Raw genomic sequence first — 72,089 nt, forward strand, 5'->3', positions numbered from 1 at the left:
TGGGGGGCACTGAGAGCAACATCCATGGAGTTGGTGAGCAACATGTTGCCCCCGAGCCACTGGTAAGAAAGGTTAGGGACCCCTGCTATAGGGGCAGAAGGCACCATCCTTATTGGGGTCACACAGAGAGACAGGGTCTTGTAAGAACCTGTGTCCCACAGTCTGTGTATGTCTTGAGATATCCATTATTACTTGTTTATGATGCTTGTGTTGCTCTCCAAGTCTTTTTACATTTAACTGTGGCTCATGGGTATGAAAGGTTGGGGATCCCTGGTATAAACCATAGGTCCCTATGCTGTTAAGTCTCGGTTTCAATGTTTCCCCTAAATAAATGTAATTATTTTTCCCTCCAGTTTAACATAATGATTACAACATAAGGAGGTGAGTAGGAACCTCAATGCTGGAATGGCAGTTGATGTCATCTACTTGGACTTTGCTAAAGCGTTTGATACAGTACCTCACAGAAGGTTAATAATCAAATTAAGGAATATTGGCCTAGAACACAATATTTGTAATTGGATAGAGAACTGGCTGAAGGATAGAGTACAAAGAGTGGTGGTAAATGGAACATTTTCTAATTGGACCAGTGTGGTTAGTGGAGTACCGCAGGGGTCAGTCCTTGGTCCTTTGCTTTTTAACTTGTTTATTAATGACCTGGAGGTGGGCATAGAGAGTACTGTTTCTATTTTTGCTGATGACACAAAATTGTGCAAAACTATAAGTTCCATGCAGGATGCTGCCGCTTTGCAAAGAGATTTGACAAAATTGGAAAACTGGGCAGCAAACTGGAAAATGAGGTTCAATGTTTTGCATTTTAGTAGAAATAATATAAACGCGAACTATCTACTGAATGGTAGTGTGTTGGGGGTTTCCTTAATGGAGAAGGATCTAGGGGTTTTTGTAGATAACAAGTTGTCTAATTCCAGGCAGTGTCATTCTGTGGCTACTAAAGCAAATAAAATGCTGTCTTGTATAAAAAAGGGCATTGACTCAAGGGATGAGAACATAATTTTGCCCCTTTATAGGTCCCTGGTAAGGCCTCACCTTGAGTATGCAGTGCAGTTTTGGGCTCCAGTCCTTAAGAAGGATATTAATGAGCTGGAGAGTGCAGAGACGTGCAACTAAACTGGTAAAGGGGATGGAAGATTTAAACTATGAGGTGAGACTGTCGAGGTTGAGGTTGTTTTCTTGGAAAAGAGGCGCTTGCGAGGGGACATGATTACTCTGTACAAGTACATTAGAGGGGATTATAGGCAGATGGGGATGTTCTTTTTTCCCATAAAAACAATCAATGCACCAGAGGTCACCCCTTTAGATTAGAGGAACGGAGCTTCCATTTGAAGCAGCGTAGGTGGTTTTTCACGGTGAGGGCAGTGAGGTTGTGGAATGCCCTTCCTAGAGATGTGATAATGGCAGATTCTGTTAATGCCTTTAAGAGGGGCCTGGATGAGTTCTTGAACAATCAGAATATCCAAGGCTATTGCGATACTAATATCTACAGTTAGTATTAGTGGTTGTATTTATAGTTTATGTATGTGAGTGTATAGATTGGTAGGTGTGGGTTAGGTGTGCTGGGTTTACTTGGATGGGTTGAACTTGATGGACACTGGTCTTTTTTAAACCCTATGTAACTATGTAACATGGTGAATAGGTATTTCTAAACCAATTTTTGGCTAACTAGGCTAATTTTGCCACATAGTTTAGTTCCCCTGAGAAAAAAGTCAAGAACCACTGGCATAGTTGATCATCTCCTTTCTACATGCAGCACCTGACAGCATGGTTAGTTTTATATTTTTCTACACTTGCTGAATACCCAGGCTCCATAACGACATGTTTTCCTTATTCTGGAGGGTGATGTGTTTTTAGCACAGAAAGAAAGTAAAAAAAGCAAGAAAAGCATTTTCGAAACATATATATTATTATATAGGCATCTGAGGGCCTCCTCCTAAAGTTGCTTGCCCTAGGCACAGACCCTTAGATGCCTATATAATACATATAATAATAGAGTGCTGGGAGTACCACCCTGCTGTCTGTGCCTTGCAGCTCTGCAGGATGATGCACATGTACAGTATGAAAAAAAATAAGAATTTTTAAACATTTTTCTAAATCTGAAATGGGACTACATACTGATTCTTCCATGGATTTAATATAGTGCAAATACCATCCCTTATCCAATGAACAGGTGCATAGTTCAGCAAACATACCAAGTTTAACCATACCTTTATGGGCCAGTTGTTTACGTGACATGAATGACATCAAGATGAGAGGTGAGCAGCCTTTTCAGTGCTGGTGTTCCCTGGCAACTGTACCAGCAGAGCAAGCAACTGAATACAGCTCTCTTATAGGAGGAGAGAGAAAGGAATCAGTATTTTAGCACCGTACACACAGAACTCTACTCAAATGAATAAAGAATAACAGCTTATCCAAAAGTGATTCAAAACCCATTATTCATTAGTCACCCAAAAAGAAGGTCAGGACTTACAGGCTGATCAGTACTAATCCTGACTAGAAAAACAAGCAAGCAAGAGCACCTCTTCTGGATCTCAGAGGAACTGCATACAACTGAACGGCATCAAGGAAAGAACCTGTCACTAATGACCTACCAGTTTGTCTTTATCACAACAGTTTAAGCTGCCATGCCCCCATACAAACTCCACGCCTCTGAATGAATTAAATTTCTTTAAAGATTGCCATCTTGCTCTTATCTTACAAAAATTATTGGGCCATTTTTGGGTCATTTTATTACACTGGAACTAAACATGGGACGACGGACAGACTTGTTCAGTTACATTTCAAACATATAAGCTTTCTCTTTATAGGATAACATACTTATGTAACATACTTATGTAATAATATATTAAACATATGCCCCTAGCTATTAACCTAAGCATCCAGACAATACACAACTTAAATACTAAAGCTAAAATAAAGAAAATGTCTGACTGGCTATAACAAGATTCCTGAAACAGAATGCTCGGGACCTGGGGTTTTCCAGATAAGGGGTCTTTCTGTAATTTGGATCTCCATAAAATAAGTCTGCTAAAAATCATTTAAATATTGAATAAACCCAATAGGCTTGTTTTGCCTCCAATAAGGATTAATTATATATTAGTTGGGATCAAGTACAAGGTTCTGTTTTATTATTAGAGAGAAAAAGGAAATAATTTTTAAAAATGTGAATTTTTCATCTAAGGGATATGGCCTTTCTGGAATTCGGAACTTTCTTGATAATTGGTTTCCGGATAAGGGGTCCAATACCTGTAATAAAAACCAATTGCAAAGTTGCTAGGAATAAGACATTCTAGCTCCTTTAAGGGCACCTGTACGCCCAAGGTTATGATTATGATCTTATTATGACATAACATAACATAACATCTTAGCCAACCGGTTTCTAAAGCATTCACATATATATAATTTCTTTATATGTTCTCCCGAGTTTCAGAATGTAATTATGGTGCTAACTGTACATTTCCTGTTGGTTCTTTAAAGGAGAATGCAAGTCAAAATTTAAAAAGCTTACTGCCCAATAGTCCTCCTATTGTTTAGTTAAAACGCCATACTTTTGGCTCACCTAATCAAATATTTACTCAGTCACACTTACTTCACATTTTCTATCTGTTTTCTTGAACAGGCAGCCATCTTTAAAAAGGTATTCTCCCTTCCTTTCCCTCCTTGCTTCATACTGAACATGTGTTTCATCCCCCCCCCCCCATGTGCTGGCAGCCTACAGGAAGGGGAGAGAGATTTCAGTGATGTCACTGTAGTCTTCACACTGCTGTAGGCTGCCAGCACCATACCTCAGAGAAGCAAGCAGGGATCTGGGAATTAAGATATGCAGTAAGTACTTAAAAAGAATGACTTTAGACTTATTTTTAATTTATATTAACCTTTCCTTGTCATTTAAGGCCAATGCTATCTGCATAAAAACACCTTAATTTATTTGTAAATTATTGATAGAAGAAAATGAATGTTCTGTGCCCTACAGTATAATCAGATCAAGTTTCTCAAACTCTTATAATGTGTGCATCATGTTTATGTATTAAATGAAAAGACAAATATAGAACAGAATGGAAAAAAATTCCCAGGTGTATAAAGCCTGACTCATTTGCCTTTCTACTAGAATACATTGAATAAATGCAAAATAATCGTCCAATGAGAATCCCAGCTGTTCTGTATAAATCTGACCCTATGTTATTTTCTGACTGTATGTTGCATTTGGATCTGGAAGCTTGAAAGAGAGTTGTTCTATCATGAAGCAATTAATTAACAATTAATTTTCCCTCCATATATTTGATCATAGTATAATGATATGAAACCATAAGGCTCATGGGCCAATAAAAGCCGCCAACTTCGGACCAATTCTACAGCTTACTGACTTCCTAAAGGGCTGCCAGAAATCTATTGGGCGAGTATGAAAAACCTGTCCAATTGGGACTGCATCACTTCTCAACTGAGTCCCTGCAGGGTGGAAGATCAAATCAGACAAAGATCTGATCGCTCAGTGTGTGTGGCCAGCTTATCTCTGTGTTAGAATAACTGATAAAATAACAGTAAACTGCACACTCACTGCCAATTATTCTTAAATCTAAGGGCGAAGACACACGGGGCAATTATTCACACGATTTTTAATTAACTCAGTCGTGGTGACTAATCGCTGCGACTTTCCGGCCAGAGTACAACGGCGTTGCTGCAACAAATTGGGCACACTATTTCAAAAAGTGTATCTTCACTCTAAAAGTTTGGACCAGGTGTAGGCAGCAGGTGCACCTGCCCCTCTTCCTCACTCTTCCCCTGTTGTGTCCCCATTACAATTCAGCTCCCACCATGGGCCCAGGATGACTACAAATATAGTCTTAATTTTAATCCGACACTGCTGTCAGACTACCAAAAGCTAAGGGACAGCACATTGGATTAGTGGTTACCAATGCTGCCATTTGAGGTCGCTGTAAACTGTTATGGAATTTCATACACTGCCTGCCCATGCCTGCAGTTTGCGCAACCCTATCCCTAGTTTTCCCAAACTTGGAATTCAGACCCCCTGCGCAAAGCTGTCACTTTCCCATCATTTGTTGTAAATTACCCATTTTTGACACCCTCCCCTGGTTTCCCGTCAACATGCTGAATTCCCCTAGGTGTTTTAAGGATCTTTGTTGATTCAGTACACACATGCCCAGTAAGCATAAAGTGTCAGAAGGAGCATTTGCACATGTCAAGGTAGCACTCAGTGGCTTCAGGAGACTATTTGCATATGAACGGTGACATCACTTCCAGCAGCAAGTGATAATGTGATGTCACTTTTTTATTGTAGCAAAAAAATGTTCAGGGTGGGGGCCATAGATCCCAACAGTGCTTTTTCCCCCAGGTCTCTGACTTTATCAACAGGCTCCATGACAACATTCCTGCCTCTCCGCCAGCTCTAAAGCCCTGGGCTAAAAGACTGCATAGCAAGCCCAGACTGGCAACCTCTGGGTTCTGTCAAATGCCAGAGGGTCTGCTGTAAGATGCCATAGGTATAGGGGCCTATTTTGAAACTCATTCCGGACATCTCTCTTTATATTCTCCTCAGGGGCGTACCAAAGTGCTGCCAGGCCCACATGCAAAAAATCTTGGGAAGGGCCCAGCAAACACTGAAAACTTGATGCTTCCCCCTTCGTCCCCACTTGAATGTGTGCCTCGCGGGGTCTGCTTCCTCTATTGTTTCTCCACTGATTCCCTTGCATTTCTATGCAGCTAGAAGACCCCCAGTGGCGTAACCCTTAAGGACCCCCTTAAAGGGGACCTGTCATTCAGGCATAAAAAGCTGTATAATAAAAGCCCTATTCAAATTAAACATGAAACCCAAATTCACTTTTTATTAACACATCCATACCTATTATAATAGCATTTAATAATCCCAGCTGTCAATCATCTATGCCTTAGGCATATGGGTGGGGCAGACAGTTACTTTCACTTTGAATTCAGAACTTCTTAGATGTCACTGCACTCCTCACATTCCCCCTTCCTCCTCACCATCTAATTTTGTAACTAGTGCATGGACATTTGTATCAGGTACCCCCATACTGGTAAATAAATAGGATTTTGTCAGGATGCAAAGCTTGCCTTAATAACAGTGTTCACAAAATGGCGCCTGTCTGCTGGCTGTGATTGTGAATTCCAAGGGTGAAAAAAATTAGATTAACATAATTTATATAGTGTAAGCGAAGTTTATTTTGCTTGACAAACACAATAGAAAACAATTTGGAATTATTTCTTAGGGTGACAGGTCCCCTTTAAATTTTGGGAACAAGACATTTTTCACAACTATATAGTCCAGCGGTTGTCAACCTGTGGGTCGGGACCCCTTTGGGGGTCGAATAACCCTTTTTACAGGGGTCGCCTAAGAAATAACACATATTTCCGATGGTCTTAGGAATAATTTTATGGTTGGGGGTCACCACAACATGAGGAACTGTATTAAAGGAGAAGGTAAGCCTAAGTCACTTGGGGGTGCCAAAATGTTAGGCACCCCCAAGTGACTAATCGCTTACCTTCTACCCCGGGCTGGTGCCCGTTAAGAGAACAGCACCAGCCCAGGGTAGCTGCAAGCGCTTCCTTCTTCCACGCTTGCGCATTAGAGTGAAAAGCCGAACTTTAACAACAAAGTCAGCTTATCGCTCTACTGCGCATGCGCCGGCCCAGGGATTTTGCCGCAGAAGAAGGAAGCGCTCGCTACAGGTACCCCGGGCTGGTGCAGTTTTCTCCTAACAGGGGCACCAGCCCGGGGTACAAGGTAAGCGATTAATGTCCCCAAGTGACTTAGCCTTTCCTTCTTTAAAGGGTCGTGGCATTAGGAAGGTTGAGAACCATTGATATAGTAAAACCAACAGGGCACTCAGCAGTCTGTGTCCATTTCTCTATTGCATATGTGTGTATATATACATGTACTTGTATAGAGAAATAGCCTGTTTAGAAGGTATTGGGCCTAGAAAATATCACTGTAAAATAATTTTCTTATAATTGTAAAATAATAATACAAATTGCAAACTACCAATAGGCTCAATATCGTGGCACAGGGACAGGTTATTTATCCACACAAGTACTTTGTAGCCCATTGTTCCGCATAAAGCACCACAAAGCCTTATTAGCGGCTAATTCCAGCCTGTCCCCCTGTGACATGTTTATTTCGCATCCGCAGTTGCCATATATAGGGCACGTGTGGCCTGAATGACCGAAGTAGACGCGTTATATAACTGTGCAGCCGCTGAGCTACTTATAGCCGCCAGCAGGCGGCCGCGACCCTCGCAAGAAGATTAGTCAGTGTCTGGGACACGGGGGGATTAGCCGCCAATGGCGGATTAGCTGTAACTGCGGCGGACACTGACCGAACTCTCGGTCTCAAACACCCAGAAGGGCACTTTTTTTGACAACTTGCGGGAAAATAAACCAACCCCAGTCAGCCCTGTTGCCCACAATCCCCTGCGGTTGCGCGCTCACTTTTCCTCGTAACACCAAGCCGCTAGTCAACGTGACTATCCGGGTACTTGCGAGGGGCGGCCAATCTAAGGCAGAGCTCCTCCCCTATAGCTAAGGGGGCGGGGATTCGGTCACCGGCAAGTCTGCACAAATCCAGCGGAGGGTACGCGCAATAATCGGTTTTGTGTACCCGCTTACACGGGGAGCAGCAGTGCCGGTGGAAACGCCGTACGAATCCGGGTGAAGAAGGTTATATAACTACTGCGACGCGCCCAGAACGCATTCCCTCAGCGAGCACACTGCAGAAACGTGAGCTGTGATGAGACACTTGACGTTGTGGAACCAATGAGCTAGCGGAGTGTAGGAGTGGGGCGTGGCCTGAGGGATGTGTGGTGTGGTGTGGTCTGAGGCTCTATACGCACTTGGCTGAGGGAGCCGGATACGGTGGCAGGGTTTTGGGAAGGCTAACTTCTCGGTCGGTCTTTACTCCCTTTCGGAACTGCGTGGAACTGATCTACTCCTTCCCTGTACTCGCACCATGTTACAAACGTCCCTGCGGTCTTCCCATTTATTCTCACTATCTCTCCGGTGCATCCCTTCCCCACAGGGGCGCAGAGGCTGAAACAACAATTAGTGATTGCCCCCCCGTGTCTACTTTCCCCACCCCTACCCAAATTCCTGTAACATTATGACCCTGGTCTGGACTTGATCTTCATTTGAATTATTTGGTGTGGGTTTATCATTTTTTTCCCCTGATTGGAATTTTTACATTTTTTATTTTGCTGGGGTATCTGGAAAGATGGGGGTGAATGCTGTGCACTGGTTTCGGAAGGGCTTGAGACTCCATGACAACCCAGCTCTGCGGGAATGTATCCAAGGGGCTGATACTATCAGATGTGTCTATATCCTCGATCCCTGGTTTGCTGGATCTTCCAATGTGGGAATCAACAGGTGGAGGTAAGAGTGCCCGGATGGAAGTTGGTGGTTCTGTTTGTCCGTATTGGGTCAACTATCTGGGGTCAGACCCGGAATAGCAGGGCTACAATAAAATCATCCCATTCATTGTTGCTGAATTTAGCTAATAGTGATTCCTCTGGCCAAACTGAATCAAGTCATGCAACTTTAAAAACTAGAACTAAAGAGACACATTTTCCTATGTAATTTTATAGTATGGTCTGCCAAGTTTTTGTGGGAAATTCTGTAGTCATCTGAGTCCAAAAATGATGGCTTAGATGCACCCCTCCTCATTAATATGGCAATGGGAGCACCAAATATTAAGGGGAAATAAAGTGTATGTAGTCTACCACTTGTTCAGGGCTAGCTGTTTTTTTCAGGGCTAGCCGATTTTTTAGGCTAATGGGCAAGTGCTTTTTTAAGTGCCTTCTCTGTAGCTTATAGTAAACAGGGTCAATGACACTTGTCTAGGTCAGTCATTGATGTTACAAAACAACTATATGGCGGCTGTAATGGGGTTCTTCTATGTCCAGTTGGCCCCCAAGAGTTCCCTGTGATGACTTGTGGACGTTATTACAGTAGTCTAAAGGGCAAGTCTGGTGATGTTAAGTTGACCCTGGCTTGTTAGACTTTGGAAGGTATTTATGTGGTACCCAGAGTCTATAGAAAGATATGCAGTGTTCAAGAGGCTCTGCTGAAGGACTATAACCTTCATAATTATTACAATATGGCAAAATAGCACATTTACGTAATGTCTAACACCAATGTCATGTTGGGAACTGTTGCCTCAACTAGAGATACTGCTGTATCAATTCTGCTGCCTTCTAAACACGTGTATGGAAAGTATGTATTTTAGTTGGCTTGGTGCCTTAAGTTGGCTTCGTTCTTCCTTGTTTCATGTAAGCTGGCATAACATTTTCTGGTAATGGTTGTTGGTTGGCTGAAAGGAACTGGGCTCAAATAATTACATCTTTAGAAATATGCAATGTATTGTGGGGCTCATCAGGTCCCCAGACTGGGAGTCAAAATTGGCCCTGTCATTTAAAGTACACAGGCCCATACAGCACCCGTCATCAGCCCACTGAATAGTGACTGTCTATGGCATCTTATAGCAGCCCCTCTGGAATCTGCCAGAATCCACAGATTGACAGTCTGGGCCTGGCACTCATTCACAAGTGTTGAGGAATGTTGGTGGATACAGGGGGTATCATTAAGAACATGGTTCTTATTGGGTAAATATGAAATGGGACCTTAAGCTGGGCACAAGGTCAGTATAGCTGCCAACACAACTCCACACTAAGTTGGCAGCTTACTGGCTTGTGTATGGGTCCTCCTGATGACCTGCTCATTTTAAAAATCCCATTGAGCAAGTTCCTCTCCAGTGTTGGTGCTGCAGTCCTCTCCTAACAGGTCTCCTGTGGCTCCCATTATGAGCCAGTCATTTAAATCTTGTAATATGATATGGCCCAGCACTTTGGTGTCCAAATCAGGTAATGGCGACCTTGCCAGAAGAGTGGATCTTACTGTGTATGTCTAGCTTAACACTACCTCTAGGGTAGCGGTGTTCATTACATTGTGGTTTTGTGGAAACCAAGAATGCTGTCTTATTGTCTTACTTGATAAAAAAGGCTGTATTATGCCTTTTTTATTGAGCATTTACTGTAGAGCATATAGACAAATGTAAACGATTATTGTTTTGCCTGATGCACATAGATGGTATCGCAGGAGAAAATTTGCAGGCAGATGGTGTGTTTGGCCTTAAAAACACACAAATGTTGTTTCTGTGCTAAATAACTGCATATTCTTATCAGATTGCATATCCCTATGTTACCCATCATAATTCTCTATTTCTAATAAATGTGTGCATGCTTGCTTCCCCTATACAGAATCAGGCAGCTCTTTTACTATATCCATTGACGCATTGCATGACGTGCTATGTACTAAAGGCCATTCATTGTGGGAGGCTTTTGTAGGAATCCAGCAGATGCCAAGGGGGCCTTCATACATTGATCTATTTCATACATTAGTGCCATTATTGCCCTTGCTTGGAGCTTATGTAAAGGTTGAATGTACAGCAGTCTTTGTAATATATTTATTATGTTTATTTAAATAAATTATTATTATAGATGTATTTTTATGGTGGCACACATTCAGTATCTGAGACAATGAGGTGCAACAAGACCTTGGTGACTATGGAAGTTCAGGGTACAGCCGGAAGCCTGTACAATAAGGGAGAACAGACAGCTTAGGAACTGATCATTCTCGTCATGCCTGGAGAATGTGACATGTGGCTGCAGCCAGTCAGGGTTATGTAAAAGGGTGTAACAGGCTTTCTGTGTTCTTAACCTCTTCCCTGCTCCTCTGGAGTTTAGCCTGGGAAATAACTGCTGGACAATGATACTAACTGCAACACATTGTTACGTTGTACATCATTTGTTTGTGTAACTGTGTAAACATTGTGACACGAGGGGTAAATACCGTGCCAACAAGTCAGTCTTTCCTCCCCGGCCGCCAAAATGCTCTTTGATTGTAACAGCAGGTGCATGTGACTAAATGTATGGGATTCTTTATCTGGAAACCCATTATCCAGAAAGCTCTGAAACACATCTCCCACAGTGTCCTCTTTAAACAATTCTTTATTTTTTCAGTTTTCTATTTGTCAGGCCGTAACTTGCACTTAGTAAATATGCTACATACATTCATAGTGAAGGCTAAAACTCCCCCCTCTTGTTTTGTGTTTCTTTTTTAATGTCTTAATCCCATATAAGATATAATTACCCCTTATTGGGGGCAGAACAGCCGTATTGGGTTTATTTAATGGTTAAATGATTCCCTTTTCTCTGTAATAATAAAACAGTACCTGTACTTGATCCCAACTAAGATAGAATTCACCCTTATTGGGGGCAGAACAGCCCTATTGGGTTTATTTAATGGTTAAATTATTCCCTTTTCTCTGTAATAATAAAACAGTACCTGTACTTGATCCCAACTAAGATAGAATTCACCCTTATTGGAGCCAAAATAATCCTAGTTGGTTTAATTACCATTTAAATAATTTTTTTTAGCAGACTTAAGGTAGGAGATCTAAATTACGGAAAGACCCCTTATCCAGAAAACACCAGGTCCTGAGCATTCTGGATAACGGGTCCTATACCTGTAATAAGTAGATCAGCTCTTAAAAGGAAAGGTTTCAATTCTTAATTGAATTATTTTATGCAGTTGTTATTGACACATTTTTATTGCTTTATGCTGTGGTGTTTTGCAAATAATTTTTGTTAGTCTCTTAACTGAAAAATTTGTTTCCCGAGTCATGAAAGACCTTACAACTGTCTGTGAATCCCTTACGTGTAGGTGTGTAAACAACAACGTAGCACGCAGTGTAGGATGCATCCCACTTATGGACTAACTGACCTGTGCTATATAGATAAGAGCCATATGTGCGTGTTTTTATTAACTGTTCCCGTGCACTGGAACAAAACTCAGGGCTGCATGGACTTGTTTTTTTTGGCTGGTGGCTACTAAGTGCTGTGTGTGTCTTTGCCCAAAGGCAAAAAGACATTAGTCCCCTGGAGCGAGTAAAGCTGGCCATACACGAACCTCGTTTCGTACAATATTCTGTGCATGTATGGCAAGTCAGCGAGGCGACCGATATCGCAGAAGGCTACTGATATCGGTTGACTCACTGATCTGGCGGGTTAGAAGATTTTGATTGGGCGCTGTTAAAAGCTGCCTGTACCAACCCATTGCCTGTTATTGACCATGCCTCTGTATTCCGATTCTGAATTGTGCTTAGTTTGGTTAGGGACCTCGGCCTGTTTACTCAACTGCACTCTGCTCTTCACTGTTTTTCCTGCTACACACTCCAGTTCCTTGCTCGCCCAGAATTCTTGCCTTGGTTCTCTCGCTTTAAGTCCTGGTACCATCCGAGTAGCAGAGTGCTCATCCCGAAGTGGCTGTTATGGGCAGAAGCGCAGGCTCTGACCGGGAACTTGGCATTAGTTCTGGGAATTGGGATACCAACAGGGTGGTCTGAAATACATTTAAATACATTTAAAGGAGAAGGAAAGGCAAAACTAAGTAAACTTTATCAGAAAGCTGTAAATACAGCCATAAGCACTTACAGAAAAGCTTTACTGAATCTTCTATCAAAAGAAACACAGGACATCTTGTCTTTTTTAATGTACACGTACTTCGGTATCAGACTTCCTCTCTCAGAAAAATCCTTCATTCCTGGGGTGAGTCTGTGCAGCTCTCTCCTCTCCCCCTCCCATAAGAATGCATTAGAATTTACTCCCCCTCCCAATCAGAATGTGTGATCTATACTACCAGCAGCAGGAAGCTACTGAGACCAAGCTGCTGCTATCTTAAATGGAGGTAGCTTTTAGGGCTCAGGTATGGTAAAGCTTTCTGCAGAAAAAATATAGCGTTCTAGGTGGCACTAATGTGGCTAATCTTTGGGCAATAAAATGCCATTCTTTTCCTTTAAATAGCAATTATACCCTCATCTTTTATTACCTATGGCGGCATTTTGTTGTGATGTTAAAGCAGAACCTTGAGAGCTATTTGCTAGCAAGACATCCACACTTGGCCTTGTTTATTCAACCTCACATGGGAAAAATAACCTATATTGTGTAAGACTTGCCTGAAAAATAAACTTCAGATTTATAAATGTATTTTATTTATTAATGCACAGTCAGGAAGCTTTGTTTACAAAAGGTGAATTGCCAGCAAGAAAATTCATATTCACTATTTTTATTTTGGGTCTATACATCCAACATACTTTAGTAAATCTATGCTTATTGGGCATCAAACTGTCCAGTAGACCCCTGGCATTCATATTGTTTTATCATTGTATGTAAGAAATTGGATGAGAAAATTGTGGCAAATAGCAATATTTTAAGGCGATTTTCAAAAATGAAATAAAAGCTGCTAACTTTAGCAAAACTTTGCATTCAACAGAATCTGTTTGTTCAAAAAACATGGATATGGTTTGCTAGAGTAAACCTTCTGTTAGTGTAATATTTAGCATTGAAATCTAAAGTATGTAGATGTCTGGAGCAGAGCGTTGGAATTTTGGCAGTGCTTTTGACCTATGCAATTCAGAAATCTCCATAAACTATACATATTTGGTATCTGTGTATTTGGAAGAAAGGGAAAGGGTTAAAAAAAAAAGTTAAGACTAGAGCAATATTAGAACATCCCACTGTATATAATGGACTTTGTGCATAAGTATCTCACAGTATGATGTGTTAGTAGTGCCAACATCCACTCTCTCTCTCTCTCTCTCTCTCTCTCTCTCTCTCCATTGCTTGATGTGCCATCATGGCACATGCGCAAATGTTCACCTGAAGCCGCTGAATGCTACCCACGCCTGCACATGTGCTCCTTCTGAAATCACTGGATGCAGTATGAATATGGGACACCAGGGAGGCCAAAAAGACGTAAATCCCAAATAAATAAACCGACTTAACATTTTTGGTTGAACTAAACTAAAGCCTTTACCTATGATTAAGTGTCTGTGAACATGAAATGAGTAAGTCGGTACTCCAATAAAGATACTTTTTAATCAGGAATTCTGTCTGAAGATTTGCTGTTCTTTAAAACGGCAATATCTGCTCCCATGAGCCTTTTTCGTCTGTGGTGAGTTGTTGGACATATCTTGAAATCTTGAACTAAAGCCTGCCTAGCAGTAAGAAAGCTGTCTAAAACTGCTAATATCTCAGAAATTACTAGGTATAGAAAATATATGGAAATTGCAAATGTGCTCAGAAATGTACTCTGTAAATGTACATAAATTTATTTTTTGAATTTAGATACCCTTTAAAGATGACAAACAGCACTAAACATTACATATTGCAGTACAAGCCATAGTTCTAAAGGCACTCCAACTGGTTCTCTGAGAGAGGCTTCCAACAGTCTGTAATGTTATTTCTTTTATTTAAAAAAAGTAAGCATTTTTGTAAACAAATATAATTGACAATACAGGTATGGGACCTGTTATCCAGAATGCTCGGGACCTGGGGTTTTCCAGATAAGGGATCTTTCTGTAATTTCGATCTCCATAACTTAAGTCTTCTAATAAATCATTTAAATATTGAATAAACCCAATAGGGATAAATTATATCTCAGTTGGGATCAAATACAAGGTACTGTTTTATTATTACAGGGAAAAAGGAAATCATTTTTAAAAATTAGAATTATTTGCTTATAATGGAGTGTATGGGAGATGACCTTTCCATAATTCAGAACTTTCTGGATAATGGGTTTCCAGATAAGGGATCCCATACCTGAATTATTATTTTCATTATATCTGTCCATCAGATTTTTGCGATAGTTCCCCTTTAAATGTATGTGCCGCAAACATGCTCCGTGGACTCTTGTTGCAAATTATCAAGCAGAAAATTATATTCATCTGTCATAGAGGGTGATGCTACAGAGTTGATTATTAGTTGCTGATGCAGATTGCACTAGTTTCAGAATAATCAATATTTACTGTTCATCCTTATGTTATGACATTTTGATTCTCTATATTCAGTATAATGTGCATCAGCCCCTAAGCTCAGTAAGTGACAGCAGCACAGAGTATGTGCAGGGAATCCGTAGCATATTAGATGGGGGGCTACGTTGGGCATCTTTACTGGTACAGATCTTCTCTACTAAAGGGCAATGGTTGCTTTGGGCTGGTACAGAAGCCTAAATATAATTTTACAACATTTCTAACCCACTTCTTAAGTGAAGCTTTAGTTCTTCTTTTTATATGCATGTGTATGGCCTGCTTTAGGCTAGAAGCCCCACTGGCTCTTGGAAACCTTGGTAGCCTGATGATGCAAAAAGTGTTGCCTTTATTCATAGAGGATTGTGATTTCATTGGAAAGTGGTCCCAAATGGCTGGGGACTTTTACTTTTCACTCTAAGGCCTTGCTTTTCTGCACTGTTTTATAAAAGATGATTCCATGCAAGCAGAAAAAAAGAATAGGTTTATTAGCAATAAATTATGTCCCATAACACCTGGCTACTTCACTTACCATTATATTATTAACGCACAAATCAAGGAAATTGTCAATAGACTGCAGAGTGGAAAAGGTCCATGACTTAGCACATTTTGCCACAGTTGCTGTATTGCCATGACTTACTTTCCTGTTAGCATTTATCATTAAGTTTGTGTTTGCTTAGATCATATTGTTTCAAGGATACCCTTAATGCTCTTTTACCATGTAAACAGAATTGTCTGTCAGCACAAAACCTTGGTAAATTAATTCAAATATACTGAACCTTGGTGGAAATGATACTGTACTCTCACAATAAAAGTTTGATGTATAATTTTAATCTGGTTAGCTCCATTGGCTGTACTAAAAAAAAATTTTTAAACTTTTTGTGACTTTATCTGACCTGTACAAGGCAGTATAGAAATGGCACAAGGCATGTATACATGTATACTGATCATGTAGAAAGGTCCTCCCCTAAAATATTGCCACAAAGTATGAAGCACCAAATTGTCAAAAATGTCCTTGTGTGGTGAACTGGCACCTGTGTCATCAATGATGGCAATTCCAGAAATGAAAAGGAATGTCCACATATTTTTGGCCATAAGATGTATATTTAACTCAGGCTGTTACTGACTATAGATCTGAAGGCAACAAAAAAGTGCTCAATTCCTGTAGCCCCTCAGTTGTTGTATAAAGCATAGCCTGTTATTGGATATCTCAAAGTTTTAGGAGGTCATCAATGGATTGAAAGTGAAGCTGCACCTCCCTCCTTTTCTCATGAAATGTATTTGTCCTGCCTGCTGGTTTGCTGAATAAGCAACTGTAAGTTTAGCTTATGAAACAGCTCAAGGGACTCTATTTACATTATGGGATCCTGAGAGGCAATGTAAGGCCAGACCCTAGGTCATTAAAGAAGGTCATGTATGTCATATATGGGAAAATTGGGAATGCCAGTGTCATTGAAACAAATCTCTGCTGTGGATTGTCCTCAGGTACTCCGTGCAGTGCTAACTAAGTCTCAGTTTCCCAAGATACAACATTAACTGTGCAATAAAAGTAAGCACACTGAACTGTTTATGAAATGGGGTATGATAGATAATGTGGCCACATTAGTACATTTAGCACTCTCAGGACACTCATTATTAGTATGGCAGCTTCCTTACCCTTCCCAAACTTGCTTTTGTCTGCTGCTGTAGCATTTTTCTTTCCCTGAAGTTATCAGCAGTGCTCTTCAAGGCAAGGGGGGGCAAAGGGTCCTCCATCCACCTTTCCCTAATCTGCAGCTGCCAACATGATATATTTATGAAGAGTTCACAGGGGGTCACGCTGAGTGTCCTTTTATTATTTATTTGATTATTGAAACTTAGCAGTAGCTGCTGCTTTTCTCACCCTAGACTTATACTCGAGTCAATAAGTTTTTCCAGTTTTCTTAGGTAAAATTAGGTACCTCGGCTTATATTCGGATCGGCTTATACTCGAGTATATACGGTATGTGGTTTCTAGAGTCTTGTTTACCTTAGCAACTAGGCATTGGTTTAAATAAGAGACTTGAATTTGAATATGAGAGGGACTGAATAGAAAGGTAAGGTTTAAAAATTGTAAGCTCAGACAGCAGCTGTTGTTCGGTTGCCAGGGCCAGTGAATGCTGGAAAAAATAATAAAGACCAGTTGCAAAGTTTTGCGGAAAAGGGCATTCTATAACATACTAACAGTTAATGTAAAGGTAAACCACCTTTAAATATTTTGGGATATATGAGAAACATGGCTCTGTCAATCACCAAGCCCCACAGTAACAACAATTTACCCCTAAATCTTATCCATATTAAATTCTCACAGAGGCATAAAATTTTGCACTGCAAATAATTTTCCGTCACAGACATTTATTACATTGCTCTATTAATCTTAATTTTCTCAAAGAATTAGCTGCTTTGAAGGTATTGAGGTATTGGATCCCTCATCCTTAAGATATATAATAATTCTGTTTTTAGAAAATGATTTCCTTTTTTGTACTAATAACCAGAACAGGAGCATATTGACATATTGACACCTTTTATTCTTTCTGTCTTTGTCCCATGTTCCAGTATTCAGTAATGTTTCTCACTTCCCCATCCTCTATTCATGCACAAGCAAGCTTTGGAGTTCTTTGGCAATTTGAGAGCAGCAGGTTTAAAGGGAAAGTAACACGCAAGAGGCTTTATTTCTATTTACATGTTGTGAATTGATAACCTGTGCTTTAAAAAATGAAATGTGTGTTTTCAATCTCATATCAAATCACATGGGTAGTGGCTGTGCAGAGCAGTCGGCCACAGACTTGTTAGTGGCTGATTAGGTTTCTGTCCAGCCCAAGTTGGAAAAATTACCCTTTTGGCCCTGTACATGTCAGCTGATTTCTGCTCTTTCATTGGCTCCTGAAATCTCATCTAGACTGCCACTGTCCCATTGTTTTCCTGTTCTGTTATCCCTTTACACCAAACTTGCTGTGCCTTAGGAAGGAGGGGGAGGAGTGTTGCTAGACGAAGTTGGTTGAAGTTGGTGGAGTGGCCATCCAAGCAGAGCCATATAAAGAGAAGTAAAGTGAGATATAGGCCAAAGATGCTCTGTGGAGTCCCCCTCTAACTGCAGCAGTTGTGCTCTCAAAAATGGTCCTGCTCCTCTGTACAGGAAATAAGGCAAAGCTGTCCCTAACTCTGGTGCTGGTTGCTAACGAGAAACATACAAGCTTGAAAACAGAACTTGATTGGCTTTCATTGTATGGGCTTTTCAGTGATCAGCATGAGGAAGTCAGAGAATGGAAGTCAAGTAGCCAAATATTGCAGCCGCCAGCCCTGCCGCACAACTTTCATTTGATGTCCGGCATGGGGAATAAGGGCATTTTTGGTAGCATGGTTGCTGCAGTTGGGGAGTACAGCTTGTGTAGGGGTCTATGTTTCACTTTATTTCTCTTTTGATGGCTCTGCTTGGATTGCCACTCCCCCAAGCCCATCTGGCCACAGCCACTACTAGGTGTAAGGAAGACCTATGTTCTGTAGCTCAAATGTAATTCTCCTTCGTAGGAACAATTATAACCTGCATTGTTACAAATAAATCTGTTCCAGAATAGGTTATCCAGAATGCTTGGGACCTGGGCTTTTCCAGATATGGGATCTTTCCGTAATTTGGATCTCCACAATTAAAGTCTGCTAAAATCATGTAAATAATGAATAAACCCGATAGGTATGTTTTGCCTCCAGTAAGGGGTAATTATATCTTAGTTGGGATCAAGTACAAGGTACTGTTTTATTATTACAGAGAAAAAGGAAATCATTTTTAAAAATTAGTATCATTTGCTTATAATGTAGTCTATGGGAGATGGTCTTTCCGTAATTCGGAACTTTCTGGATAACGGGTTTCCGGATAAGGGATTCAATACCTGTAGTAAGCAGAGTTCAGCAAACAAACATAAAAGTTTAGTTGTGATAAATGGAGCAGTTGATATTAATTTCTGTTTACACTCCAGTATAAAGGTATAACAGGAGGCCTTGGGACATGTGTACCCTACATGGAGGCATTAGTGTATATATTTTTAGAACTAATTCAGAGATGAGAAGTTCTGCAAGATATCAGCTTGACCCCTCTCTCTCTCTTTTAGGTTTCCAATTCCTTACCTGATGTACTTATCCCTAGGTTGCATGGGAATACAAGTTATCCTACAATACAAGTCTTGTTATTTGTATTCTCTTATAAAACCAGTAGTACAGTGCCAACTTAATATAGTCTGAATTTTATAGAGGAGATGAGGAAAATAAACGGCCACCAGGGGGATGCAGAGACCCTGTAATATGGCAAAGTGTTTAGATACCAAGCAACTACAACTTTTTCATATTAAAATAATGCAGGTCTTTTAGAAAAACTGTAAATCAATCCTTTTGTAACATAATGACATTTAATAAATCATTTATTCATTCAGAGAGTCGAATAGTTTGAGGTTGCTTCCAGCTGTTAAATGTCACTTATGGAGAACACTAAAATCTTTGTTGGTTCCACTGCCCGTGGCCAGATTTGACTCTGGTTACCCAGTCATTTATTTTAATATTCTCTATAGATTATGTGGTTATTTTCCTGTGCTATTTAGCTGTTCAATGGCAGAGATTTTGAGTATATAGCTCTCCCTCCCTTGCCCTCTCTATATGTGTATTACTTAAATACATATCAACAATGCAAAACAGTGAGTGCCCAATCCAAATCATGAAACCATTGCACAATTAAACAATTGCTGCCCACTATGGAATGCAGAGAGACTTCAACATCAAAGAGTGGAGTTTAATGACTGCCATTCTAATGGAGGTTGGGAAAAGGTCCATGGGAGTCAGACACTGTCATGGTTTCCTCTAAATGTAAGTATTTTTGTGTTGTTCTGCATAAAAAAAATAAAGAAACAAAAATATATATGTACTCTTAAGAAGAGGGTATTTTCCCGTTTAAATGGAATAAGCCAGCCCATAATCCTGTGATTCTAGTGGGGGCTGCACACCAGATCAACAGAATTGGAACCAGTGTGAGTGGAAGGGTGGGATTGGGGTTGCAGGCTAATTTGCTGTTCTGGATACTCCTGAATTTATAGGAAGGTGACAGCTGTTTTACTGTGTTTCACACTAAGAAGACCTAACCTCACATTAGATTGAAATGAGGGGCTTGACTACAGATCGTTTGAACTTGTCTGAAATATTCCCTCAAATTCAGCCAAGTAACTTGAGTGCTGCATTGGACCCATTGAAGGCTGAGTCTCTAAGCTTTTATCTTACTCGTCCCCATTGCAAGGCAGGGCACAATGTCCTAGGTATCTTTATAGAGGCACTTTGTCTGTGGAAGATGCACCATGCTTCTGTCCCATTTTACGGTAGAGTAAAACACATCAAATATAAATATAATTTAATGTGAAGTTGTAATAATACTTTGTAAGGAGTTTGGAGCGGCTATGTTCAGGAACAAGGCACTTTGCTATTTAATAGTGTATGACATGTAGCTCCCCAGCAAGCCATCCGCTCTGGAACAGCATGTAGAAAATCAATAATCAGTCATTCGCAGTAAACAGAAACTGATTATTAATCATGGTCACATAATACCAGACCTTGTTTTTGCTTATTGTCTTTAAAAACAGGAATCATGTTATATTCATTTTTTTCTCACAGTTGCAAAGTGATGTTTTTTTGTTTGTTTTTTTTTTTATAATAAATGTTAGGGAAGTTTTAGGATTCTGTACGAAAACGCAGACATGAAACCTAAGCAGGTTACGCATGATACTCAACTTATGGCCTCGTGTTTGGCAAAGTTGTCAGATGAGGCTTATTCCATCATTTGCCTCCGGGGCACCATAATGCCAGGGCCTATGCTGGACCCGTCAGCAGAGTACAGGTATAGGATCTGTTATTTGGAAACCTATTATCCAGAAAGCTCAGAATTATGGAAAGCCCATCTTACATAGACTCCATTTTAATCGAATAATTCAGAATTTTAAAATTGATTTTCTTTTTCTCTGTAGTAGTAAAACAGTACTTTGTAATTGATCCCACCAATATAATTAATCTATATTGGATGAAAATCAATCCTGTTGGTTTAAATGAATGTTTTATTGATTTTTTTTTTTTAGTAGACGTAAAGTATGAAGATACAGAATTACAAATTACAGAAAGACCCCTTATCCACAATACCCCTGGTCCCAAGCATTCTGGATAACTGTTCCTATACCGGTACTGCAACAACAAGCCCATGTGGTTGTTACCCAGCTGGGTTTTTATATTTGCCTCATACATTTCTGGGTGATTGTTGGCCAGATATGGTAAAGGATCAACCAGTGTATGGCTATTGTACTCTTCTCTTGAGCAGCATTGAGATTTTTATTTCTACTTGGTGAATTTGTAATGCAACTTAACTTCACAATTACCCAGTAACCAGACGTGCATCCATCAAGCCACAGGTTTCCGTGGGTGCCCAATATGTTAAATGTGCAGCTTCCCATTTAAAACAAAGCATATCCATAAAAATCATTGATAACTTGTAAAACATATCCTTATAAACACTGGTGTCACCAGTTACTATCAGTTCTTAGTGATTACTTAGTCATCTGTTAAAAATATTAATATTGGTGGTATGTATAATATAGAATAATGTTCTCTTGTAGAATTAGGATATAATATGTTATCTTGGGGTTCCATGATCTGTTCCAAGTGCTCAGCCTACAACTCCTTAGTGGCTCCTAAAATTCTTATAGATTATATGGCCTAAAGTGTATACAACAGGCCTTAAGCTGGATAGAGGTCAGTCAGGTACAGGCCCTACCAATAGGAGGCACATTATTCCCTCTGTATGCTGTAGATTGTAAGCTCTTTTGGGCAGGGCCCTCTTCACCTCTTGTATCGGTTATTGATTGCTTTATATGTTACTCTGTATGTCCAATGTATGTAACCCACTTATTGTACAGCGCTGCGGAATATGTTGGCGCTTTATAAATAAATGTTAATGTAATGTAATGTAATGCTGTATCCAGCTCTGGAAACCTTTATATCCGTGATAGTGTCCTTAATATAAAGTCAGTGCATTTTGCAGCTTTAAATGGGTTGTTTATCTTTACCTTAAATTTCAGTATGATGTAGAGAGTGATACTGTAAAATAATTTGCAATTGTTTTTCATTTTTATTTGTGGTTTTTGAATTATTTAGCTTTTTATTTAGCTACTCTCCAGTTTGGAGTTTCAGCAGCTTTTTGGTTGCCTAGGGTCCAATTTACCCTAGCAACTATGCCTTGATTTGAACGAGAGACTTGGATATGAAAACAGAGAAGCCTGAATAGAAAAGGAAGTTGCAGCCTTAAAGAGTGATTGCTTTTTAGTTTGAAAGCTGAAAAGATGCAGAAGAAGGCAAATAATTCAAAAACTATAAAAAATAAAAAAAATGAAGACCAGTTGTTTAGAATCAGCCATTCTTTAACATACTAAAAGTTAACTTAAGGTGAACAACCACTTTAATGACGCTATTAAACATGAAGGGTGTGGAAATGTATCCAGAAATGCAGGTTTATACACATTTCTGCTTGTTTCTAGGTCAGCCCAGTGTTACACACAGCCTTCTGGTTTACAGCTAAAGAAGGGTTCAGCCCTATGTCAGCCAGGAATCTAGCTTGTCCCGTCCAATCAGATGCTGCCTTACCAGTCTGCGGCCAGTGTCCCAGTAAGAATAAAGCATATTCCTTCTGTAAGAAGATTAATCTGAAATTCATCAAAGGCAGACAGCCCGAACATAACTCGCAAACCACTGTACTTGTACATGAGTTTTATGGAGTCCTGTCTGAGCCCAGATTAGCCCGGCTGTGTCCCAAATGCGCTGCCCCTGCTCAGACAGCACAGGAACTTTGCTAGCAGGACAGCGAGTCTGAATGTCAAACCTAAGCCAATACAGAGCTTTTATTGTACAGACTTACCCTACACTGATTACAAGTCATTTTTAAATGCTATGATTCGCATATCAGAGCCTTGTTCGTTTTTTAATTTAAAATGCGAAAGCTAGCTATAATTCTCTGTATAGTGTCAGAAAAAATGTTTTGGATTTAAGTAAAAGAGCGGTTGCAGCTATCTATGTTGCTTTATCATTACCTGCAGTGTGTTAGATCTAACTGAAGCCCCTAAAGTGTTCTCTTCCTCCTGTGTAGAATATTCTCTCTACAGGTTTGCTGGAGAAGGACATATACCCATTTGTATCAGTGTAAAATATCTTTTTGGCAATTTACATTCATTTTTTGTCATGATATTGGCAGTTTTGCACAAATACAGGATTGCCCTCTGCTGTTCTGTCTAGGCAGGGGGGGCTAGACAGAAGACCATAGGCTTAAGCAGCTGATTGGGGCCTTTTAGACCACTTTGCCACTTTATCTGCCCATGTATGGGACCCTCTGATGGGCCTACCTGACCAATATCTGGCCGAAAATTCAGCTCTGTGTCAATTTTCCTGTTGGATTAAGGGCCACATGTGCTTGTTAATGCAGGCCTTGCCCCAACGGTGTGTATCTCTTTGTTGTGATCTAATCGGATCAAGCCCATATTACTCTCATATGTGCATATCAGGCAAAGCTCTGCTTATTTGGCAACCTGGCCATCTAGTGGACATTATAATGTATGGCTAGCTTAACTTAATTAATACAAGAAGAGTATCCTGATGCTTCCCTGCTCAGTTCTGACTTTCAAAGTGACTGGAGTGGTAGGATTGAACAGAGAAACATTAGGAGGCACTTCCTTCATCAGTAATGTAAACTTCTGCCATTCTGTGCCAAGACAATAGCACAGGACACACCTTCATGATAGAAGGTAAAACTGCTCATATTAAAAAAAAATGTAAATTACAAAAGTGACCCCACTCTGAGCATCTCTACTTTAGTACAGGTGGGAATATGTCCCCTTTCAAATTCATTTAGTTTAGTGACATTTGGCACCAAGTGTGACACACAGGTTCCACTGAATCTAATAGGAAGTGATTAAATGGTGGTCTTCAGCATTTTTTGATAAGCTGATAAAAATGCATTGGCCAAAATGCCCAGCAGTCGCCACAATAGGTGCATACCCTAATGGAAAAGATCAGGTTATAAGGCATGCTTGTTTTAAAGCTATTGATTAATCTGCTTTCTTTTGTCCATTGTACTGCTTTGCAGATTATATTGCCACTTTATAAGCAAACTATATCCTTCCTTTGCACTGCTGGTTTTTACTCTTAAGTAGCTGCTGCAGAATTTATTTGTAATTATATTGGTAATGCCTGCTAATATCTACCCTCCTCTGCACTGCTGGTTCACACTCTTAAAACAATTTAGTAGAAATTAGCCTTGCATGCTTCTTCACAAGCTGGTTTCTTCTACATAGTTTCAAAAGTCAAAACTGTCAAGACAGAGAATAGAAAGGGGCTTTAGTGCTTTCCCTATCTATCATATTTACAAATAACAGAATAATAAGAACTACATTTTCTTTTATTTGAAACATTTTCATTTGGGGTTTATATCCCCTTTAATAAGGTCTTCTTTTTTTTGTTGAGTTGTACAAGGGAATGATGAGACAGGATGTAACCATGTCTGTTGTGCCTTCTGATAATGACTTGTTTGATTTGATGGGCTAAAAGCCCCATAAGGAGCGGCCTGCTTCCCTCTCGGCTTAGCACACACAAGCAGTGCAGCGACGTAACCAACAAACTAGGTCAGGGTGCTGGAAGCTGGCTCTCCCCCTTCTGGTTACCGGAGTGATGACCTACTTTTACCAATTGTGGTTACATGGTGAAATAGTTTTAAAAGGAAACCTACACAATGCCACTGTTAACTGAAGTTTGGGCTTTTTCTAAGTGTGATCCTTTTTGTTATTTTCAAATTGGCTTAGTGTGTGTTATCCCCTTTCCCTAAATAGTCTGTATCTATTATTAGGGGACCCCCCCGCTGGACAATAAATTTCCTGCCTGGCCCATAAATAGCCCACAATGTTGGTTAAGGAGTTTTTCTTTTCCTGTCTGGGGCAGATTCTTCACATCCACATATATTTAGCAAGTCTTTTTATATTTTATTTGCAGTTATAGGATCTGTTATTCAGAAAACAGTGTCCAAGTCCTATTTACTGGGGAAGGGGGGGTGTTGGGCATAATCATTAACCTTATAGACCCCTAGCTGGCCTGTCCAATAAAAAGTACACTGGCCCATAGTAATATTCTTGAGAACTGTGCAACCATAATTTGCTGATGCCTCATAGACCCTATGGGGCATCAGGGGTCCTCAAACTTCTTTACCAAGGGGCCAGTTCAATTGCCCCTCAGACCCCAAGTCAAACTATGGCCCACTTCTGCATTCTCTTCCAGCATAGATGCCAACTTTTAAGGATGGTGCTCCCGAGATTATAGGATGTCTTATTCAGAGCAACTGTTTAATTGGTCTACTTTTTGTATAGCTTTTATTGTTTGTTACTTTCTACTCAGGTCCCTCTCATGTTTATCTTCTTATTAATCAAACCACTGCCTGGTTGCTACTTTAAAACATAGCAACTACAGAGCTGCTGAACTTCCATACTGGAGAGCTGCTAAACAAAAAGCTAAATGTTTATATTATATTTAATAAACCATGAAAAATGAAGGCCAACTTCAAAATGCCTAAGAAGATCACTGTCTGCATTATATTTAATTTAAGTTAATTTACACTTTCATAGGGACTGTGCATTACACCATCTTGGTATGTCACAGGAATTAAAGCATATTCTAGTTCTGCTCCTCCCCCCTGCTGGTTTATGGAATACCGTATATACCCGAGTATAAGCCGACCCGAATATAAGCCGAGGTACCTAATTTTACCTAAGAAAACTGGAAAAACTTATTGACTCGAGTATAAGCCTAGGGTGGGAAATACAGCAGCAACTGATAAGTTTCAATAATCAAAATAAATACAAATAAAATGACAGCTCCCCTCAGCGTCCTCCCCAACATCCTCCAGCTCCCCTCAGCGTCCTCCCCACCATACTCCAGCTCCCCTCAGCATCCTCCCCACCATATTCCAGCTCCCCCCAGCATCCTCCCCAACATCATCCAGCTCTCCCAACATCCCCCAGCGTTCTCCTCAACATCCTCCAGCTCCCCCCAGCGTTCTCCCCAACATCTCCCGGCATTCTCTCCAACATTCTCCAGCTCCCCCCAGCGTTCTCCTCAACATCCCCCAGCGTTCTCCTCAACATCCCCCAGCGTTCTCCTCAACATCCCCCAGCGTTCTCCTCAACATCCCCCAGCGTTCTCCTCAACATCCCCCAGCGTTCTCCTCAACATCCCCCAGCGTTCTCCTCAACATCCCCCAGCTCCCCCCACCTCTCCCGCTCGCCTGCCTGTCTGCCTCCCTGCTTGCCTGTTGCGTCTGGCTGCTGCTGCTTCCGCCTGCGTGCTGCTTCCGTGCTGAGTCCGGCCGCTGTTGCCCGTCTCTTTCTAATTTTGCAGCTCAGATCTTTTATTAGGTTGCGCCCCGTGCGTGCTGACGTCACAGGTACGCACGGGGCGCAACCAATAAAATTACCCACTGACCACCAATGAGTGTAACTCTTTAAAGGGGCCTCCTTTAAATCCACGATCTTTCGGGCCTGGGGCAACTGTGCCCTCCTGGAATATTAATTGCGATTGCAGGCAAGTTAGACCTCTCTGAAAATCTGCTTTTAATCCGACTCGAGTATAAGCCGAGGGTGAATTTTTTAGCACATTTTTGGTGCTGAAAAACTCGGCTTATACTCGAGTATATACGGTATGTGTATGAGCCAATGCCCTTGCTGGATTGTAATGATTGTTGCAAATCATGACTTTTTAGACTGACATTTTTATATTGTTGTTTTTGTGCTAATTTGGCCCCTAAAAATAAAGCATTGTACAGGTATGGGACCTGTTATCCAGAATGCTTGGGACCTGGGGTTTTCCGGATAAGGGGTCTTTCCATAATTTGGAGCTCCGTAGCTTTAAGCTCTGCTAAAAATCATTTATATATTGAATTAACCCAATAGGCTTGTTTTGCCTCCAATAAGGATTAATTATATCTTAGTTGGGATCAAGTACAGGTACTGTTTTATTATTACAGAGAAAAGGGAATCATTTAACCATTAAATAAACCCAATAGGGCTGTTCTGCCCCCAATAAGGGGTAATTATATCTTAGTACCTTGTACTTGATCCCAACTAAGATATAATTACCCCTTATTGGGGGCAGAACAGCCCTATTGGGTTTATTTAATGGTTAAATGATTCCCTTTTCTCTGTAATAATAAAACAGTACCTGTACTTGATCCCAACTAAGATATAATTACCCCTTATTGGGGGCAGAAGAGCCCTATTGGATTTATTTAATGGTTAAATGATTCCCTTTTCTCTGTAATAATAAAACAGTACCTTGTACTTGATCCCAACTGTTTTATTATTACAGAGAAAAGGGAATCATTTAACCATTAAATAAACCCAATAGGATTGTTCTGCCCCCAATAAGGGGTAATTATATCTTAGTTGGGATCAAGTACAGGTACTGTTTTATTATTACAGAGAAAAAGGAAATCATTGTTAAATTAGAATTATTTGCTTATAATGGAGTCTATGGTAGTAATTGGAGTATGGGAGTAGTTCTGAACTTTCTGGATAAGGGGTTTCCAGATAAGGGATCCTATACCTATATATGGATCTGACTCAGAAAATAAGCAGTTAATTCACTATATAATCGTAGCTGTGACATCACTGTCTGACCTTATTCACTTCTATGCAGGACAGGTATAATATAAAACAAGGTTAGTACTTACAGGTAGGTGAGGAAATCCCTATTAGTCTGGTATTTGAAATGCTTGCCGAAATTAGAGGTTAGAAGTAAATGAGTCCTAGAAGTTATATTTAAAGCAGTTCTGCTTAAAGGGCAAGTAATGCCTGTGTGTATTATAGGCCGGACCTGCATACACTTTATTCTTTCATACAGTTTGCTTGGCCAGATAATATGATTTCCACGTTCTCTCTTTTTTTCCCCTGTTAAGCATTTTGGGCCATCAGTTTACCTGTAGCTGCTATAATATAATGAAGGTACCTGACTGATTAAAGAGGAGTACAGACTGTTAGGAGTGTGTTTGCTTATGTTAAATACTTGATGACAGTTTAAAAGCATGTATCCCATTAGGGCAGTGTCACACTATAAGGCCTGCTTACCAGTATGGCCATACACAAAAGGACTCTTAGCTCCAAAACATTATGAATTTGGTGCATCCCTAATTTTAAAGAAGAACTAAAGCTCAATAAAGAATAAGGCAAGAAATGTCACACTTAAAGGGTCATTTATTCAGCAATGGAATAGATTGTTGCACATTTGTTACACTGTATAAATCCTTTATAAAGAACGCGCTGGCCCTAAAACATTGCATTACTGTTACTTGGGATGGATTTTCTGTTTGCCTGTAAACCCTGATGTAAGTTCATGAAGTAGTGGAGGTTTGGGTCGTGTGAGGTAAACAAAGAAATATGGTGGCCATAAACAGGCTGATAAAAGCTGCTGTCAGACCAAGTTGGCAGCTTATCGGCCCACATTTGGGGTCCTTTGATGGGCCTACCAGAAAAAATACTTCAAAGTTCAAAAGAGGGATAACTTGGCCTTGTCCCAGTGCTTAAACTGACTTGCTGTTTCAAGTTCCAGCGCTACAGGTTTGCCCAGCTGTGGCTCTAACCCTGCTGATCCAGATAGCAAACACAGTGCCTAGTCATGTAATATTTAAGCTCAGCTGCCAAAAGTCAATTTATGAAATAGGTTTGTAGGTCAAGCTCCTTTTTATTTGTAGGTTGGGCAAACAATTTCCGATCTGCTATGCTGTTTCATTTCAGTCCTGTGGTTAAAGTCATATTAATAGTATGTGTGTGTGTGTTGTCTCTGCTTGGGACCAGGTATTTTCCAGATAAGGAATCTTTCCATAATTTGGCCCTTTATCTATCTATCTATCTATCTATCATCTATCTATATATTTTCTGCAGACACAAAGACCATTTTTGCACATTGGGGTTGCACATACGCCTTGCCATAGGCTAACATTGGGATCATTGTGAGTAAAACATTTTACTCATGATGATCTGGCTTAATAACAGAGTATTGTCTTCCTTTGCAATTTCAAGTGATTAAAGGGACACTGTCATGATTTTTATAGTATACTTTTTTTATTTCAAAATTACACTGTTTACATAGTAAATAATTCACTCTACCATTTAAAGTTTTATTCTTGAACCAACAAATGTATTTTTTTTAGTTGTTATATTGGTGTGTAGGCAGCCATCTCAGTAGGCAGTGCATTTGGCCTACACATTACAACTGCTTTCAGATAACCTATTGTTAGGTTAGGACTTGGATTTCTTACTACTAAGTGTGCTATAATATCTACTGGGAGCTGCTATCTGGCTCCCTTCCCATTGTTCTGCTGATCGGCTGCAGGGAGGGGGGAGATATAACTCTAACTTGCAGCTCGGCAGTAAAGTGTGACTGAAGTTTATCAGAGCACAGGTCACATGGCTGACATGACACCCTGGGAAATAAAGAATATGGCTATCCCCATGTAAAATTTCTAATTTAACTATAAAAAAAAAAAAATCTGTTTGTGTTTTTGAAAAACAGATTACAATGAAGGATTCTGCAGGAGAAGCTCTATTAACTGATGTGTTTTGAAAAAAAAGATATGTCTTCCCATGACAGTATACCTTTAAGCCAGATTAAACGTGCAAAATGCATTATTTATTGCACACATCCAAAGAAAAATTGGAGGGAATGCTGTGTGTACACACACACCATTTAAAAAAAAAAAAAATCAGAATTATTGCTTTTAATGGAGTCTATGGGAGATGGCCTCCCCGTAATTCGGAACTTTCTGGATAACGGGTTTCCGGATCATGGATCCCATACTTGTGTGTATTGTGTGTATATATGTGTATATAGACCCGGACCGAAACGTCGATGTATTAATTATGTAATTGCCTAAAATAAAGACAAGTATTTGGCATTGGAGTGCGCATAACCTGTGGAATATTTTATATGCAGAACAATCATTTGCAGCACCCAAAGAGACTGTTTGATAAAAATCAAGGGCGTGCGGACCCATTGCAAATATATATTAGTATTAGTATGTTCTATAACATGTAGTAGGGTCGCTAAAGTTGAGAGCAAGGTTATAAAGGGCGTGGGAGTACTTAAAGATCTGGGTAATTGCCACATAAGAATATTTAGGATTGTGACACACATGCATAAATAATGCATATGCAAAATTTAAAGGGGCGGTATAGTCCTTTTTATATGCTTTTTCAACAGGAAATAAATAAGTTCAATAGGGCTTCTGCCAAGCATACTTGCCTATTGTTATACTAAGGGGAAAATATATGGTTTATTTCTGGCTCCAAACAGGGCAAAAAAAAAAGTTGACAGTAAAATCACATTGTTCATCCTGTTTGCACTAGCACAATCAAAACAAATTTAGCAGTCAACTGAGAAGTCTCTGTATAAACAAATCTCTTCCTACCCCTAGCAACAGTGCCAGTGGCACTGCATATGCTCAGTGGGCTATGAGCTGTTGGAAAGCTTTAAAACAGTATAAGCAAAAAGTAGCATTACATGTCATGGAAGCTGATGCCTCAGAGATGATTATTCATTTGCATGTAGATTGCACTGGTTTCTATGCTGCCATGTAATGGGAATCTGAATTGTAAACTTAATAGTGGGTATTTACAGTATATTGTGAGTACTGTATGCGAAAACAGTAATTTCCAGTGGTACTGTGCTACAAATGCCAACAGTCCTGGACTCATCAAGGGATTCTTGGGAAACCTTTAAAAATAAAGGTGTGATGATTCTAGGACAGGGGTGGGCAAACTACGGCCCGCGGGCCACATCCGGCCCCTTTGCCTTTTTAATCCGGCCCGCCAACGACGCCAAGTCTCATCACGCGAAACTTGGTGTCATTGGCGTGCCGGAATTAAAGAGAGAAGGGGGCCCGCCCTGGCCCGGTCCGGCCCGGGGGTGAGTAAATGTGGCCCGTGAGCCAAAAAGTTTGCCCACCCCTGTTCTAGGAAATGTACTCTGGGCTAGTGTGTTTTTTAATCAAAGAGCAGCACTGGCCCAGGGTCCAAGATTGGCAATTATACTTGTCCATTTGTTAGGCAGCCTTCGGTATATTGCACTCTCCGTGATTCTTATTTCTGTCTCTGTTATAATATAGGAATCTGTCACTTTTCCTCCATAATATTCATATTGTTTTGTGCAATTGTTTTTTTCTAAAACACATGGCTTTTTTTCCTTGTATACAATTATTTAGATTTCTGCTGCAGTGTCTGGAAGACCTTGACGCCAATCTGCGGAAGTTGAACTCGCGATTGTTTGTAATCCGTGGGCAGCCTGCTGATGTATTTCCTCGGCTCTTCAAGGTACGGGGGTGTTGTATTTATGTATTTATGGTGGCCATAAAGGGGCAGATTTAAGCTGCCGATTTGGCTCCTTCAGACCAATTCTGCAGCTTATCTGCCCATGTATGGGGCCCTCTGATAGGCATACCTGACTGACATCTGCCTGATTTTCAGTAAGCTATTGATTGGGCAGGTTTGTTTCTCACAACTGATCAAGGACTGCATGTACTAGTTACTGCAGTCCTTGCCCCAAAATCCTGTATCCCTATCATTGGGATACCCTAGGTGGTCATATTGGGAATATATATTCTCTTTTGATGACCTCACCAAAAAGCAGAACTTACAATGTATGGGCAACTTAACTCTTTTCTGTGACCAATTCACAGTTCACTAATTCAGTTTCTTATGCAAATAAATGCCACTTTTATTTTCGACAGTTTGTTGATAATGCTAAAGAGAGAGGCCATAGTTTTAGTTTTGGGTTTCTCATACAGGAATGGAAAATCACAAAGTTGTCGATAGAGTACGACTCTGAGCCATTTGGGAAAGAACGGGATGCAGCTATCAAGAAGCTTGCCAGTGAGGCTGGCGTGGAGGTCATTGTACGCATTTCACATACCTTGTATGACTTGGACAAGTGAGTAACTCAGATTAAGAGCATTCATTCCCAGTTTATATGAGGTTGCTGACTGCAGGTTTAGTCTTTCTGAAGCCACTAGTATGGCCCAGTCTGGGACTTTCCTTATTACCTCTCATTACACCCCAACCATTGTTTTATAATGCCTTTACATGACAGCAGGAGGCAGCACAGCCTGAAGTCTTTCAGGTTTCGGCCAGTCAAACAGGTCCTTAAATGGAATTTTAGATATGAGGAAACCCTCCCTTTTTTCTTATAGATTTAAAAAGATGTGTCATAAAACACGTAACGTTTACCCAATGTAGAATACCCCCCATGTAAATATCTTGTACTTCAATTTTTACTTGGGGACTAGTCCTAAGCGCACATGTTTGTTAGTGACACCTTTGCTTAGATGTCTACACATGGCAATATTTCATGAAACCCAATCAACTTACAAGCAGATCAGAGATATATGGTTTATTTAGGATTTGGATGGTGAATTTGTTATAAAAAGTATGCACATTTAAAGCTTCTGTTGCATGCTCAATCTCCACCATGAAGCAGAAGTCAAGTAGTCATCACAGTGGCCACCGATGGGCAGCTCAGCATTTTCAGTATTGGTACAGGGCAGCACAGCCATTCTGAGGGCCACTGCAAAGAATCAAATGCATCTTTTGCGTGCTGCTGTTTGCCTCATTTCATTATTCTTTTACTTGTAGGATTATCGAGCTGAATGGTGGCCAGCCACCGCTGACCTATAAGAGATTTCAGACTTTGATCAGCAAAATGGAACCTCTGGAGATTCCAGTAGAAACCATCACAGCTGAAGTCATGGAAAAATGCACCACCCCTGTGTTGGATGATCACGACGAGAAATATGGAGTTCCTTCCTTGGAAGAACTAGGTATATTATCGTATACTTATTGGTAAAAATCAGTGGAACGGGTCAGCGGGTACTGATCTGTCTCAGTTTAATTAAGTTTAGGTTTGGCAAGTTGGTTGCATGGCGAGAATCGTGACTTCGGCCAGAATTGTTTTCTAGGCCTTCTTTTGAAAACTATCTCCAGATAACCTTATGTTTGAATGTCTCGTTTACATGTCATTCAGTTTGAACTTCAGTGTACAATTGGGCTCCTTTTGGTTCCACTGCAAATAACCAAGTAATATCTGTCTTTTACCAGTGCAGTATTAGCACCATTTAACACATATGGGGAGTAGGTACTCCAGGAAGAAAGACTAGTAACCACGGGTGTTAGACATAATAGCAGGGTGATGCTCTTGCGTAATTTAGTCTTCCGCTTCAGTTCACAGCGATGCATTAGGTAACAGCAATCCTATTTCTACCCTCTATAAATATTTATCTGTTTTACAATTGGTTCCTATGAACTTGCTTTCTCTATTTCATGTATGTACTGTATGATGGCTAACTAAACCCCTGTCCCATACGTACTACAGACCTGATGTAATACCCACTGTACTTCCTTTTTAATCACAAGATCAGATTCCTTAAAGGGAAAATGTACCCTGCTTTCTGACTTAGGTGCATTCAGTTGGGCAGTCAGATAGATGGGCTCATTTAAGACTGCCACCTGAACTAAGGGGTGCAGCAGGATGTTTCTAAATGCTCATTTCCATCCTACTCGCAGCAGATATAGTGCTGTCCTCTGCAGAGAGCAACATCAGGGGGCTGTTATGGGGCTGTATTTACTGCCACGCCCCAGCTTCTGTTTCTGAATGGGGTGTAGCTGGGGGGATATCTGCGTACCCAGGCCTACTTATGAATACAGCACTGCCAAATGCAGGCAGAACTGTATTCTTGAGTCTAGCTGCAGGTCACTGTGCTTCAAAACAGGCTAATCGTGGCCATTTTTTGTGAAAGGCCACACTAGATTTGAAAGGGGCCCGTACATGGACTTTTGATTTGGTGCTCTCTGCAAATAGCAGCACACCCCTGGGAGCACTAAGGGGCACACTCTTGCACTTGGGCTTTGAAAATGGGTCCTTTAGTACTTACGCACTTTTTTTACGTAGAACCAGCTGAATGACCTTGTCAAATGGGGTGGTTATTTTCCCTTTATGTCCTGCCAGTTGATGCTCCAGTTGAAATGCATTGTGCTACAGGGGCTTTATTTTCATGGATGGAGACTTTGTGTTGCTAATTCCAAAAGCTGCCTGTTCTTTGTGTTTTTTATTGTCTTGTTTGCTGATGCTAATAGTTTCTTTGCCATTAGATATCATATTCTAGGCAAAGCTATAACTAATACTGTATTTTTTTTTCTCTAATTCTGTAACCTTGCACTCTTAAAAGCACGCAGGGTTCCCATCCATTCAGGTGTGATGGTGCATTTGCCTTATGTGAGTGATAAACTCGGTAAAGTGCTGCTAAATGTGACAGCACTATATACAACTAAACAAATGCTTTAAGCTCTCTAGAATGCAACATTTCATGCTTATTTCATGATTCTCATCTGTTATTCCAACTTTACTGTGTGTGGGTCTCAACTGAAAGCTCTTTCCTGTCTGCTGTACAAACAGGTTGCTTAGCTTCAGGGGTTAACAGAGACAATGGGGGGAAAAAAACCCTTCTCAGCAACATTTAGCCCCCCTGCACCATGACACATTTCTAAATCCCTGGGCTAATATCACAGTGGCACATTATGATGGCTTGGCCCTGCATGTGTAAAACGTGTTGGGATTTGTAAGGTGAAACCTAACAACTTATATTAATATCCATGTTCTCTTTGAACCTTTTTATCTTTTACACTGCACTATATTCTGCTTAAGGCTCTTTAATACATATATATACATATATGTATGCTACGGTTATTATACAGTACAATATTTAACAAGCCACGTTTCTCCAGACCTCCTAATATTAACACGGGCATGATTATAATGGCTCTCATTTAGTTTCCTCTTCTTTCCCTGAATGTAGATACAAGTACTAAGTTGATTCTTAAGATAGGCTGTATAATTTTAGGAATTTTATTAAAAAAACAACAAAAGAATTCTGTTTAACTCTTTGGTGCCACATTTACAGCAATGGGATGCATGTCCGAAAAATCTCACTCTTGCACGGCAAGTAACCAAAATGACAGATACTATAGCAGTTAACCTGTTAAATCAATTTAGTGCATAATAGAAGTGTTCTAAAAAAACCAAACTGTGCGATTGAATATGTATATATGTACCCGTATGTGGGGGCATTGCCTTAACAAGCCGAACCCAAGGAACTTGCGGTTTTTTAAATGTGCAGTCCATTTCATTTACTTTGGTTTCATCTCCTGCCCGAGCAGCAGCGCGGTGCCTGAATCTGGAACTATTGTTTCTGAACTACGTAAAACTCACTCATTTTTCCCAATGTTTGTTTTACAAATGACAGAAGTAGCCCGTCCCTTCGGAACCTCGCCAGGAAATAAAATCCCGCACTCTATATTGAGAACTGAGATTTTTTTTTCTTATCAAGCCAGGATCAATTAGACACGGGTGCCCCCCGGTGCCCTTAGGCTGCAGTCTGACATCTAGTGAGTTACTTTCTGGCTGCGAGACCACCACAAACGGAAAAAGGGCGGTTGCATCACTTTCCCGCTGACAACAGCGATCTTGTGATGTCAACTGCTCCGACAATGGCCGGATCGTTGCGAGGATGTTGCCAGTGAGAAAATCCAATGAGAAGGCGGCACAGGTGGGGTCGTTCTATTTCTAAAGAATGCCACAGTGTGGCGGGGCCTAGCCCGTACGTCTACGCAGCACGTCACGTGCGCTTAAGTGGACCTATGGGGTAAGCCCATAGAGCAGTGAAGAAGTCAGTAGCGTTTGTTTGTTATCTAACTTGTGTTATGTTTTCTACCAAACAAAACAATACAAATTATGCTGGAATCATAAAAAGAAATATATAAGATGTGAATATAAAATCTCATCTTAACCCTATTCAGGACCGGCTTCATTTAAACCCACTTATCACTGTGGATTTGGAATTGTCCCTAAATGGGCTTAAAGTTTTTATACAGGTGGCTTGGCCCATATAGTTTATATAAACCCAAACCATAGATACATTTCACACTGTACAGTTTTATGTCCCCTATTCTTTCTTTGTTAAAGGGGTTGTAGTTAATATTCCTAACGTTTGATTGAAATAATTGTATTGCATATTTTATTGGGAGTGGGTGGGGTGGTGGAACTTTATATTTTGAGTCCTGAATAGAGTTAAACTCCTTTTGTTCTTAGAATGTGTTTGTCCTGGTCATTTACAATAGTTTGGGATAGATGTTTGTAAATCTCTTTATTAGAACTCAGTCTCTGCTAATGGTAACTTCTACTAAAATTAGCCCAAATATTGCTCTAAATTCTAACCCTTTCATACCAGGAGTCAGATTTTGTCGGCGCGTGTCCCTTTGCCGGAAATGGAACTTACCTCGCCTGCTAGCCCCAAGGAGTTAACGAATGTGTTGACCATTACCAAGATTCTAAATCAGTTGAAGAACTGTTTTGTTACAATGACTTCTGTACTTTTATGATTTTTGTAGGGGGTAGGTAATATGTGTAATAGTAAGAATTCTTGTAATCATGCTTTAGGCTTCGATACGGAAGGACTGCCATCTGCTGTGTGGCCAGGAGGCGAAACAGAAGCTCTTACTCGCTTAGAGAGGCACCTGGAGAGGAAGGTAAGTTCTTGAAAAAAACAATAGTAACCAGTTGTAACACACTGCCTTGTCTAGTTCTATAGCAGTGCTGTGTCCAACTTCTGTGGTACCGAGGGCCAGAATTTTTCCGGCCTCCATGGTGGAGGGCCGATAATGGAAGCTAGTTCTGACCACTCCCTTTTTTAAAACCACACCCACTTGAAACCACACCCATGTTATCGCATGACCATAGCCATATTAATGGCGGTAGTACAGCAAAAACCTGCCATTCTCTGCCTGCCCTACCCTGCCTGTGTGTGCCATACTCTGCCTGCCCTACCCTGCCTGTGTGTGCCATACTCTGCCTGCCCTACCCTGCCTGTGTGTGCCATACCCTGCCTGCCATACCCTGCCTGCCCTACCCTGCCTGTGTGTGCCATACCCTGCCTGCCCTACCCTGCCTGTGTGTGTGTGCCATACTCTGCCTGCCCTACCCTGCCTGCGTGTGCCATACTCTGCCTGCCCTATCCTGCCTGCGTGTGCCATACTCTGCCTGCCCTACGCTGCCTGCGTGTGCCATACTCTGCCTGTCCTATGCTGCCTGTGTGTATGGCACACACAGGCAGCATACAGTGACGCAATGCTGGCACTGCTCCTACAGTCTGCACAATAACTATATATTAAAAAACGTTTTAATTGCAGTACCACCACAGTATATGTTCTTTTTATAGTGTGCAGGGTTTATTTGTGGGTTTCTACTGCTCCTGAGGTGTGAACAGGTGAACAATGTGGGTGATTACAGCCTGAGCCTGAGGTGTGAACACTGCAGGGGGTGAATAATGCAGAGATTAAAAGGTGTGAACAACACAGGAGATTACATTTTTAAACAATACAGGGGGTTTACAGCCTGAATCTGAGGTGTTAACCACGCAGGGGGCCAGTACTGATACCATTTAAAGCTTACACAAAGGTAAGCCATCAAAGCAGCCAGACAGGTGGGGGGCCACACAGAGGGGGGTCGCGGGCCGCCAGTTGGACAGCGCTGTTCTATAGGATTAGAATCTTCCTAATGTGTGTACAGATGTAGTTTAAAGGGCACCTGTAATCCAAAAATCTCCCCCACCAGTGGTGAGGGCTAATAGACCCAACACGCTTGTTTAAAAAAAAAAAAAAAAAAGCATTAAGCCACCGAAACTGGGAGGGGGGCTCCAGGTGTGGGTGGCCGTGTTGGTGCACACATGCACATAATGGGCAAGTGCCATGACTTACTGGTTATGGGCATACGTGTGATGTAGGCTTGGGGGCACATCCAACGCTCTTCCAATCAGACACATGTGCATAATAAGCAAGCCGGAAGACTCGCTCACTATACAACATGGCCACCCACACTAGCAGCTTATTCCCAGTACGGGCGGCCTAGTGCTGGAGGTGGCAGGCATACACACTTAAGCTCAAGCTTTCACTGCTTGTGTAATGAATGAAGGTGGCCAACTAAACACAACCATGATTCTGCCCTATTGTGCTCCTACTTTTAATAGAAGAAAAACTTTTTTTAGTTAGTCAACATTTTCCCACAGTGTTAAGTGTCCTGTTTAAATTACCGATGCAATATACACATGTGGGTGAGCATTGGTTGACATTTGTTGATATGGGAATGTTGATTTTCAACTTTGTGGAACCAGACCGGACTAAAACCCTGACCATATTTATTTCTCTTAAAAAAAAAAGGGGGGGGGGGGGGGCTAAATATGAAATGTTCTGCCTTGTTTAAATATTTATCTGTACTGTTCTAGGCATGGGTTGCAAACTTTGAACGGCCCCGGATGAATGCCAATTCCCTCCTTGCAAGTACTACAGGACTTAGCCCCTACTTGCGGTTTGGATGTCTGTCTTGTCGTCTGTTCTACTTTAAGCTTACTGATCTGTATAAAAAGGTAAAACTCCAAGGTTTTTATATTTTAGACAGTACAGGACCAGCATATGATGTATGGGCACATTGTAATGGCAATAAACCGAGCTCTTACATAGCATAAAATATGGCTATAGCACTGCATGGTAGCAGTACTGGGACAAAAACAGTGGTTGGGGGGGGGGGGGGGGGGGGGTGAGGTAAACGACCAGCAAGCAACGGCCCAGACAAGGGGAAGGGGACAGAAGAGGTCCATGACTAGTGCCCCACCACTCCATTGCACCCGTGGCACGTGTCTCTCTTGCCTACTCCTACTTCCTTCCCTGCTTGCTAGGGAAGAACTAAAGCATTTTTACTTTTCAATCTTCTTCTCAAGATCCAAGCATTTGGTCCCCTCCCACAGGTGTAAGTCAAGCAATGCAGTGATTGATATTAAAAATATAAATTCCTTTCATATAAAATCACCCCAAGTCAGTAACCCCTGCACTAACCTTTTCTCACTAAACTTTATCTAGGTAAAGAAAAACAGTTCTCCCCCACTGTCTCTTTATGGGCAGCTTCTGTGGCGTGAATTTTTTTACACTGCGGCCACAAACAACCCTCGGTTTGACAAGATGGAGGGCAACCCCATATGCGTCCAGATTCCTTGGGATCGAAACCCAGAGGCGCTAGCCAAGTGGGCAGAGGGACGGACCGGGTTTCCCTGGATCGATGCAATCATGACGCAACTGCGTCAGGAAGGTTGGATTCACCATCTGGCTCGTCATGCCGTGGCGTGCTTCCTCACCAGGGGAGATCTCTGGATTAGCTGGGAGGAAGGCATGAAGGTATAATATAACTATATCTATTGTATCTTTGTTGTGTTTTTTTATTCACTAGACATACAGCTAACTTTAGATTTTAGCAGGCAGACACATGCCACATTTAAAGGTAAAATATCAGCATCTTTACGTTGCACAAGTACAGTGTTATTTGGGTTGCAAGAAGCAGAAGCCTTTTTTATTGTATTCAAAAGGGGGTATACTGCCCTTTTAAAGGAAGACCCCAGTTTCCTCTCTACATAGTTTATCACCCCAAGGTGCTAGTGGATAGATCACCCCCTGGTGGTTAAGCTGCCAACTGCATGAGTTATAATATTTGCACTATATGTTGTTTTTTCTTTTCTCTCAATTTATTGCATCCAACTTTTTAATAAGGGCACATACAGTAGTATGATAAGTAGGAGTAGTTTGATTGTATGCAGGGCAGTTATGACCTTGTTGGAAGAGTATGCCACCGGCACGGGTTAGGGCACTTGGTGGGTCAGACTGACTGCTGGCAGGGAAAAGACTCCTAATTTGATTACTGTTTACACAGAATCGTGTGCAACTCTGTAAGCTTTAAACAAGTGCAAGTGATTCTGTGTGAGATGCAATTGCCTTGGGCAGCTTGTAAGAAGCACAACAAAGTGAAGACATACATATTCATTTAATACCAGCGAGGGAGAAATTAAATGGTAATGAAGTCAATGGGGCAGCAGCAGGGTAGCATGTGATGGAAGCAATGGAGAGAGTGCAGCCCAAGCAAGAGGCTGCAAACACATTCAGATCTTGGCAGACTCTCTGTTAACAAAAAGCATATGTCTCTGCTCATTTAGTGTCTGGATCATATGACTCCTTCAAACCATAGGGTTATATTATGTTATTATAAGTTGCTATTATAATAAAACAGTGTAAATTTTACACATACATGCATGGGTCAGGGGTGTAGGTAAAAGCTAGGACATACCTGACAATTTGGGAGCTGTTCTCTGCCTTAAGTGTTCAGGGTTTTAACACTCTGGTGTATACCCAACTTTAAGTAGTTAAGGGGTTAAAAAAAAAACCTGGCCTTGTAACTATTATTAACCCTTAATGTAACAGGAGTTGCCAGCACAGAAGGGGTCTGGTATATAAAACACCAAAATCATGACCTACTTTCTATATCTGACCTGCAAGCTGAGCACAGGATCAATCCTATACAATTTAGCCCACGTGTATCCAGATTTAGCCACGCTGGAGGAATAAATGGGTTACTGGAAATCTGATCTTGGTGTGTCATTATCTGATAGAACAGGCAGATGTATTTCTGTGTGCTACGTCTGTAATTGAATTTAACTTTATCTGCCAAAGAAATGGTATCACAATATTGCAGTTCTTATACCTAGAATCTCATAGATATTTCCAGGCCTGGACTAGCACATGCCAGAGGGGCTACTATGAGGCTGGTGGGGGGTATTTTGGGCCTCTGCGTACTTGAAATGCCAGGGCCTGTTTTGAATTTCCAGTCCAGACCTGGATATTTCTTAAAGTGATCCTGTTAAAACCTGAAATGTGTCACAATCCCTTTTAGATATTTGGGAGTTTAAAGGCAATTGTGCAGTTTTGTTACAAGCCATTGACGCTTAGATGTTGGTGTGTATTGCTCTGCAGGTATTTGAGGAGCTGTTACTGGATGCTGATTGGAGCGTGAATGCAGGGAGTTGGATGTGGCTCTCCTGCAGTTCATTTTTCCAGCAGTTTTTTCACTGTTACTGCCCTGTTGGATTTGGAAGAAGAACTGACCCCAATGGAGATTATATCAGGTACAGCAGTAGGGGGTTTGCTGTTTTCTAGCCACATGGGTAATGGGAGTAACGGAGGATACTTGTATCTGCCTATTTGGCCCCTGGGCACATCAGTCAAATATGATGAAGCAATGGTTGTAGGGCCACCTTTCCCATATAGCATTGTTTGCTGTTGATTACAACTACTGATCAGAACACAATTCTACTTATTTTTCTGTTCTCTTGCTGCTGCTGTTTCATGTTAGAGTTAAACTTACTGTTAAACAAGAATTTATTTTACCTCTTTCTGCACAGGCGTTATTTGCCTATTCTGAAAGGCTTTCCCCCAAAGTATATTTATGACCCATGGAATGCTCCTGAGACAGTCCAGAAAGTAGCAAAGTGCATCATTGGAGTGAATTACCCCAAACCAATGGTAAACCATGCTGAAGCAAGCCGCCTGAACATTGAGAGGATGAAACAAATATACCAGCAGCTGTCTCGATACAGAGGACTGGGTGAGTCTCTCTTGGCCTTTATAGCCCCATGACGTCTGCTATAAACTAAACAAATTAAAATTGTCAGACAATTGTCTGATGGCATGAATTACTTGTTATGACAGCAATATATCATGCAACTGCTTCTTTCACAGGTCTTCTTGCATCAGTGCCTTCAAATCCAAATGGGAATGGGAATGGTGGGTTGATGAGTTATTCTCCAGGAGAGAGCATGTCTGGTTGCAGCAACAACGGAGGTACGATACACAATTCTACGGAATGCCCCCCCTCCCCTTTGCTTTGTCTCGGCAGCAGATCAGATTGTTTAAATAGTGATTGCGTAAGGTGGTTGTTCTGTACAACACCACGTAAACATTCATCAAAAATCTAAAGCCAGTTGCCATGCTGACCAGGTCCCACTATCCACTACCCTGGTTCAACAGCCTCTGCCTTAGGCTGCATTTAATTTTAATACGAACTCTGTAGGGAATAGCAGAAAAGGATAATGGAGGTGGAGGGGTAGTGGCAGAAACTCTAAGCAAGATGGAGTTTGAAGTTTTATAATAAAACTGTTTGTATTCTGCCACTGTTTTATTATCTCAAAATGAGCACAGTATCCAATAGAGCTAGGTCCATGGAAAGTCTATAGTTGGGTCCAGTAACTATGTAGTTTTTTTTTTGCCAGGAGGTCAGATGGGAGTGAACGAAGGGAGTTCTGCCAGTAATCCAAACGCTAACAAGGGAGAAGTGCATCCTGGGACTTCAGGACTTCAGGGTAAGCTTGCTGCTCCATTGATCAGTGTATCCTCTATAATAGGGGTCTTTCATACTCATGAGCCACAGTCAAATGTAAAAAAGACTTGGAGAGCAACACAAGCATCATAAAAGTTAATGGTAACTAGAGCTTACAGAAAAAACCCTGAATCCTTTGTGAGAGATTTGGCCAAATCTGAACCCTAATTTGCAAAGTAGGCTATGGAAGGGTTAAACCTCGCCACCGTGTTTACAAGGAAAAAAAGTCATGTGGTTTTATTTTGGCTTTGAGCATGGATTTGGCCGAATCCTGCAGAAAAAAAACTGGATTCGGTGCATCCCTAGTTCATGGAGGTGCCAAATAAGGGCTAAGATTGGCTATTAGGCAGTCTCTATGCACACAGGGGGCTTAATTTGGTAGTAAATCTTGTTAATTTGGCTTAATTTGGTAGTAAATCTTGTTTTTATTCAACCAAAACTTGCCACTAAGTCAGGAATTTCAAAAATAACTAATTGGTTTGGGGTCACTGAGCAACAGCCAAGGGGTTGGTGAGCAACAAGTTGCCCCTGAGCCACTGGTTGGGGATCACTGCTCTGTAAAGTGTGTCAGATTCCACCACGGCAATTTGCTTACCCGTGGCTAGTCCTCCTGTTTGCTAAGTGCACTGTTCCAGGGTACTATTACTACTAGTACTGCTCTTCCTGTATCCTCTCTATGGCCTGGTCTTGGGTGTGTTAGTGCAGTACAGTAGCAAAAAGCCAGCTTCTCATTCTATTGCCCATGCCTAGCTTTGGGCTGCATGTTCTAATTGGGCATAATTAATTTTTCTAGGATACTGGCAAGGGAGCAGCATTCTACATTACAGCCACAGCGACAGCCAGCAGTCTTACTTAATGCAAGGTAATTATTACTCCGTACTAACTCCTTATGGGCCATGGGGTGAAGCCGCCTTAGAATCAAGAGATATCCACGTACTGTGAGATTTCTGTCATTTAAACTAAATAGTTTATGGCCTAGTGCTCCGCTTATTTCTCTAATAAGCAATCTGTGTGTATGTATATTTATTTGGTTTACTTACTAATTTAGAAAATGTATACTTGTGTATTTCTATTCATATACCGTTACTTGGGAATAACTAGCTGAGCAGCAAGCCCCTTCTGGGGTTGCTGGGATTTATTATCCAACCTGGTTCACTATGGGGTCAGACTTCTGCATAGTGATCGCTAACTCTTATGGTGAATCATGGATCACTGCATTGTGTACATTCAGAGTACACATCTGAGGGGATGATCAGTAAAATAATGCCAGAACCAAGTCTTGGGGCTATCGGCTTCGAAGATGCACAGGAAAATTAGTTCCTGGCTTTTGTTTGTTACAATAACACAATGTATAAGTAGAAAAACCCATTTCCTCTAGTGATAGAACCCATCTGCTGCCCATCCTCTCTAGACCTTGGATTCTTGTTCTTGAATAAAAAATGGCATTTATTTTCTTGATTTGCTAATTTTATGCAGGTCTGTGAGCAACATGTCCATGGGCCTGTTGCCCTGGAAACGGTTACGTGTATTTTTAACTGTGTCATGTCCAGAGCAATCATTTCTAATCCAATTTGTCACATATGTAATAAAAGGCACTAGGTTTCATAGGTGCAGTAACCCATAGCAACCAATAAGAGATTTGCTTTTAAACAGGTCACCGGTAAATTCTACCTGCTAACTGGTTGCTATAGGTTAATGGACCCGGGCAAACTTAGTGCCTTTTATTTAATCACCCCCATAGTGAGTGGTTTCTGGGAACAGATTTACTTATAACCAGAGGAGTGTTACTAGAACAGCAGTTAAAAACAAATGACTTGCTTGCTTTACAGCCAGAAACCCACTCCATTCTGTGGTCTCCTCAGGCAAGCGCCCAAATCCAGAAGAAGAGACTCAGAGTATTGGACCCAAAGTCCAACGGCAAAGCAGCCATTGAATTGGTAATGTATTAGAATTTGTTAGCTCAAACTGTCAACCTTTGACTAGTATATTAATTAAGTGTGTATCTGTAAATCTCGTGTTCATTTTATCTGAAACACAAGGACCCTTATCCCTCATGTGGCATGGAAGAGTGCCTGCCTCACACAGCTGGAATTTGACTCACATAGGTTACACTTGTCAGCCAAGCCTAAAGGTGGCCAGCCCTATATGGGCCACTAAAATATACATTGGCCTGCATAAGATACCAGCTGGCAGTTTCTACTTTGGGGTAGCAACAGGATGTCAACCCGTGTGGTGAAAAAACCTACTGAATATAAGCTGTGAGATATTCTGTCAGAAGAGGCATCATGGCTTCCCTCGCCTTTGGTTAATAAAATGTATTTAATAAAATAGCTGCATATAGTGTCTTTATGGGATGCTTGGATGCAGATTACTACCCCATTGTATAGATACCAAAGCTTGCAGTGATCTGCGTGTGTACTAATCAGCAGGAATGCATCATTACTGAATTACCAATGGGTCATTTGTACTCTTAGGTCCCCCAAAGGTAATGCACAGCACCCCTTGTTTTCTGCTATCAAACCGGAATCTGCTGTGTTTCTGGCTATAACAGGAAGGCATCGCTGTGCCATATGTTAGGACTGTGCAGAGAGAGAATTTTCCCTTGAGTTATTTAAATCAACCTGCCTGTCACTGCACACATGGGGCAGACTTTGACCCCCAAAAAATGTGCATTTTTGATCCAAGTTGGTATCGGGTGGTATTGGCAAGCATTATGTTATCCTTTTTCCGCACAGTGCATATGCCAATAGGAAGTCAGGGTGCCGACAGAAGATTGCTTCCCTTGCGGATCTCTGTCTTTCTGAAATATATTTGTCTCTAACTAAGTTTTATAATATACATATCTATGTTAAGGGATGTAATACATAGCTATTTCATTAAAACTACTGCTCAGCTCTATCTTTATGGTATTTTCCTCTCCCACAGATTTTGTGAATTTCACCATAACCAAAAGAGAGAACGCTTGATTGTATGCACAGTACTGGCTGCCTCTGGAAATGTAAAGATGGACACTATTAAGGAAACATCCTTTTCTTACAATATGAAAAACAAAACCCTGATCTTTGTGTGATCCTGTTGTCAGTTAATCAGTCTGTGAGAGCTTCGTTTATCTCTGCATTTCTATAGTTTTTATCTCTGAGATATTTCACTAAACAGTTTTGTACATAGAACTGTAATTATTTTGTGATGCTTGCTTACAGACATGTAAATACAAATATACCCATGAACTAGTCATAGACTGTGCATTATATTTTTGATAATAAATGCTTTATGGAGACAGATGACATGAAATCCCTGTATAGTTCACTTTTTTATGTATATACTAAGGAGACCTGCTCATTAAAGCCTGTGGCATGTCTGCCACCTTTCAGCTGCCCCTGCCCGTATCATTATCATTGTCACACTCTGTGCCATGGTATCGTAAAGATCAAAACCACCAGCAGAAAGGCTTAGGGAGGAAATATAAGTGGGGGAAAGACACACATACAGACAAGACAAGGTAGGCACCTTTTGTAGAAGCAATGGAAAGGTCTGTAAAAGGAATATCATAAACAGACATTACTTAATATTTCTATTAAACTAACGTAAAGGGGAATATATAAACATATTCTATCAAACCGCTAAAGAGGACATGTCCATTTAACCACATTTGTGCCTATTTCACATTCAGTCCATGCACCAACTGTGGTTCTTCTGGTTTGTATAACAAGGCCTAGTTAGCCTAGTTAGTGGCGTAGGTGCAATGCATGGGATGATAACAGCCTAGTGTTCCAAAGCCACAGGACCCACGAGACTGACAAATGTACATTTCCCTGTATATCGTGCACCATTTTTCCTTTTTTGTTTGTATCTGTTTTATTTAAAGGGGGGTGGTGTATGCAGGAATATTGTTCCAAATGTTTATCATCTTTTAACCGCCACTAGGGAAGACTAAAGTGTATTTAATGAATAGGTCCCAAAATCTGTTTGTTTATATTTTTTGTTTGTTTTTATAATGTTTTTGTAGATTTTCTGTATTGTAAATTTGATTTCTTATGTCGCTGACGTAGCCTAGCCCTTTCGCTACCCGGCGCAACCAACACATAAATATACTGCCAGCCTGGCCGGGGGGGCGAATGGGTTCTGTCTGTGTGTAAGTAAATCAGAGCTGTATGTATCACAGGCATGCCAAGCTCCCCTCGGAGACCCTAAAGCTCTTGTGTATCATCCCCTGTTTGTACTACCTGCTGCCTTTTTCATTTTTAAGAAAACATTCCTTCTAATAAAATGAAAAAGCAAATCTCTTGTGTGTTGTGTGTTTTTAATTGTGCGTAGCATTGCACTGAGCAATACAGACTTTTGTGTGTGTGTGTGTGTGTGTGTGTGTGTATATATATATATATGTGTGTGTGTGTATATATATATATATATATATATATATATATATATATATATATATATATATATATATATATATATATATATATATTTAGTATGGCAGCCATAACATAAGCATTGTGTATTAATAGGCAAAGATAGGGGAATACCAAGTGCAAGGCAAGCCCTCATATATGTATGTATGAGGGCCCAATCACTTAACCATCTCTCCCTTACTATTCGGGGGGTGTAATACTTAAAGCGGAAACCACCTAAACACAAACATTTAGAAAAGTAAACATAATTTTAAAACTTTGCATTATTCATCAATTTAAAAAATGTGGCGCTTTTTTAAAGTAATAATTTGATTTGGAACAGTTCCCTAAAGGTGGCCATGACACGGGCCGATTGTAACTGCAGCTTATCTGCCCGTGCAGGGGAAACGACGACTGGCCATTCCAGGGGCCAAACGACCGAATTAGCTTAAATTCCCTTGATATCGCCCACCAATAGGTGGGGATATTGGCAGAAGATACGCTCACTTGGCGTCCTCACCAGGCGAGCGGATCTTTTCGTGTATGGGCACCTTAAGCCTGGCCAATCATTCTCCTGCTGATCTGGCTGACTACTTTGAGACTCAAAAAAAAAAAACAGTAGTGTACTGTCCTCAGCCTGTATCCTCCGAATCCCACAATCCCCTGCACACGTGGTGCCGATAAGTTTGTTACAGGAATTCAAATGATGCAGAAAGGGAAGAATTGTTTTGCAACTGTATTTCGGCATATAAAAATGGTATTTATTCACACTTTTAAAAACAGATTACTGTAAGAAGTATATTAGAAGTGTCTGTGTTGTGTGGGGCTCTTTTACAAATTTTTGTTCAGAAGTTCCCCTTTAAAGAAGGTGGTTGTCTTGGGCTGCTACCAAATTCTAACTGTGAATGCACCCTACTCTCAGTGCCTGCACCTTTAAATCAGAATCGGGTTTACTTTGCCACCTCCATGCAGTTAACATTTATAATTGCTTCTATCGGCCTTGTGACAACTGTTTCCATCAGTATAATAACCTCAGGCACAATGTAAGGTCCATACAGAATTAGTTGGCGGAGATGGGAGTAGAAGAACTTTTCTGGGCTGCACAGAACCCTGACCGCAACCTAACTGAACTCCTGTGGAATGAACTGGAATATCAATGCAAGCCAGGCCTGATCCCCATTGTCAGTTCCTAAACTAAAGTATGAATAGATAAAAATTTCAAAAACATCTAGTTGATAGCCTTCCCATAAGGCTAATTTAGCAGTTGAGTACCAGTTTCATATCAATACCGTTGGTTTTGGACTGAGATGTTGGAAAATCAGGTGTGTTCACATATTTTTGGCCATTTATTGTCTATGGGTATTTTGTTAAGAAACGCATTAGGCCCTGTATGTGTTTCGTAGGTTCTTTGTAGCTGTTTTTAGTTACATATACAAAGACCACTAAAGAGGTTTAAACTCACCGTGAACAATACTATAATAGCTCGATATACTGAGGCTTTGCAGCAGACGCCAACTTTTTTTTTTATGAACGTGAATTGAGGGCACTTCTTAACTACACCAAAAAAAAAAGCTATAAATTAGGTTTATGGATTTTTCTTGAGATTATGTGAAACTACCGCTCTTTTTGTGTCATGCAACAATATCAAAAGGCTATTCCATGATCAGCAGGAGCCTTGATAAAATAGGAAGTAGGTCAGACGATCGGGTTTCTACCAATGATCCAGTTCTTCTATGGTCAGCATAAGTCCTAAGTCGGCTGAACGCACAGATATTTTTATTCTATATCTGATATGTTCATCCCTGTGCCTATTTTCGGAACAATACATTGTCCTGGTTGTCTCCAAACATCTTTTGATTTAAGAGGCCAGTCATAAAGCAAACACACTGCCAGATCTTAGTCTAACCACACAGGTGTCCTTACCAGCTTGTCCGTAAGTTAACACTCACTCTTGGGTTGGCTATTTGCAACAGACAATATAAAGCCATTACTAGCACACAAGAAATAAAAAAAAAAATGTCAGCACGTTTGGACTTTGAGTTTGCACACTGTGCAAAATATAAAAAAAAGCTTGAACTGCCACAGCCCTTCATTCTACTTGGAACATGGATCTAGTGCGTGCTTACTGTATGCTTACTGCATGCATTTTTAATGCACCCTAAGAGTTAGTAAACCTATGGGGAGTATAGGGCCTGTACAATGAAAAGCCTTGATGTGGTTCATGAGTTTATGTTTTGGGCTCATTGAACTGTGGTGCTGACAACATTTTTCTGTCTTTCAAACCCACAAAAGTGATGGAACATCTTGTGACTAAGATAGATGGTAGTTAAAATATGACATCTACACAAAATATATCAAAGGTAAGATTCAGATCTGGGCCAAGATTCTTAGAACTGAATTCCAACATATTTTTAGAATTTGGCGGTGGAGTGGGTTTCTTGTGACACACTTTTAAATTCTACCTCAAACCAACCTGGTCAGTGACTTCAACAACCAAATATTAAATCCTGCTCATTTGAGGTCACCAAACAAATGGATCATTCCACTCCTGTGAGTCAAAACAGACCATTCTAACCATTCAGTTCCTAATTATAGATAGCTTGTTTTTGAGACATGTATTACCATATGTGGCCTTTGCCAATGGAACATTCCAGCCAACTCAGTTGATAACTGGCTGACATCCAACCTGCTATAGTTCCCACACATAGGTTTGAAAAACTAGCATCTCGATCAATGGATGGCCAAGTAGACAGTCAACATTAGCCCATGTATGGCCATCAAAAGAATGATTTTATCATTTATTTGAATTACCGCTTCGGCCCATCTCCTATTCATTGTCAAATCAACCATTTGCATCAGTGCATTCATGAGAGACAACGAAAAGAAGTTAGAGGACAACGGAATAATAATTGCACCCCTCCCAATTGAGTCTAATCTTTGTCTGAGGTAGAGCTTGATTTCCATTAAAAAAATGTACAAACCCGAGGTACTTTGTTGTAGAGTGCCATGCAACCAATTTTTATCTCCTCACAAATCCCTTGCACAAATTAAGCTGAGAGTATGTGCAGTACAGGTAATACACCAAAAGTAATATACTGTGTATCCACTCAGCCCATGATGGTGCAATGCATATTTATGGATGTGTATGATTGCAAACACTAACTAAATATCTAGTCTACATGAGGTAAATGGTTATCTCAATGCCATGTTAAATATTAAGTCTAGGTGATGTGTATGGTTACTATAGTGCCAAGCCAAAGTTCTAGTCTATGTGAGGCATATTGTGACCTCAAAACAAGGCAAAGATCTAGTCAAGTTAAGGGATAAGGTGGCCTCAATGCCAGTCCGAATATTTTGGCTAATTCTGGTGTGAGGTATATGGTGAGCTCAATGCCAAGTCAATGGTGTCTAGTCTAAGTATATGGTGACCTAATTACATAAGCCAAAGATCTAGTCTAGGTTAGGTTTAGGTTGACCGAAATGCCAAACCAAAGACCTAGCCTTAATAAGGAATCTAGTAACCTATTGCTAAGGGAAAAGTCTATGTGAGTTTTATGGTGACCCCAGTGCCAAACCAAAGATCTAGTAGAGGCATCTAGTGAGATCAATGCTGAGGCAAAATCTAGTCTAGGTGAGGGTCATGGTCACTTCAATGCCAAGCCTAAGTTCTAGTGTAGATGAGATTTATGGTGATCCCAATGCCAAACCAAGCACATAGTCACCTCAGTGCCAAGTTCTAGTCTAGATAACGTTTTGGTGACCCCAATGCCAAACCAAAGATCTAGTCTAGGTGAGGTATATGATGTCCCCTGCATATGACAACAACAAGAGTCAGGAAGGAATTTTTTCCCCTCTGTGGCAAATTAGAGAGGCTTCAGATGGGGTTTTTTGCCTTCCTCTGGATCAACTAGTAGTTAGGCAGGTTATATATAGGCATTATGGTTGAACTTGATGGACGTATGTCTTTTTTCAACCCAACTTACTATGTTACTATGTTACTATGTAAGAAGTCCTCTGCACCCATTATCAATTCAATATATAGGACATTAAGACATTATGTGAATTAAGGTGCCAAGAAATGCTTTACCGTTTAAGCAAAATAGGGATTGTTTGTACATATATTGCAATATACTTCAAGCTGATGTCAAAGTCTTCACCAGTCTGGCCAGTCCTACTCTTACTTTTATCTGATTCATTAAGAATTCTACTGCTTCAGTATACATTTGACAAAGGGACCCCTGCATATGAGGCATAGTTTGTTCATGTGGCCTTATAAGGAAACTAACACAGGTTTAGAAGTGTCACAGCATCAAATGCACCTGAACCTCTAATACAACCACTTATTGTTTGTGAATTAATCCATTTGTCTCACATTTAATATAGATGTCACATATCCTGTCACACCGACTACAAGGGATAATCTTTTCATTCATCTTTGTACAAAAAATCTGCATTATCCGATGTCTCAGTCTAACACTTCCAGCATTGTTTAGCAACACAGACAGAAAGGAAACATGTGACCAACACTAAACAGCATTTTAGGCCCCGCACAAAGCATAATCTGTGGTTCAAATAAAATGTGTTTTCCGCCCACATTCTTCCTATTGTGAGAAGGTTGGAAAAGTCTTAATTTGCTCATATAAAAGAACAATGGTTAAACTCTTAAGGGTTCTGTGACCTGGGCTGAGTTATACAGAGAACTGTGAGCATCATTGGGTATTATAAGGCATAATGTACCCCTACGTTAAATAATAAGGATATTAGAAGTCACTGAGGGGTTCTGTGACCATATAAAGGCACAAGGCTGCAGGCTGAGTTATACAGGGAACTCTGAGTATCACTCATGTATTATAAGGGATAATGTACCCCCTACTGTAAATGATAAGGATATTAGAAGTCACTGAGGGGTTCTGTAACCATATAAAGGCACATAATGCTATTATTAAATGTTGTATTAAATGTATGTTTACAAATGCAAAGAGTCTGACTGGTAAAATGGGAGAACTGGAGGTGCTGGCGCTGGAGAGGAAATATGATCTGATTGGTTTTGCTGAAACGTGGCTGAATGAGTCACAATAACAAGTAACAATAGGAAGCTATATCTTGTTTCGGAGGGACAGGGGTAATAGAAAAGAAGGAGGGGTGTGTCTGTTTGTGAAGCAAGATTTAAAAGCTAATATAAAGGAGGAAGTGATGGTGGTAAATAAGGGTGCTAAAGCCTTATGGGGGTTAAGCTTTTCACAGATCCAGCAAATTAATTGTAGGGGTATGCTATAGACCCCCTAATGTAATCGAAGGAGGCTCAGCTCCTGTTCAAATAGAAAAGGCTGCTAGTTAGGGGCAAGTGATAAGCAATCGGACCAGTCCCTGGATCAACTAGTACTAAGAGCTATCTCCCATAACCCTGTATTCCCTCACTTGCTAAGAATCCATCCAGCCCCTTCTTAAAGTTATATAATGTATCAGCCAGCATGACTGATTCGGGGAGGGAATTCCAGAACCTCACAGCTCTCACTGTAAAAAATCCTTTCCGAATGTTTAAATGGAACCTCCCTTCTTCTAAACGGAGTGGGTGCCCTCGTGTCCATTGGAAGGACCTACTGGTAAATAAAACATTAGAAAGGTTATTATATGATCCCTTTATATATTTATACATAGTTATCATGTCACCTCTTAAGCGCCTCTTCTCCAGTGTAAACAGACCCAACTTGGCCAGTCTTTCTTCATAACTGAGACTTTCCATACCCTTTACCAGCTTAGTTGACCTTCTCTGGACCCTCTCTAACTCAGTAATGTCCCGTTTGAGCACTGGAGACCAAAACTGAACAGCATATTCTAGATGGGGCCTTACCAGCGCTCTGTAAAGGGGAAGAATAACCCCCTCCTCCCGTGAATCTATACCCCTTTTACATTTACTTCTTAACCCTTTTACTGCCAGCCATTTTGGTCAAAGCGGAACTTGTATTGCCAGACAGTTTTTGAACATTTTGCACTGTTTCACTTTAGGGGCCTTTCCTCGGGGGGACTTTTAGTTTACCAAGGAAAACAATATATCGTTTTTTTCAGAACAACCTAAGCTTTCAAAATATGGTAGAATTTTTGTGTAATTCCAATTCTGTAACAAGATATAGGCTTCTAAATGTCTAAAAATGCAAAAAAAATCAAATTTTCCATAATATAATCACACATACTAGAAACAAAAATTATTTTATGCACGAATATACAACTGATTTGGAAAGTCCCATGTCTCCTGAACGTGCCAATACCAAATATATATAGTTTTATGGAGATTTCTCACTTTATAGGTCAAAAACTCCCAGCAGTACACTACCAAATTCCCAAAGCACTGCTCCAAAAAAACTGCATACTTTGGATTTCAAGGCCAAAATTCCACTAACAGAAGGTTTATCCCAGAAAATTGTACATTTTTGGAAAGAACAGATTCTGGGGAATACAGAATAGGCACAACTGTCTGTCTACTCCAAACTATCAATGCTTTCCTAAAGTTATTGGTTTTTATCAAAATTTGTGATTTTTTTTAAAAATCGCTTCAAAGCTTCCAGTCTATAGTATCTTATCTCCTACAGGTCATAAAGTAACCAAATAAAACACCCTAAATATGAATGCCTGGGGTCCACTGAACAGTTTGATGCCCAATATGTATAGGTTTACCTAAGTATGTGGCATGTAGGGGCCCCAATGTGAACATACCCCATATGAACTGTCATTTCTGTCATTTCAGCTTCTGCAAAATCAACACATTTACATCATTATATGTGGGATAAAGCTAGTAAAAAGTATGCTCACCCCAGAAAGTCATATATTTTTGGAAAGTACACATTCCCCCGAATCTAAAATGGGTACCCATGTCTTTCTACTCCAAAGTACCAAGCCGCACAGCTTTTCTAAAGTTAGCAATTTTGATGATATTTCCAAAAATCCCCTCAAAGCTTCCACTTTGAAGCATCTTATCTCCCACATAGCATTAGGTACCAAGATAAAACACCCTGAATTTGAACGCCAGGGGTCCACTGAACAGTTTGATGCCCAATATGTATAGGTTTACCTAAGTATGTGGCATGTAGGGGCCCCAATGTGAACATACCCCATATGAACTGTCATTTCTGTCATTTCAGCTTCTGCAAAATCAACACATTTACATCATTATATGTGGGATGAAGCTAGTAAAAAGTACGCTCACCCCAGAAAGTCATAAAAGTACACATTCCCCCGAATCTAAAATGGGTACCCATGTCTTTCTACTCCAAAGTACCAAGCCGCACAGCTTTTCTAAAGTTAGCAATTTTTATGACATTTCCAAAAATCCCCTCAAAGCTTCCACTTTGCAGCATCTTATCTCCCACATAGCATTAGGTACCAAGATAAAACACCCTGAATTTGAACACCAGGGGTCCACTGAACAGTTTGATGCCCAATATGTATAGGTTTACCCAAGTATGTGGCATGTAGGGGCCCGAATGTGAACATACCCCCATATATACTGTCATTTCTGTCATTTCAGCTCCTGCAAAATCAACACATTTACATCATTATATGTGAGATAAAGCTACAAAAAAGTACGCTCACCCCAGAAAGCCATATATTTTTGGAAAGTACACATTCCCCCGAATCTAAAATGGGTACCCATGTCTTTCTACTCCAAAGTACCAAGCCGCACAGCTTTTCTAAAGTTAGCAATTTTGATGACATTTCCAAAAATCCCCTCAAAGCTTCCATTTTGAAGCATCTTATCTCCCACATAGTATTAGGTACCAAGATAAAACACCCTGAATTTGAACGCCAGGGGTCCACTGAACAGTTTGATGCCCAATATGTATAGGTTTACCTAAGTATGTGGCATGTAGGGGTCCCAATGTGAACATACCCCCATATATACTGTCATTTCTGTCATTTCAGCTCATGCAAAATCAACACATTTACATCATTATATGTGGGATAAAGCTACAAAAAAGTACGCTCACCCCAGAAAGTCATATATTTTTGGAAAGTACACATTCCCCCGAATCTAAAATGGGTACCCATGTCTTTCTACTCCAAAGTACCAAGCCGCACAGCTTTTCTAAAGTTAGCAATTTTGATGACATTTCCAAAAATCCCCTCAAAGCTTCCACTTTGCAGCATCTTATCTCCCACATAGTGTTAGGTACCAAGATAAAACACCCTAAATTTGAACGCCAGGGGTCCACTGAACAGTTTGATGCCCAATATGTATAGGTTTACCTAAGTATGTGGCATGTAGGGGCCCCAATGGGAACATACCCCCATATGATTTGAACCTCAATAAGTTTCTGACTGCACAGCGAGTTTGGGAGCTGCTAGCGAGTTTTGCATGTAATTTAAAGTGTTGCATGTAGATTAAGTGTATAGTAGGCGTTAAAAACAAAAAAGGCGTTTGAAACTTAAAAGGCACTATACAAGGGATTGCACTCGGGAGACTGTAAGTACCCAGTGGCAATATGAGTTGCAGTATGATTGCTGGTGTTACTCAGTGTGCATCTTGCCGCATGTATGTGGTCCTGGAGCAGCAGTTCCATGCAGCATTTACTTGTGAGAGATGCAGGTGGGTTTTCCTCTTGGAATCTGAGGTGCAGAATCTAAGAGGAGAACTGGCAGCACTGAGGGCAGCTGCAAACATGGGGGAGAACAGGAGGCTCACTGAGCAACCACTGGCAGGGGCCGGTGTAGTGGGGGGTGGAGAAGGGACAGTGGAGGTTAATGAGGGAGACAAATTTGTAACAGTTAAGAGGGGAAGTAGGGGACACAAGGGTAGGGGGGCTGGTTCACAGCTTGTACAATCCAACAGATTTGCCGCTTTAGGTGAAGATGCTGGGGAAGACAGCTCTGAGCTGGCATGTATGGAGCGGGCTGACTCTCGGAGCACCCTGGGAGCCGGCACCTCTACTACAGGTGGGGGGAATAGTGCTAGGAAGGGAAGGCAGGCTATAGTTGTAGGGGATTCAATTATTAGAAAGGTGGATAGGGTAATTTGTCGCAAAGACCCTACATGCCGAACTGTGTGTTGCTTGCCTGGTGCTAGGGTTCGGCATGTGGTGGAACGAGTGGACAGATTGTTGGGAGGGGCTGGGGAAGACCCGGCGGTCTTGGTACACATAGGTACCAATGACAAAGTTAGAGGAGGGGGGGAAGTCCTCAAGAACGATTTTAAAAAGCTAGGTGCGAAGTTGAGGGCGAGGACTTCCAAGGTAATTTTCTCAGAGATATTACCTGTGCCACGAGCAACATTAAGAAGGCAGCGGGAGCTTAGGGAGATTAATGCGTGGCTGAGAGATTGGTGTAGGGAGGAGGGCTTTGGGTTTCTCCAGAACTGGGCTGATTTCTCAATCGGCTACAGGCTCTTTGCCAGGGATGGGCTGCACCTCAATGATGATGGGGCAGCTGCTTTGGGGGAAAAGATGGCTAGAGGGTTGGAGGAGATTTTAAACTAGGAGTGGGGGGGGAGGGTGCAGAGGGAAATTCTGTGGTAGACAGGATAGATGAGGTAGTGGGCATAGTAAGGGAAAATGGGGGAGGAGACTTGCTTCGGGATACTGATAATGGCAGGGAGGCCCATAAGTTGTTTACACGTCATTCTCACGCCGGAACCAGTATTAAATGTATGTTTACCAATGCAAGGAGTCTGACTGGTAAAATGGGAGAGCTGGAGGTACTGGCGTTGGAGCGGAAATATGATGTGATTGGAGTTGCTGAAACTTGGTTGAATGAGTCTCATGACTGGGCAGTTAATATTGGGGGGTATACATTGTTTCGGAGGGACAGGGGCAATAGAAAAGGAGGAGTGTGTCTGTTCATTAAGCAGGAATTAAAAGCAAATATTAGAGAGGAAGTGATGGGGTTAACAGAGGGAGCTGAATCCTTATGGGTTGAGCTTCTCACAGATAGTAAGGAATCTACCAAGCTAATTGTAGGGGTATGCTATAGACCCCCTAATGTAAGCGAAGAGGAGGAGGCCCAGCTCCTGTTGCAAATAGAAAAGGCTGCTAGTTTGGGGCAAGTGATAATAATGGGGGATTTTAATTACCCTGATATTGACTGGGGCAATAGTACTGCCAGGACAGTAAATGGGAACAAGTTTATAAACTTGCTGCATGACAACTTTATGTCACAAGTTGTTGAGGAGCCAACCAGGAACCATGCTATACTAGATCTAGTGATCTCTAATGACCCAGAACGTATAGCAAATGTGCAAGTGGTTGAACCCCTGGGTAATAGTGACCATAATGTTATTTCATTTAATGTTTGGTGCAGGAAACAAATTTACACGGGGGCAACAAAGACAATGAATTTTAGGAAGGCAAATTTTAGCTCCTTAAGGGCAGCGCTTCAGGGCATAGATTGGGGCATTATGTTTTCTGATAAAAATACAGAGCAGAAATGGTTGTCATTTAAAATGATATTAAATCATTACTGTTCTCAATTTATTCCATTAATAAGAAAAAGTAGAAGTGTTAAGAATCACCCTATGTGGCTTAACTCTGAGGTAAAGAAGTTAATAGGGAGAAAAAGGAAAGCTTTTAAGAAATATAAGTCAGAGGGGACAGTAGCTGCGTTTAATGATTATAAACACTATAACAAGTGTTGTAAAACAGCAATCCGGAAGGCAAAGATAGAAAATGAGGAGCGCATCGCGGCCGAGGCCAAGACTAACCCCAAAAAGTTTTTTAAGTATATTAATAGTAAAAAGATGCAGGTTGAGGGTGTGGCCCCATTGAGTTATAATAACAATATGGTTACAGCGGATACAGAAAAGGCAGATGTGCTTAACCAGTTCTTTTCTTCTGTGTATACAGTAGAGGAGCCAGTGGGACAAGTCCCACCCAATAGCTGCACTGTTGCCTCAGCTCCAACTACACAGTGTTTGGCACAGGATATGGTGCTTAAAGGGTTACACACGATAAATGTAAACAAGGCACCTGGGCCAGATGGAATACACCCTCGGGTACTGAGAGAGCTAGGGGCAGAATTGCAGTGGCCCTTGTTTCTGATATTCTCAGACTCTCTTTCATCAGGTATGGTACCTAGGGATTGGAAGAAGGCGAATGTCATTCCCATATTTAAAAAGGGAGTAAGATCTCAGCCTGGCAATTATAGGCCTGTAAGTTTGACATCCGTGGTGGGCAAGTTATTTGAAGGCTTGTTAAGGGATCACATTCAAAATTATGTAGTGGAGAATGCCATTATGAGCAGTAATCAGCATGGCTTTATGAAGGACAGGTCATGTCAGACCAATTTAATTGCTTTTTATGATGAGGTAAGTAAGAAGCTGGACAGTGGGGATGCAGTAGATATCATCTATTTGGATTTTGCCAAAGCATTTGATACCGTTCCCCACAAACGACTGCTTTCTAAGCTAAGGTCTATTGGTCTTAGTGAAGCCGTTTGCACATGGATAGAAAACTGGCTACAGGATCGGGTACAGAGGGTGGTTGTTAATGGTACATTCTCTACTTGGAATAAGGTCCTCAGTGGGGTCCCTCAGGGTTCTGTACTGGGTCCACTTTTGTTTAATTTGTTCATAAATGACTTAGGGGAGGGTATTATGAGTAATGTATCAGTGTTTGCGGATGACACAAAACTCTGCAGACCAGTCAATTCTATCCAGGATGTGACATCCCTGCAGCAGGATCTTGACCAACTGGCAATCTGGGCAGCTAAGTGGCAGATGAGATTTAATGTGGATAAATGTAAGGTCATGCACCTGGGATGTAAAAATATGCAAGCCCCGTATACCCTTAATGGGACTGCACTAGGCAAATCCATAATGGAGAAGGACCTTGGAGTCCTTGTAGATAATAAACTTGGCTGTAGCAAGCAATGCCAGGCAGCAGCTGCAAGGGCAAACAAGGTTTTGAGCTGTATTAAAAGGGGTATAGATTCACGGGAGGAGGGGGTTATTCTTCCCCTTTACAGAGCGCTGGTAAGGCCCCATCTAGAATATGCTGTTCAGTTTTGGTCTCCAGTGCTCAAACGGGACATTATTGAGTTAGAGAGGGTCCAGAGAAGGGCAACTAAGCTGGTAAAGGGTATGGGAAGTCTCAGTTATGGGGAAAGACTGGCCCAGTTGGGTCTGTTTACACTGGAGAAGAGGCGCTTAAGAGGTGACATGATAACTATGTATAAATATATAAAGGGATCATATAATAACCTTTCTAATGTTTTATTTACCAGTAGGTCCTTCCAACGGACACGAGGGCACCCACTCCGTTTAGAAGAAGGGAGGTTCCATTTAAACATTCGGAAAGGATTTTTTACAGTGAGAGCTGTGAGGTTCTGGAATTCCCTCCCCGAATCAGTCGTGCTGGCTGATACATTATATAACTTTAAGAAGGGGCTGGATGGATTCTTAGCAAGTGAGGGAATACAGGGTTATGGGAGATAGCTCTTAGTACTAGTTGATCCAGGGACTGGTCCGATTGCCATCTTGGAGTCAGGAAGGAATTTTTTCCCCTCTGTGGCAAATTAGAGAGGCTTCAGATGGGGTTTTTTTGCCTTCCTCTGGATCAACTAGTAGTTAGGCAGGTTATATATAGGCATTATGGTTGAACTTGATGGACGTATGTCTTTTTTCAACCCAACTTACTATGTTACTATGTTACTATGTTACTATGTTACTATGTTACTATGTTACTATGATCTATCATTTCAGCTCCTGCAAAATCAACACATTTACATCCTTTATGTGGGATAATGCTACAAAAAAAGTACATTCACCCCAGAAAGCCATATATTTTTGGAAAATACACATCCCCCCGAATCTATAATGGGTAAATATTTCTTATTGCTACAAAGTACCAAGCTGTAAAGCTTTCCTAAGTTTGCAGATTTATATGACATTTCGAAAATCGCATAAAAATGTTGCAATTTGCCGCATTTATCTCTCACAATTTCTTGATAAAGATCAGATAAAGACAAATCACCCCAAAAAGGAACACCAGAGGTCTACTGAACAGTTTGATGCCCAATATGCATAGATATACCAAAGTCTGCGGTATGTACTGAACCCAAAATGAAAATAGCGCATAAGGATTTCTCGCCTGCCAGCTCAGCTTTTGCACACAGAGCCCCCTGTCAGTGTATTATGTGCCAAAACTTCCCCTAACCATACAGTGACCCCCACAAAACCATATATTTTTGGAAAGTACACATTCTGACAAATCCAACAAGGGTAAAGAGTCCTTTCTACACCAAAGTACCAATCTGCAGAGCTTTCCTAAAGTTATTGGTTTTTATGACATTTCAGAAAATCGCCTAAAAATGTTGCAATTTGTCGCATTTATCTCACACAATTTCTTGCGTACAAAGGCAAGTCACCCCAAATAGGAACACCAGAGGCCTACTGAACAGTTTGATGCCCAATATGCATAGATATACCAAAGTCTGCGGTATGTACTGAACCCTAAATGAAAATAGCGCATAAGGATTTCTCGCCTGCCAGCTCAGCTTTTGCACACAGAGCCCCCTGTCAGTGTATTATGTGCCAAAACTTCCCCTAACTATACAGATCCCCCACAAAACCATATATTTTTGGAAAGTACACATTCTGACAAATCCAACAAGGGTAAAGAGTCCTTTCTACACCAAAGTACCAATCTGCAGAGCTTTCCTAAAGTTATTGGTTTTTATGACATTTCAGAAAATTGCCTAAAAATGTTGCAATTTGTCGCATTTATCTCACACAATTTCTTGCGTACAAAGGCAAGTCACCCCAAATAGGAACACCAGAGGCCTACTGAACAGTTTGATGCCCAATATGCATAGATATACCAAAGTCTGCGGTATGTACTGAACCCTAAATGAAAATAGCGCATAAGGATTTCTCGCCTGCCAGCTCAGCTTTTGCACACAGAGCCCCCTGTCAGTGTATTATGTGCCAAAACTTCCCCTAACTATACAGATCCCCCACAAAACCATATATTTTTGGAAAGTACACATTCTGACAAATCCAACAAGGGTAAAGAGTCCTTTCTACACCAAAGTACCAATCTGCAGAGCTTTCCTAAAGTTATTGGTTTTTATGACATTTCAGAAAATCGCCTAAAAATGTTGCAATTTGTCGCATTTATCTCACACAATTTCTTGCGTACAAAGGCAAGTCACCCCAAATAGGAACACCAGAGGCCTACTGAACAGTTTGATGCCCAATATGCATAGATATACCAAAGTCTGCAGTATGTACTGAACCCTAAATGAAAATAGCGCATAAGGATTTCTCGCCTGCCAGCTCAGCTTTTGCACACAGAGCCCCCTGTCAGTGTATTATGTGCCAAAACTTCCCCTAACTATACAGAGACCACCACAAAACCATATATTTTTGGAAAGTACACATTCTGACAAATCCAACAAGGGTAAAGAGTCCTTTCTACACCAAAGTACCAAGCCGCAAAGCTTTCCTAAAGTTATCGGTTTTTATGACATTTCAGAAAATCGCCTAAAAATGTTGCAATTTGCCGCATTTATCTCACACAATTTCTTGCGTACAAAGGCAAGTCACCCCAAATAGGAACACCAGAGGCCTACTGAACAGTTTGATGCCCAATATGCATAGATATACCAAAGTCTGCAGTATGTACTGAACCCTAAATGAAAATAGCGCATAAGGATTTCTCGCCTGCCAGCTCAGCTTTTGCACACAGAGCCCCCTGTCAGTGTATTATGTGCCAAAACTTCCCCTAACTATACAGTGACCCCCACAAAACCATATATTTTTGGAAAGTACACATTCTGACAAATCCAACAAGGGTAAAGAGTCCTTTCTACACCAAAGTACCAAGCCGCAAAGCTTTCCTAAAGTTATCGGTTTTTATGACATTTCAGAAAATCGCCTAAAAATGTTGCAATTTGCCGCATTTATCTCACACAATTTCTTGCGTACAAAGGCAAGTCACCCCAAATAGGAACACCAGAGGCCTACTGAACAGTTTGATGCCCAATATGCATAGATATACCAAAGTCTGCGGTATGTACTGAACCCTAAATGAAAATAGCGCATAAGGATTTCTCGCCTGCCAACTCAGCTTTTGCACACAGAGCCCCCTGTCAGTGTATTATGTGCAGTAACCCCCCCTAACTATACAGTGACCCCCAGAAAACCATATATTTTTGGAAAGTACACATTCTGATGAATTCAAAATAGGTAAAGTTATTTTTGTACACCAAAGTTACACCTGGCAAAGCTACGCTAAAAACAGATCAGGAACACTTATACAGGGATAAAATGTGATAAAACCACAAAAATTGTGCAAATCAGTGAAACAACAAAATAAGTTACATGACAGTGTAATTAGTGGCCAGAATATCTGATCCAATAGTTACGCTGTCAAAATAAACAGTTTTTAGGTAAAAGAAAATAAAAACAAAGTGGTAAAATGAAAAAAAAAAAAAAAAAAAAGCAAAACAAAAAAAACCCCAAAGTGTTTGTGTATACATGTGTGTACATGTGTAAAAGTTGTGTGATAGTGTGTAAGTGTGTATATGAGTGTAAATAAGTGTATAAAAGTGTGAAAAATGAAAAAAAAAAAAAAAAAAAATGCTAAAATGTGTGCTGTAAGTGTGTGTAAATGTATGTAAGTGTGTATAAATGTATGTAATTGTGTGTATAAGTGTGTAAAAGTGTGTAAATGCAATAAAAAAAAAACTCCTTACCTGTTCCTGAAGACCGATCGCCTCCTTCCTCATTTGGGCCGGCGCTGGGGGAGAGAGAGGAAGCAGCAGACGCGATGCGATCGCGTCTGCTGCTTCCTGGAGGGTCCTGCGAGCGATCGGCTCGCAGGACCCTGATGACAGCCCCCCTGGCACATTGCCCAGGGGGGCTGTCATTGTTAGAAGCCCTCTGCAGCGGCGGCACATGCCACCGCTGCAGAGGGCAGCGCTTAAACGCCAACGACGTATGAGACACGTCGTTGGCGTTTAAGCCCTTTTACTGCCAGCACGTATGCCATACGTGCTTGGCAGTAAAAGAGTTAAAGGAATAAATTGAAAACAGTAATGACCTAATATAATTTTAAACGACAACCATTTCTGGTCTGTATTTTAGCAGAAAATCCCAATCTATGCTCTGAAGGACTGCCCTTAAAGCGTTAAAATTGGCTTTTCTAAAATTCAGGGTCTTTGTTGCCCCTGTGCATATTATATATACTTCAAATGAAATAACATTATGGTCACTATTACCCAGGGGTTCAACCACTTGCACATTTGCTATACGTTCTGGGCCATTAGAGAACACTAGATCCAGTATAGCATGGTTCCTGGTTGGCTCCTCAACAACCTGTGACATAAAGTTGTCATGCAGCAAGTTTATAAACTTGTTCCCATTTACTGTCCTGGCAGTAACATAGTAACATAGTAACATAGTAAGTTGGGTTGAAAAAAGACATACGTCCATCAAGTTCAACCATAATGCCTATACCTAACCTGCCTAACTACAAGTTGATCCAGAGGAAGGCAAAAAACCCCATCTGAAGCCTCTCTAATTTGCCTCAGAGGGGAAAAAATTCCTTCCTGACTCCAAGATGGCAATCGGACCAGTCCCTGTATCAACTTGTACTAAGAGCTATCTCCCATAACCGTGTATTCCCTCACTTGCTAAGAATCCATCCAGCCCCTTCTTAAAGCTATATAATGTATCAGCCAGTACGACTGATTCGGGGAGGGAATTCCACAACTTCACAGCTCTCACTGTAAAAAATCCTTTCCGAATATTTAAATGGAACCTCCCTTCTTCTAAACGGAGTGGGTGCCCTCGTGTCCGTTGGAAGGACCTACTGGTAAATAAAACATTAGAGAGGTTATTATATGATCCCCTTATATATTTATACATAGTTATCATGTCACCTCTTAAGCGCCTCTTCTCCAGTGTAAACAGACCCAACTTGGCCAGTCTTTCTTCATAACCGAGACTTTCCATACCCTTTACCAGCTTAGTTGCCCTTCTCTGGACCCTCTCTAGCTCAATAATGTCCCGTTTGAGCACTGGAGACCAAAACTGAACAGCATATTCTAGATGGGGCCTTACCAGCGCTCTGTAAAGGGGAAGAATAACCCCCTCCTCCCGTGAATCTATACCCCTTTTAATACAGCTCAGAACCTTGTTTGCCCTTGCAGCTGCTGCCTGGCATTGCTTGCTACAGCCAAGTTTATTATCTACAAGGACTCCAAGATCCTTCTCCATTATGGATTTGCCTAGTGCAGTCCCATTAAGGTTATACGGGGCTTGCATATTTTTACATCCCAGGTGCATGACCTTACATTTATCCACATTAAATCTCATCTGCCACTTAGCTGCCCAGATTGCCAGTTGGTCAAGATCCTGCTGCAGGGATGTCACATCCTGGATAGAATTGACTGGTCTGCAGAGTTTTGTGTCATCTGCAAACACTGATACATTACTCATAATACCCTCCCCTAAGTACTATGGCTCCAGTCAATATCAGAAAAATTTAAATCCCCCATTGCCATCTTGGAGTCAGGAAGGAATTTTTTCCCCTCTGTGGCAAATTAGAGAGGCTTCAGATGGGGTTTTTTGCCTTCCTCTGGATCAACTAGTAGTTAGGCAGGTTATATATAGGCATTATGGTTGAACTTGATGGACGTATGTCTTTTTTCAACCCAACTTACTATGTTACTATGTTACTAAGAACCACCCTATGTGGCTTAATTCAGAAATTAGGAAGTTAATAGGGAAAAAGGAAAGCATTTAAGCAATACAAATCAGAGGGGACAGAAACTGCATTTAATGAATATAAACACTATAACAAGTGTTGTAAAACAGCAATCCGGAAGGCAAAGATAAGAAAATGAAGGAACACATTGCGGCAGAGGCTAAAACTAACCCCAAAAAGTTTTTTATGTATATTAATAGTAAAGTTGCAGGTTGAAAGTGTGGCTCCATTGACTATGGTACAGAAAAGGTACATGTGCTAAATCAGTTCTTTCCTTCAGTGTATACTATAGAGAGCCAGAGTTCCAAGACCAACCCAATAGCTGCACTGTTGGCTCAGACCAATATAGTCAGTGGTTTACACAGGATATGGTACATAAAGGGTTACTCCAGACTCTCCGCTCTCTTGGCCTTCGTGACACTGCCTTATCCTGGTTTTCATCTTATCTCTCAGATCGATCCTTCAGTGTCTCTTACAATGGGGAATCATCTTCTCCCTTGCCTTTTTCTGTCGGGGTTCCTCAAGGCTCTGTCCTGGGCCCCTTACTATTTTCTCTCTATACCTCCTCACTTGGCAAATTAATTCTTTCGGCTTTCAGTACCACCTCTATGCTGACGATACTCAGATCTATCTTTCCTCTCCTGATCTCAACCCAGAGCTTCTAACTCGCGTCTCTTCCTGCCTGTCCGCTATCTCCACTTGGATGTCCCAACGTTACCTTAAACTAAACCTCTCTAAGACTGAACTGGTTCTCTTTCCCCCATCCAACGCCCACATTGTTCCCGAGGTATCTATAACGGTTAACAATTCTACCATCACCCCATCTTCCCAGGCCTGGTGCCTTGGGGTTATCCTTGATTCTGCCCTGTCCTTCACTCCTCATATCCAATCACTTATCAAATCATGTCACTTTCACCTAAGAAATATTTCCGAAATACGATCATTTATCACCCAAGATGCTGCCAAAATTCTTATTCACTCTCTTATAATATCTCACCTGGACTACTGTAACTCCCTATTAATTGGCCTTCCCCTCCAAAGACTGTCCCCTCTCCAGCCCATAATGAATACTGCTGCCAGGCTCATACACCTCTCCAACCGCTCCTCCTCTGCCATGCCACTCTGCCAATCCCTGCACTGGCTTCCCCTACCATCCAGGATAAAATTCAAACTAATGACTCACATTTAAAGCAGTTCATAACTCTGCCCCAACCTACATCTCTGAACTTATCTCTAGGTACCATCCAACCCGCTTGTTACGCTCCTCTACTGACCTGCTCCTCAACTCCTCTCTCATTCCCTCCTCACACGCTGGTATTCAAGACTTTGCAAGGGCTGCCCCCCTTCTCTGGAGTTCGCTCCCACAAACTATCAGACTCTCTCACAATCTCTCTGCCCTCAAGAGATCTCTAAAAACACATTTATTTAGAGAAGCTTACCCTAATCTAGTTTAGCAATACCCTGTGCCACACCTCTCACAACTCTGGTCATGCCCATTCCCACACCTTGTGTCTCAACCCTTTCTCCTTGTAGATTGTAAGCTCTTTTGGGCAGGGCTCTCTTCACCTCTTGTATCAGTTATTGATTGCTTTATATGTTACTCTGTATGTCCAATGTATGAAACCCACTTATTGTACAGCACTGCGGAATATGTTGGCGCTTATAAATAAATGTTAATAATAATAATACTCGAAATTAATGTGAACAAGGCACCTGGGCCAGATGCAATACACCCTCGGGTACTGAGAGAGCTAGGGTCAGATTTACAGTGGCCTCTGTTTCTAATATTCTCAGACTCACTTTAATCTTGTATGGTACCTATGGATTGGAGGAAAGCTGATGTCATTCCTATATTTAGGAACAGGCAATTATATGCCAGTAAGTTTGACATCCGTGGTGGGCAAGTTATTTGAAGGCTTGTAAAGGGATTACATACAAAATTATGTACTGGAGAATGCCATTATGAGCAGTAATCAGCATGGCTTTATGAAGGACAGGTCAAGTCAGACATTTTTTATGATGAGGTAAGTAAGAAGCTGGACAGTGGGGATGCAGTAGATATAATCTATTTGGATTTTGCCAAAGCATTTGATACCGTTCCCCACTAGTGAAGTCGTTTGCACATGGGTAGGAAACCGGCTATAGAATCGGGTACAGAGAGTGGTTGTCATACCCTTACAGGACAAGGAAAGTCACTTGGGGATGCCAAAATGTTAGGCACCCCCAAGTGACTTAAATCGCTTACCTTGTACCCCGGGCTGGTGCCCCTGTTAGGAGAAAACAGCACCAGCCTGGGGTAGCTGTAGCGAGCACTTCCTTCTTCCCTATTCGCGCTGCTGGCAAATGTCCGGGACAGACTAATGCGCAGTAGAATGAAACGCAGACTTCTCTGTTCAAAGTTCAGCTTTTCACTCTACAGCGCATGCGCGCGCAGCGAACAAGGAAGAAGGAATCGATCGCTGCTACCCCGGGCTGGTGCTGTTCTCTCCGTACAGGGGCACCAGCCCGGGGTAAAAGGTAAGCGATTTAAGTCACTTGGGGGTGCCTAACATTTTGGCACCCCCAAGTGATTTAGACTTTCCTTCTCCTTTAATGGGACTGCACTAGGTAAATCCATAATGGAGAAGGACCTTGGAGTCTTTGTAAAAAATAAACTTGGCTGTAGCAAGCAATGCCAGGCAGCAGCTGCAAGGGCAAACAGGGTTTTGAGCTGTATTAAAAGGGGCATAGATTCACGAGAGGACCCCCTTATTCTTCCACTTTACTGATCGCTGGTAAGTCTGCATCTAGAATATGCCATGTAGTTTTGGTCTCGATTACTGAAACAGGACAAGATTAAGTTCGAGAGGGTCCAGATAAGGGCAACTAAGCTGGTAAAGGGTATGGAAAGTCTCATTTATGAAGAAAGACTGGCAAAGTTGGGGTTCTTTATGCTCGAGAAGAGGCGCTTAAGAGTATGGTATGGTACAGCCCTGGAAATTCTACTTGCAGTAGTAGTGATACTATTGGTCTTAGTGCTGACACATATACCGATGACTGCATTAAGGTGCCAGTGGGCCACTGTCTATATGACTGGACTCTTGCTGAATAACCTTGTTGCTTTATTCCCTCTATGGTACACAGAAACCTACTATTGCCTGACATATAAGTTTCAGGGAAAGCATGGAACTGAATGGAGTGACCATCACATGAGCAGGCTGTAATCTGGCAATATTCAGATCACACTCTGCCCTTTATGTAACATTTTTATGCAACAGACACATCAATTTCTGTTTGACTCACCTTCCATGCATTTCTAGTGGCGTTCCTTGGGGGACCTTGTGAGGGACAGGTATTGACTGGGAAAACAAGAAATACAGCTTTTTCTTGCAAGAGGTTATGCCAGATTTTGGTTGCTCTACCAAAATATTGCTGGACTACAACTCCCAGCCTACTTTACCTTATTATAAAGTTTTAAAGCATGGGAACTGTAGTACAGGAAGTAGTTAGGATGCCACAGACAGCATGGGTAGATTTTGATGAAGGCATAAGACTAAGCCCATCCAAACCAGCACTGATGAACTACCTATAACAAACAGCAAGGAGGTATTAGAGGTGAAGCTGTCTCTGCATTTATCCTGCTATGTATCCTGGGGGTGTTTTATATACAGTATATATATATGGTTTGTCCCTGAGGAAGAGCACAGATTGTGCTCGAAATGTTGGAATTTTTTCAATAAAACCACTTTTTCTTTTGTATCAAGTCCCTATGTGTGCAGCACTCTTTCTATTTTATATATATATATATATATATATGATATGTGTTCTAGGGGTATTGTACAGTACATGGATCTGGCACTGTATTTATCCTGCCATGTTTTCTGGGGTATTTTACATGGAATTGGGATTGTATTTATTCTGCCAAGGATGCCCATTCCCTTTAACCGTATAACAATAAATGAGGAATGATACAGGGGGGTTGGAGCCACTTGCAGAGACAAGACTGTGATGTGTGACCTCTCTGTGTTAATCATTAGCTTGGTACGGTACTTCTAACAAACAGGAAGGTAATTACTACCCTGCCCTGCTGGGCGAAGGTAAGTTCGTGTTTTGCTATTTACAGACTAAACATTAAATTTAGCACATGTGGCACAGGCCCAAACTGGCTGCCATAGAACTGTAATTTATATTGGCCCTGTGTGGGGATGTTCTTGTACTTAAAATGTATTTAGAATCTCAGTCCAGGATAGCCTATTAAAGAGGGGTGGGGGGGGGGGAGTGGTTAATAGACCTAATGTGGTGCTGCATAGATTTTAGCACACTGAGTTTCTTCAGCTCCCAGCATAGTCCAATATGTTCACCAAGGGTTAGTAAAAGAAAACTTTCTCTATAAGGCCAGTAGTACTATACATACATGTGTATCAGTCCCATTACAGGAACTATTACTACACTAGGGGGCTGATTTACTTACCCACGAACGGGTCGAATGGAGTCCGATTGCGTTTTTTTCGTAATGATCGGTACTTTGCGATTTTTTCGTATGTTTTGCGATTTTTTCGGATTCTTTACGAATTTTTCGGATCCAATACGATTTTTGCGTAAAAACGCGAGTTTTCCTATCCTTTACGAAAGTTGCGTAAAAAGTTGCGCATTTTGCGTAGCGTTAAAACTTACGCGAAAAGTTGCGCATTTTTCGTAGCGTTAAGTTTTAACGCTACGAAAAATGCGCAACTTTTCGCGTAAGTTTTAACGCTACGCAAAATGCGCAACTTTTTACGCAACTTTCGTAATGGATACGAAAAACTCGCGTTTTTACGCAAAAATCGTATTGGTAACGAAAAATTCGTACAGAATCCGAAAAAATCGCAAAACATACGAAAAAGTCGCAAAATGTTCGTTTTCAAGTCGGAACTTTTCCAATTCGGGTCGGATTCGTGGGTTAGTAAATCAGCCCCTAGTAGTACATACATATGTACTACTAGTGTAGTAATTGTTCCTGTAATGGGACTGATCACAAGCAATGGCTGAAGATCTGCTGCAAGGCCCAATTTCATATCAATCAGGTCCTGGCTAGACAACTGTCATCTAATGTCCCCAAAACCCAAAATAACAGGTGCAGGACACATTAAGGGCTCCAGGTCTATGGCCAAAGCATCCAAAGGCTTTGTACGTTGAAGATGCCATAAATTGATTAATTCATGAAGATAACCCAGAATAATTTTTGTTTTTAACTGTTGGTACTTTTCACTCTAAAATTCTCTGTATCACCATGAGGTCCGTTATGGCTCCATACCAACATGGGCCAAGGAGGAACCCTTATGCAGACAAAAACCCAACAATGTAGGTCTTGATAAAAATATATTGCATTAACAAGCTCGTATGTAAAACACCGCTTTATCTAAATAAACCATTTTTAGAACAATATACTTTTTTAGTAGTATGTGCTATTGGGTACTCCTAAATAGAAAATTGCCATTTTAAGAATTAAGGTGCACACAAACAAGCCAAGGCACACATACATGCTAGGCCACATCAGACAGAGTTCTGCCTTTTGCTTCCATACTACTTCCTGTTACAGTTAGGGCTGCATTATTTCTGGCCATGCGGTCTCTGAGGGAGCACACAGCCCATCACTAAATGGTGGAGCAAGAAAAAGGGCAATATTTACTGATATATATATATATATTCCAGTATTCTTTAGTAGGTCACTTAACATAATATAAATCTGTTGGTTAAGTATTCATTCTGATGGTATAGTTTTCCTTTAAAGATCCTCTAAGATTTGGCCAGGCAACCATTCATAATGCAATTTCCCCCAAAACAGAGTTCCTGATACCCCAGATAAAAGCCAGTTCAGTTTTCCAGGGATTGCTCGTAAACTTGAGCCAAACAAAATGGTTAATACCAACAACCATAATCCACATTATCCCAATCAGCACAAATTTATTGGGTAATTGTTGCTTTTACCCCAGCCAAACACTATTCACTAAGGGTAAGGGCTCTGGCACACGGGGGAGATTAGATCATTTACTGATAACTGTCTTTACGTGTGTTTTAGCAGAGGCAATTCTCAGTATTCTCTATGGCACAGTGTTTTCTGGCGTTTAGTAGCTGTGACAAGTAGCTGCTACTAAGTACCTCAGTGTGTCTACACCCTAAGAAGTTAAAATCTGGTTTTGTTTGCCCTTTAAAAGTTGAAAGAAAAAAAAAAGGCCAAATAAGCCTAGAGTACAGTCGAAATGCATTAATTTTGGAAAGAAAGGAATTCTGCCGCCGCCCCATGCCCTGCAGCCTTCTCATTGGCCGATACATTGTCACACATCTGGAAGTGATTCACACATCCCAGTGGCTAAATGAGCTTGTGGCTGACTGCACGGCTTGTATTCTGCAGAGATCAGGCACTGTGGGCAGCCAGTCAGAGGTAAGGTTTTTAGATTACATTGCTGGAGAGAGGGGGGATTTGCAGCAGATTTATCCTCAGTGATTCATGGAATGCTGGATGCAAAGACTCTGTAGCTGTGCAAGGCGTGTATTTACAACTAGGGGGCTCAACAGTCTCCTCTGTACATAATTGCTCATTTAGCAACACAGGGCAAATTTGCGCCTGGGTAGTAACCCAACCAATCAAATTTTTGTTTTCATGGGTTATGCTATGGGTTACTGCCGGGGTGCAAATTTTACCAGCGTCAATAAACAAATCCCTAGTAACCAGATTGCTTGCTTTTATTTTATAACAAACTAATTGGTTGCTGGTGGTATATTGTTTAGCACTTTTGGTTCTAAATGAATTCCAGTAGTTCCTTGCACCTCATAGGCTCCAGATATTAATATCTGGAGCTGTCCTAAACTCTTCCCCCCTCTTTGCACCCGTACCCACAATCCAGACACCTGTACCTCACCCAACACTTACCTATTAATTCTTGCCCCAGGTGCAGTTGCCCCCCCTGCTCCCATGTTAGTTACACCACTGTATATAGGCACCCAAGCGATGATACAGAGTTCATATCAAGACAGATTCTTTTTAATGTGAAACAAACCAGTCATCTGTTTCCTCCTCCTTATTATACACAGAGGTATTTATATATCCAGAACTTAAATAGTTTTGTCTTCCATTTATTAGAAAGGCCCTAAAGAACTGCTGAGCTAACTTCCTGATTTACCTGTTTTTCTGGGTGTGCCACATTCTACTAATAACTTATCCGACTATACCTACCTCCTCATAGTGAGATTCCCTACTACACCTGCTATCCCACAGGTCCAGTCCCTTCCCAGAGGCTATTATCCCCCCACTGCTACTATAGGCACCAACTCTCCCTACTATACCAGCTATCCCCCAGCCCCACTCCCTTCCCAGATGCTTTTATCCCCCCACTGCTACTATAGGCACCATCTCTCCCTACTATACCTGCTATCCCACAGCCACAGTCCCTTCCCAGAGGCTATTATCCCACTGCTACTATAGGCACCATCTCTCCCTACTATACCTGCTATCCCACAGCCACAGTCCCTTCCTAGAGGCTATTATCCCACTGCTACTATAGGCAGGTGCCCCCACCTGCTGCGTCCCCTACCCCCCCCCCCATAGGGGCCTGTCTAACCCCCCGCAGGGTCCCCCACCCGATGTCCTCCCCTGGGCGTGCGTAAGTTTAACACATCAAAGGAGAAACGGTCGGGCCGGGGGAGCACCAGCACAGGTCATGTCTGGGCTGCTGGGGC

At 41.2% G+C, this 72,089-nt stretch overlaps 2 protein-coding genes across 3 annotated transcripts in view; both read left to right on the plus strand.

The window, feature by feature from the left end:
* Positions 1-7,462: 7,462 nt before the first annotated feature.
* cry1 (cryptochrome circadian regulator 1) lies at positions 7,463-46,586 on the plus strand. 2 transcript variants are annotated; one of them, XM_031897970.1, is made up of 14 exons: positions 7,463-8,409; positions 31,218-31,326; positions 31,800-31,942; positions 32,644-32,828; positions 36,500-36,588; positions 38,340-38,480; positions 38,971-39,282; positions 40,906-41,057; positions 41,334-41,536; positions 41,671-41,772; positions 42,201-42,290; positions 43,101-43,169; positions 44,170-44,244; positions 45,233-46,586. In XM_031897970.1, exons 1-13 carry the CDS (start codon positions 8,252-8,254, stop codon positions 44,238-44,240), a joined length of 1,824 nt encoding a protein of 607 aa, XP_031753830.1. In that variant the 5' UTR covers positions 7,463-8,251; the 3' UTR covers positions 44,241-44,244; positions 45,233-46,586.
* A 24,186-nt stretch (positions 46,587-70,772) lies between these two features.
* dhfr (dihydrofolate reductase) overlaps positions 70,773-72,089 on the plus strand; it is a 5,676-nt gene continuing 4,359 nt past the window's right edge. Inside the window, exon 1 of the mRNA NM_001044417.1 lies at positions 70,773-70,794. The gene's annotated coding sequence lies outside the window, so the exon portion shown is untranslated. The remainder of the gene's footprint in view (positions 70,795-72,089) is intronic.

This window comes from Xenopus tropicalis, chromosome 3 (assembly GCF_000004195.4).
Source record: "Xenopus tropicalis strain Nigerian chromosome 3, UCB_Xtro_10.0, whole genome shotgun sequence".
Lineage (NCBI taxonomy): Eukaryota > Metazoa > Chordata > Amphibia > Anura > Pipidae > Xenopus > Xenopus tropicalis.

What these genes read in the sequence shown, in the direction of transcription:
- cry1 (XM_031897970.1), top strand. Translation starts at nt 8,252, where the DNA reads ATGGGGGTGAATGCTGTGCACTGGTTTCGGAAGGGCTTGAGACTCCAT. An exon ending in GTGGGAATCAACAGGTGGAG is followed by an intron (nt 8,410 to 31,217) that starts GTAAGAGTGCCC and finishes ACAATTATTTAG; the next exon opens with ATTTCTGCTGCAGTGTCTGG. An exon ending in GCAGTCTTACTTAATGCAAG is followed by an intron (nt 43,170 to 44,169) that starts GTAATTATTACT and finishes TGGTCTCCTCAG; the next exon opens with GCAAGCGCCCAAATCCAGAA.